The sequence below is a fragment of the Mya arenaria genome, chromosome 7, assembly GCF_026914265.1.
Source record: "Mya arenaria isolate MELC-2E11 chromosome 7, ASM2691426v1".
Taxonomy (NCBI): domain Eukaryota; kingdom Metazoa; phylum Mollusca; class Bivalvia; order Myida; family Myidae; genus Mya; species Mya arenaria.
The window spans coordinates 5,630,795-5,702,883 of record NC_069128.1 but is presented as its reverse complement, the minus strand read 5'-3'; the positions used below and the strand labels follow the sequence as shown (position 1 = coordinate 5,702,883).

At 36.4% G+C, this 72,089-nt stretch overlaps 4 protein-coding genes across 4 annotated transcripts; 1 reads left to right on the top strand and 3 right to left on the bottom strand.

The window, feature by feature from the left end:
• Positions 1–18,994: 18,994 nt before the first annotated feature.
• LOC128240437 (uncharacterized) lies at positions 18,995–22,722 on the bottom strand. The gene is made up of 2 exons (XM_052957076.1): positions 22,237–22,722; positions 18,995–19,321 (listed from the first exon to the last, which is right to left on the bottom strand). The coding sequence occupies exons 1-2, from the start codon at positions 22,720–22,722 to the stop codon at positions 18,995–18,997; spliced, it is 813 nt and encodes a 270-aa protein (XP_052813036.1).
• On the bottom strand, positions 19,186–24,775 carry LOC128240516 (uncharacterized abhydrolase domain-containing protein DDB_G0269086-like). The gene is made up of 2 exons (XM_052957174.1): positions 22,237–24,775; positions 19,186–19,321 (listed from the first exon to the last, which is right to left on the bottom strand). Exon 1 carries the CDS (start codon positions 24,657–24,659, stop codon positions 22,803–22,805), a length of 1,857 nt encoding a protein of 618 aa, XP_052813134.1. The 5' UTR covers positions 24,660–24,775; the 3' UTR covers positions 19,186–19,321; positions 22,237–22,802.
• LOC128240436 (uncharacterized) lies at positions 24,693–26,918 on the bottom strand. Its single transcript, XM_052957074.1, has 2 exons — positions 26,540–26,918; positions 24,693–25,864 (listed from the first exon to the last, which is right to left on the bottom strand). Exons 1-2 carry the CDS (start codon positions 26,916–26,918, stop codon positions 24,693–24,695), a joined length of 1,551 nt encoding a protein of 516 aa, XP_052813034.1.
• Positions 26,919–39,617: 12,699 nt separating this feature from the next.
• On the top strand, positions 39,618–62,077 carry LOC128240518 (sodium- and chloride-dependent GABA transporter ine-like). The gene is made up of 14 exons (XM_052957176.1): positions 39,618–39,845; positions 40,384–40,518; positions 41,443–41,629; positions 43,584–43,646; positions 45,401–45,572; positions 46,715–46,882; positions 48,263–48,369; positions 49,580–49,698; positions 50,229–50,341; positions 51,002–51,154; positions 52,434–52,530; positions 55,652–55,725; positions 56,044–56,217; positions 59,702–62,077. Exons 1-14 carry the CDS (start codon positions 39,761–39,763, stop codon positions 59,879–59,881), a joined length of 1,827 nt encoding a protein of 608 aa, XP_052813136.1. The 5' UTR covers positions 39,618–39,760; the 3' UTR covers positions 59,882–62,077.
• Positions 62,078–72,089: the final 10,012 nt, after the last annotated feature.

Below are 72,089 nucleotides of genomic sequence, written 5' to 3'. Positions count from 1 at the left end.
TTAAGTTTCCTAAAGTTTGAGCATATTTTGATAATAATTATCATTTACGTTTTTAGTTAATTGGGAATTGTTGGGATAATTAAGTGTCGATTAAAAGAATATAAAAATAAATGGCAAAAATCTTTTTCATGCTGTTCTTCGTGTAAACATAAATAACTGACCTCTTCAATACCAAGGTCTATGTCAATACAAGAAAGGCAAGCAACTAAGTTTCTTTGTATATTTGCTTTCACGATGGTCTGTAGAAATTGGCAGTTCATGATTTTTTTTTATATTTTCCATATTCAGTTACTTTCAGTGAAATGTTTTTTTTAAGATTTAATGAAAACAACTAAGTGTTATCAAAATAAATGAAGAATACAATTTAAACGTTCATACGTGCAGTTTATTATTTTTTTAACAGCTTGACATTTCTGTTTTGGAACGACAGATATCTTCCTTATCCCTTTAAGTTAATGCAACATAATATCGCACAGTGAAAAAGAGTTGTTTTAAATACTGGTATTAATATTTAACGTTAGTAATATAATCGTCATTTTTGTCTTCCCTTTTCAACACAAACTTTTTTTTTTCATGGTATCCAATAAATTAAATGTTCCGAATTACCATGTGATCGTATGCAAAGACTACCCCAGGTGTATATTTGCCCCCGTGGCATTAAAAATGTATCTGTATGGATATATGGTAAAGCTGTTTTATGATACACTTAAGCATTTCAAAATCAAGTTCAAAATCATTTGAATGTCAATATGCAAATATGACCAATATCGACATCGTTGCTACCTCTTTCTTCATTTTATTTATAAAAAAAATCAATATTAATAATATCATTAAACAGGTTTAATTATATTGCATCTCTTTTGTAACATAGAAATCAAGCTTACCATACAATGGGCCTACTTAAATGCATCCAGTGCTTAAAAAGCTTTATGCAAAATATTTGTGTGAGCTTCCTGTAGTCCTATCCAGCCGGTAACACTTTTTACGTTTATTCAGCGATATGCATGTTCAGTATTCTTCAAAATGTATAAATTAAACTTCCGGAATTATAGGGTGTTTGGGCATTAGAAATAGCAGAATGTAAACTATAAACATGCCGGAAAAAAGTGAATGTGTATTCAAATTACTCCTGTTATTTAAAAAACAACATTTATTGAAACGTCCAGGCATCTACGTAAGTGCATGCACGAATTCAATCAAAGTATATGCATGAATGATTTTTTTTAAACATTTTGGAAAATTCATAATCATATTAACAACAGTAGTTTAAAATATTGTATAAATGTCAAGAAATCATGACGCAAAGGTACATATACCCATGAATTTTACATATCAAATTTCAATTAACATAGAAACAAACTAATTTAAAATTCCTGATTAACCTGTTGATGTGCCATCATTATAACCAATCATTATAACCAATTATTATAACCAGTCATTATAGCCAATCATTATAACCAATCATTATAACCAATCATTATAACCAATCATTATAACCAATCATTATAACCAATCATTATAACCTATCATTATAACCAATCATTATAACTAATCATTATAACCAATCATTATAACCAATCATTATAACCATTCATTATAACCAATCATTATAACCAATCATTATAACCAATCATTATAACCAATCATTATAACCATTCATTATAACCAATCATTAACCAATCATTATAACCAATCATTATAACCATTCATTATGACCAATCATTATAACCAATCATTATAACCATATAACCAATCAGTATAACCAATCATTATAACCAATCAGTATAACCAAACATGGGGCCAAACCTAACCGCAGGGACATGGTGTGAAAGAATCGTTAGATACGTGAATATATGCGATCACACACTGCTGTGACCTCGCCTCTATGCCAAGCCGGCTTATCAAACGCGCCATGGAACGATCGTCTGTAGTTTTGTTTAGTGGAGCAAGGCGCATAACTCAACAATGATTTAAATCAGAGTAAATTTTCTGATAACATGTGTACGAAGTTTCATTAGATATGTTACGACGTCTGTAAGATAAGTGGAACGATCACAATTTCAGTTTTTAATTGAATCCGAAGCAGTGGCATACGCAGTATTTGTTCAACCCAGGGAAGTTGTATTCCGTGTATCGGTGTGTTACACCAAGCACATTAAAGAACCAAGATGTCTAATCGCAAAAAGCTTGCGATTCACACCCGCATCTTGTGTATCTCACTCTGGTTTTATATTTTAATAATATTATAATGTCTGGATTTGACTCCTAATTGCATTCACTTCTATCTCATGGCATTTAAACATCTTTTAAATCGTAATGGTTTCGCGGCGGGGTTCAAGCCATAATGACTTGTCACAGTCACAGACGTGAGCAGAACTTGATAAACTCAAAAAAACGAAGCAGTACTACCTAGTTGGCATTTAAGTGGAAATCAAGTCAGAATATCGCAACTATTCGAGTTGTTATGGCAATTTTCGGGTAACATAGGTACATGGAAAATATCACGAAATTGCTTGCAGTAAAGATATGTTAAAAGACCAAGGTACAAAAAGGAACATATCAACGTTTGTATTACATTAACTTTGGAAAGTAAAAGGATACAATCGTTGGCAACTTTAATATAACGGCTATTCAATGCAAGGAATTCAATATTTACACGATTAATTGTTTTGTTCATACACAAATTGCTACACAATGTTAAAAAATGTTGCCATGGTTTCATATATAGTTTTAAGTTAATGTTGTTCTTAGCATTGTTGTAAAGGTCTATTCAATCATTTAACGCGCTTTGTGAATTTATGTTTATGTTTATCTTGTTTATGTATCCATAGTGACAGTATTGAAATATAGATTCTCATATAAAAATGTCCGAGTACACACTTTACATACTGCAGTAACAAAAGTATTTTTCAGGGCAAAAAACAGAACATTAATGATAAATTTCTGCTTTAGCATTCTAACGGACTTACTCATGTAAAATGCGCTTTTTGTATGACAAAATAGAGTTTGGCAAATCATAAGATGTGTTAAAACTAAGATACTGTCTGCTGGAACCTTTCAGCAGATGTTAAAATTTGCTCAAAATTGTCAATTGTCAATTTTTAATAACGTTTGTCATGCAATTCAACAAAAGGCTTTAAGGCTGTGGGCGTAAGGTTATGTTGTCAGTTTTATTTTTGTCCTTGACTGTGTCAGCCAGAATAATAATAAAAAAACACTCTGTATCTTTTCTACAATTCCGGTAGTAAAGAGTAAAAAATTATTCTCGTGTTTTCAGATGCATTACCGAGAAAAATCTTTATGCCGAAAACATGAGCGAGTCCCTTTAAAGTATGAACAGTTTTAAGGTTGTGGGCAATAGACTTTTACATTTAAGTACCGCAAATCGAAATCAAGTATCGTTAGGTCTTATTTTTTAATTATTTGTTAAAAGCATAAACGCACAAGGGTTACATAAATGTTGCATGCGTTTGGTATAATGTATTTCAAAATATTGCAATGAACCGACCACTCTAGTCCAATACGTTCATAAGATTGCAATGTTAATGTGACTTTGAAAGCAAACCAGATATTCTTAAACAAACATTGGTTAGGAACCGAGGGGAATATATCATTATGGATAATAACACAGAAAATAACCTTGTCTTATTTTACCTACTACAAAAAGTCAAAACGTCCTCAGTCAATATCGGGTTTCAATTATTTACGTTTTCAAGAGCAATAAACTGTTGAGATGCAAGCAGTGTGCATATAGCTTAGTACATATAGGTTGATCAGTCACGGTTATGAAACTAGCAAATTGTATAAAAAAAAAACATAACCAGTTCTTAGATTATGACAGGCTATTATTAATTACAGTTTGGGGTCCCTATAAATATTATTGGGATTGGTCCTGTCGAGAGAATTGTAACAAAAGGAATGTCCCGCTTGTCGCGCCTACAGCCTTTCAACGCTTTCAGGGCTTTTCTTACATGCTGTTGTTGTTTGTTTCAAAATCATCACAATTCAATTGATTGAATCTGCATAATGTAAATTACTTCATCATAAAAGAATTGATAAAAAGATGACATGGAAATCATATATACAAACTGCTGTATTGACACTTGACAATGTATTTACAACTGGCCAAGAAAACCGGATTTTTTCAACAACCCCGACATCGCCGCGAGCAATACAAACGTTTTTTACATTTATGGAAGGGAAGCGCTGTTGTTTCAGGGGTCTTAACGGTCAATATATCGACAGCTTTAATCAAAGTACAGTAGGTATATTAACACAAATTACAGAAAACATACCATTTCTGTTCGACATAAACTGAAGATACATGGAGGGTCATATACGCCATCGAATACAGTGTATTAAAATTCATATAAGGAGACAGTGAAAGTATACTTAAGTCTAAATACGTGCCTTTACACTTCATCTTATCAATAACAGCCCCAACGTAGTAATTTTGCTTGGCTCACGTTCAACACAAATAGTATGCAACTTTTTTACAAGAGATTAATTACCGCGTCTTACGTATTACGGAGATTAACGAAACAGTTACATGCAATTATAACTTGCACTTTGTAAGCTGCAGAAGAATCACAGTCGCTTCAACAACTTACCAAGCCTTCTGGGACCAGCAAGTTACTTAAACTAACGCAGACACAATGTCGGAGAGGAACGCCCAAACGTCCCTAAAAGGCCAGCACGTACTTTTCCGAAATTACCAAGCAGCTTAGAGGCAATTTAGAGGGCTACATTGAAACAAGTCAATGGAGTACTGACATAAATTTATTTGCCAAAAAAATAGCAACAGAACTGGATATATATAATATGCTTTACTTGAAATTATTTCGCAACAGAAAAAAGAGGGTGAGAGTGGTCTAGTAGTAAAACTATCTGCACCTCACCAACGCGGTTGTTGGCTCGATCCAAACCAGGGGAACCTTCTCATTGCCACTTAAAAGGGGTATATTAGTGGTTTCTGCACAGGAAATGGTACGAGAGTGAATCATATCAGCTTTAAGCTGTTTTCACAATCAGAATATACTTATTTAGCATAAACCAACAAAAACACGTAGTCGCAAGATACTTTAACAATCTCGTCGGGCTAGTGGCTTACCTGCATTATGCTAACCTTACAGAACCTGGAAATCTCCTAAATGAAGTTCTTAAACTCGCATAGGTGGGTGCTACTAAGGGTGGTTAAGCTACTTAAGACCTCTTATTATATGGGTCAACAAACCCTTCGAAAATTTCATCTTAAATAAACAATTGTTTATAGCAAACGCAGTTTCAATTGTAGTAAAAAGCAGTTCCAGAAAAATATTGGATACATATTACAAACAGCTAACTGTTTCTCATCAAATTGAAAAGAAGAGTAACGTGGGATTTCTTGGCTAGAGAGATGCCTATCACTCAGAAGGGCACCAGGAACGGACTGTTTTAAAGTAAATCCGGCTCGGTATATGTTGCTTAAATAAATGAACTCCCATACATACTTTAATATAGCAACTTTGGATGATGTTGTTATCAACCATTATTGGTCGATATCTGCTTAGACACAGTATCATCCCTTAAATGCAGCGTATGTCTGACACGGTATTTCACTATTGCAATGCATGTAAGATTTTAATGACAATAAATCTATTGTGCTTGTGTAGACCAAGAAACACATATTTGGTGTATCATTTAATTTAAACTCGCACTCGGATAAGGTCCTCTAGTCCTCTTTGCGGCAATGAACTTTGGAACCTTATAACTGAACATGATGTTTTAAATATTATGCAACTGAAACATTTTATTCATTAAAGGGTACCAGGTTTTCACCTATATGTGTGAGGTTATGGTTGGCATACGTAAATAATAATTGACTGTTATCATAATAAACTGTTATGTATGCACACACTCAAAGTCAAATAGAAAGTCAAAGTGCCAGCAGAAATGTTACTTAATATCAGAAAGCACTTAAATGACGCTGGGATGTGTACTAGATTTATGTTATTAAATGTAAACATTTTGGCTACATTAGGTTATTAGTGATATACGTGTTAAACCCAGTACATACGAAAGGGGAAAGGCGTATAAAACAGCTTGCAATAACAAATAAAATAAGAGTTAAGGTCTTTATCATTTAGAACTACAAACACGTACTAATTATTGGTTTGATCTGGAGTCCCACGTTTGATCTTGGAATATGACGAAATGTTGATGAATGGTCCAGGTTTGATCTTGGGGTTCGACTAAGTGTCTACTATTAGTCCCTGTTTAATTACGGAATATGACTAATTGTTTATTATTGGTACCAGTTCTGATCTTGAAGTACGACAAAGTGTTTATTATGGTCCCAGTTTGATCTTTGAGTATAACATAGTGTTTATAATTAGTCCCAGGTATAATCTGGGAGTATGATGTGTTGTTTATTAATAGAATAGATTTGATATTGAACTATGAAGAAGTGTTTATTATTTGTCCAAGGTTTGATATGGAGTATGTATACGTAATAATTAATGATCCAGGTTTAATATTAGAGTGTTAAACATTGGCTCAATGTTTGATCTTGAAGTATGGTGAAGTGCTTACTTATCGTATCGTATCGTATTGGCCAAAGTTCTATCTTTGAGTATGATGAAGTGTTTGTAATTAGTCCGATGTTTAATATTGAATAATTATTAGGTGTTTATTATTTGCCCCAGGTTTAATCTTGGAATCTGACGAAGTGTTTATTATTGGTCGTAGATAATATCTTTGGGTATGATGAAGTGTTTGTTATAGGTCCTATATACGATTTTGGGGTATAATGATTATTATTGGTCCCAGGTATGATAACTGAGTAAAGAGTGTTAATTGTAGGTGCCAAGAATTGTCTTGGAGAATGATACCATATTTATTATTGGTTCCAGGTATGATCTTGCAGTATGATGAGTTGTTTGTTATTGGTATCTGGTTTGATATTGGAGTATGAAGTGTTGTTTATTATTGGTCCCTAGTTTGATATTGGAGATTGAAGTGTTGTTTATTATTGGTCCCTGGTTTGATATTGGAGTATGAAGTGTTGTTTATTATTGGTCCCTGGTTTGATATTGGAGTATGAAGTGTTGTTTATTATTGGTCCCTGGTTTGATATTGGAGTATGAAGTGTTGTTTATTATTGGTCCCAGGTTTTATATTGGAGTATGAAGTGTTGTTTATTATTGGTCCCTGGTTTGATATTGGAGTATGAAGTGTTGTTTATTATTGGTCCCTGGTTTGATATTGGAGTATGAAGTGTTGTTTATTATTGGTCCCTGGTTTGATATTGGAGTATGAAGTGTTGTTTATTATTGGTCCCTGGTTTGATATTGGAGTATGAAGTGTTGTTTATTATTGGTCCCTGGTTTGATATTGGGGTATGAAGTGTTGTTTATTATTGGTCCCTGGTTTGATATTGGAGTATGAAGTGTTGTTTATTATTGGTCCCTGGTTTGATATTGGAGTATGAAGTGTTGTTTATTATTGGTCCCTGGTTTGATATTGGACTGTGAAGTGTTGTTTATTATTGGTCCCTGGTTTGATATTGGGGTATGAAGTGTTGTTTATTATTGGTCCCTGGTTTGATATTGGAGTATGAAGTGTTGTTTATTATTGGTCACTGGTTTGATATTGAAGTATGAAGTGTTGTTTATTATTGGTCACTGGTTTGATATTGGGGTATGAAGTGTTGTTTATTATTGGTCCCTGGTTTGATATTGGAGTATGAAGTGTTGTTTATTATTGGTCCCTGGTTTGATATTGGAGTAAGAAGTTGTGTTTATTATTGGTCCCTGGTTTGATATTGGGGTATGAAGTGTTGTTTATTATTGGTCCCTAGTTTGATATTGGGGTATGAAGTGCTGTTTATTATTGGTCCCTGGTTTGATATTGGGGTATGAAGTGTTGTTTATTATTGGTCCCTGGTTTGATATTGGAGTATGAAGTGTTGTTTATTATTGGTCCCTGGTTTGATATTGAAGTATGAAGTGTTGTTTATTATTGGTCACTGGTTTGATATTGGAGTATGAAGTGTTGTTTATTATTGGTCCCTGGTTTGATATTGGAGTAAGATATGATTTTATTATTGGTCCCTGGTTTGATATTGGAGTATAAGGTGTTGTTCATTATTGATCCCTGGATTGATCTTGGAGTATGAAGTGTTGTTTATTATTGGTCCCTGGTTTGATATTGGAGTATGAAGTGTTGTTTGTTATTGGTCCCTGGTTTGATATTGGAGTATGAAGTGTTGTTTATTATTGGTCCCTGGTTTGATATTGGAGTATGAAGTGTTGTTTATCATTGGTCCCTGGTTTGATATTGGAGTATGAAGTGTTGTTTATTATTGTTCCCTGGTTTGATATTGGAGTATGAAGTGTTGTTTATTATTGGTCCCTGGTTTGATATTGGAGTATGAAGTGTTGTTTATTATTGGTCCCTGGTTTGATATTGGAGTATGAAGTGTTGTTTATTATTGGTCCCTGGTTTGATATTGGAGTATGAAGTGTTGTTTATTATTGGTCCCTGGTTTGATATTGGGGTATGAAGTGTTGTTTATTATTGGTCCCTGGTTTGATATTGGAGTATGAAGTGTTGTTTATTATTGGTCACTGGTTTGATCTTGGATTGTAAGATGAGGTGTTTATTATTTATCCCAGGTTTGATCTTGGACTATGATGAGGTGTTTACTATTGGTCCCAGGTTTGAACTTGGAGTATGGTGAGGTGTTTATCGTTGGTTCCTGGTTTGGTCTTGGAGTAAAATGAAGAGTTAATTATTGGTCTAATGTTGGGTTAAGGCAGTATGTCCCCTGGGCACTCTGAAAGAAAACACATACATATTCAAACACATTTTAAATGTTACTATTTGTTCCTTAATGTGGGTTCAAAATAGTTTAGTTTGAATTATATTGTCTACTATGCAAATCACAACAGATACGATTGATATACGAGTAATGTACGAGTTTTAGTGATTTGGTGGGGATTAGCTGAATTTTGACCTTTACAAAATTTAGTGACATTTAACCTAAAATAACCTAAAATATATAAACATTTTCTCTATTTAGACAATACGAGATTTTCTGACTTTGTTAAAGTGCAGTAATTAATAGATATTTATGCTAGATAGTTGGTGACCCCTTTGATGAATCTGAAGAAAAAAAAGAATATTTTAGGGTTTTTTAGGTTAAATGTCACTAAATATTGTAAAGGTCAAAATTCAGCTCATTCCCACCAAATCACTGTGGTTTTAAGTACATATAATTTTTGTCTATGGATAAACATACCATATCCAATCCACAGAAAGGTATTCCTTGGGTCGTCAAATTTTAGCCCAAATTTCTGCCACAGTTCTCGGACAATGAGGTGCATGGGTGGATTGTCGAGTTTTCCCTCGCTCATTATGATGTCAACATACCATCGGCCATAGCATACGCCATTCCTAACGGTGTTCCTATCGATACAGCCAAACTCAAAGAAGTATTGTTCCGGATTGTCGGACACGAACCACATTCGGAAGGGTGTGGCATTGATCGGGGGCCCAATCACAAGGTCTACATGAAAGTGAAAAGGTTCTTTCTTTTTCTTTATTTAATGTGACTTTTAACCTATTCGCATTCACCCGTCGATATGGATATGTTGACGTCAAAAACAAATTTAAACCGAGAATATAGTGTATGATCAATATTTTTGCTTATACATTGTATTAGCTTTCAAACGTTCAGTTAGACTGATTGGTCACGTGATTTTAATTTTAATTATTTAACCTATCGATGCAAATGTTCCTCATCAAATGTGGCACTTCTTAGAAGTAAATTGTCTCAATGTATGATATTGCATGCATAGTTACTCAGATCTTCAGGAATACCTACGACACCCAGAACAAGATATAATTATTATACCGAAATTCATTATTACGCGATCTCTGCTGGCCAGCGTGCCCTCTGGTACATCATTCGTGGCCTGGAGCAAAACACAGTTGGGTCCCGATACATTTTCTGTTCTGCAAAGGTAATGGAAGACGCAGTTAACAACAATCTTAAGGCTGAAACCTGCAATACCATCCTTTTTAACAAATGCTGGCCCCAGTTTAATTTTTTTCACAATGATATAGGCTGCTTAGCTTTTATTGTATTATTGATAAAACCCTCTCAACGAGGACACACAACGCCACATAACAACAATAACCGACTATAAATGTAATTGAATATCTGATAGATGTTGGTGCAAGAAGCAGTTAATCACAATTTCAAAGTTAAAACTGTCATATCATCCGTTTTAACGAATGTTGGACCCAGAACTTTTCTTTTACTACACCATTTTAAATAAAACAAAGGGCAGTCTATGCGGCTTAAAGAGCCCCGCTTTCGTTTTATCACCGGAGTTTGATAAGGTGATTAGTTTTATCAAACTCTTCGACAAACCTGTTTCCAAAACAATGTTTTGACAGTCCTCCGTCAGACGGCCATAATTTGAAAAGGTTTGTCGAAGTGTTTTAAGAAACTAAATTCTCAATCGAACTCTGGTAAAAGACCGAGGGCGGGACTCCGTAAGCGGCGTAGACTGAGGTATGTTTCATTTCAAATGGTGATGGAATAGTGAAGCTATCTTTGTTTAAAGTATTCATTTGAAGCAAAATATTGCCTTCCGACATAGCATTTATGACGCAATTTATCACGTGGTATACACACGCTGATCTAATAGATGTTGGAGTTACCGCGTTGGAATGATCAGCGAAAAAGTTAACTAGGGCTTTAAACTAGCCATGCCTTCAGTAAGCACGTTAACGGCGAACGTTTGCTTGGTTCCCCGCTAGCAGTGTATGCGCTCCGTTGCAACACGAATACAAAACAAAACGTTTGCTAGCGTTTTTTTAAACGCTCGCCTTCTTAAACGTTAGGTTGTAGGTTAGTCTTGATATGTCTTGAAATGTGTGTTTTATTGTACCTTTAAGGTCTTGAAATGTAACCAGTACCTATACTTGAACCCAATCCGTGTCGTGTTTCGATCAGTGATCTCATATCCGATGTTAACGACATAGGTGGGCAGGAGGCCGTCCTTGAGAAACCTCACGGCGTCAATTCTCCACAATATGGAGTTCACGTTCCCGTTAATCTAAAAAAGCACAATTAAAATACAACTGTTACAGCAATTATTCATGTTACATTGTAACCAGTAGCGTATCCAATGAGAAAACCACGTCAAATTGTTGGAGTGAACTGTTCATGTTAATAGTGTAGTACAACCATACATACATTACACTAGAATCACTATAATCTCTTATACCGTTTGGGGCCTTATCATTTCGGCTCCTGTGAGAGGGGCGCGCATACTTTTGAATTCCTTGACTTGTAGAATGTCGGTAACCAATACCCCTCTCATGATGGGTAGTTCTATACTACTGTGTTTTCTGAAGGTCAATTTCAATGGCGATTTTGGGCTTAAAGGTGCACTCGTAGAGATGGACCGTTTTAACAACTGTTTTATTTTTTGTGTCCGGAAAGCAGTGATTTTAACTCCCTACCAGCAGTTGATGATATTTACGTTCGTAAACTGATGATTATAAAACTGATCTTTCTTCAAGCGTTAGTAACGCTTTTAGCTATAAAACTTCCATTTCCGAACGTAAATATTATAAATATGCAGGCCAAAATTGTTTCATTAAAAGACAAATATCAAAGGAATTCAGAACGGTCAATCTGTGAGAGTGCAGCTTATAGCACAAACAGGCTATAAAGTCCGTTTCGTATCTTTCATTTAATGCTTCTGCCATTTTGAAATGGAAATGGACATTTTCATCAATTATGTGTTATTTCAAGCTGATATTGAGGTAAGAATTGTTCAATTACGGATTGGTTCTTTTCAATCAAAACAAAGTATAAATTATCCGTAAGCATTTGTACATTACCTTAAAATGTTTAACGTTTGTTTTCTTTTGTAATGAATTTATTTCTTAGTATAAGGTGCACTCGCACAGATTTACACTTTTGACAACTTTTTATATTTTTATTGTATTGGAATAAACTTATTTTTGCGTCGATATCTGAAAGTGGGAACAAAAAGACTACTGAAAATCGGTCAGATTGCAATCTTCATATTTGCATTAAAAAATAATGTTTTCTACGTTTTTAAGCGTAAGTAACGCTTTAAGCCTTAAAACATTAATTGTCGAACCTTCATATGGAAAGTGCGATCTTATCTTTTGTCGGCAGTTTTATATCAACGGTTTCCAGACATTTACGCTAAATTGGCTTTTTCCAAGACAAAACATAAAAGAAAGTTGTAAAAACGGTTGATCTGTGAGAGTGCAGCTTTAATGTCAAGGGGAAATGGGCAGGAAGTGTTAACTTTTCATTTTACCGTCATAAAATTTAGCCGTAGAAAATGTCACCACTCAGGAGCTAGATATTCATTTGCGTAATGAAATTTTGACAGGTCGATTTTTTGTCATACCAAAATCCCCGAATTTGAAATAAAAAGCGAAGGGGGTGGGGAAGTAGGGGTGAAGGGCTTAACATGCTGTCCGGCATCGATCTGCGTAATCCCGAATTAACCATGGCTACGCAACTGTCGGACCATTCTTCTATCTGGCCCATCCCATAGCCTATAAGTCAGCTTAATTTGAATCATTTAACGTATATTTAACTCGTAAAATCGATATGTTATTTGCGGAAGGGCGTTTCAAAATTTGTAGATAACAAGTTGCCAAGGGCCAAACTGGAACGCATGTGCTTTATGAATATACGTTTTTATACAAGTTTATATCAAAATATTCAATAATATAAAATACTTAGTCCAGCAAAACCGAATGTATTGGGATGCTTTCTGGGACTGTCAGCACATTGAATCATTGGGAAAATTTAACTATTATAGTCCTGCTACCTCGGCGCTTAGCGTGTGCGAATAGCATGACGTCGCTCAATATTGTCAGATCACCAGGCCCCAATTTCTCGAAACTTCTTATGTTAAACTGGCTTAAGTAGCTTACTTCAATAAGTCAAAATACGTACTAAAATTTGTTTTTGATAAATAAAAAATGGTTTATTTTAATTATCATGAGGATAATTCTTATTTAAAGGCTAAAAATCTTAAAGAAGTAAATATAACACTAATTATAGGAAAATAAAAAATAGTGAGCTTAGCTTAATCCTGTTATTAGAGATTAAAGACGTTTCGAGAGACCAGGGACCTGTTTTATAAAAGATCCTTATCGTAAAGTTATTATTTTTGTAACGACAGTTTGTTATTATTTGATGTATTTTAAGAACTGGAATTAAGCCAGTATTTAGGTTACTCTAATGAAAAGGGCAAACCCAATATAGCCAGCTTGTGTGTTCATTTTGTTCTGCGGATGAAATGAAAGTCAGAAAAGTTCTATTTTTCGTGTTATCAAAGAGATACAATGATAAAAAATTGCTTTGAGTTTGTCCAAGTATCGCAACGTTTTCATCCTGTGAATTCCGTTTTCCAAAAAATATGTTGATAATGGAACGCTGCACTCCTAAATTTGAAAAAAAAAAAAACGACAAATATGAATCACATAGAGCCCAATGAGGAGGATTTGTAAATACATTCCTGTCCATAAGGTTCAGAAGTAAGGCTTGCACTCTCACAGATTGATTGTTTTGAAAACTTTTGTTTTTGCCTTGGAATGAGCCAATGTTTGCGTCAACGTCAGGAAACAAGTAATATAAAGCTGCTGTAATTTATATTTTATAATAACGTTCGAAAATTGATATTTGATGGCTAAAAGCGTTACTAACACTAAGAAAAATGAAATTCCAGCCGTTTTCCAAACAATTGAGTTCTGTTATTTTGTGAGTTTTTATTATATGGCTGAATCAAAGTCATTCAGGCCAAACTCGGCTGATTCTAAGACGAAAATATGAGAAAGGTCAAAACTGTCAGTCACTGAAAGTGTAGCTCTAATAACATCCGGGCATTTTTCAAAACAATGTTTATTCTTTATGATGTACAATAGTACCCATATTTAAACTGATAAATAATATAAGTGAATGTTCCGAAAACCTGCTCAAAAACCAACCATATTCGTCCTGAGCTCCCTTAAACTATGCAATAATATGGCGCATGGTATGCATAACAAAACACACTTACAACGTTACGAAACGTCTGAATATCGATGACATCACAATCGCGAGGTACCGCTAGACACCCGTAAGGCGCAACTTCCGGTGTACAGAGGGCGGGGTCCACACGTGCTCTACGACTTTTTTGGCGCCGCCCGTACCTGGCGTCGCTTATCGAGGCTAAAGTCATACAGATCATTACAATGCATAATCCCCAAAATGCCTTCACCATTTTTGCTATTGGCGTATCCAAACGTATCTAATAACACTTTGCAACTGTTCGTAAAACGTCTACTGTGGTTATTTATTTTAATGAGAATGCGCAGAGATAATGAATTTAAATGAGACTCTATAATTATTATAAAACGTTGCACAGAGACTTAAAAATAGTATATTTACACCTAAACTTCCATTCCTTCAATGAACTGCCTTTGGGCAATTGCGTTCATCAATCGATGAACGCAACATCTTCGGAAATGTTCGGATCGTGAGTCATCGCGTATCTAAGTACTACTTTTATTATTAAAAGTTTTGCTGTAGACGATTAAAATGGCTGACGCTGATTTCGGCACATTTGACACTGATTTCGGCACATTTGATGTCGATTTGTTTAATATGCTATCAGAACTAGATCTTCCGTTGATTTTGAATGAAGTTACCGGCTTAGAAAATGTAGACGCCATACACACAGGCAAGGAAACCAAAAGCGAAACTAAAAGTGAAACTGAAACTGGGTCACTCGGTCGATTTAAACCAAAAACAGAAGAAGAGGTTAAACACATTGAAGACAAAAACCATGCAGCTAAAACAAGGCAAAATACTCAATGGGGCCTCAAAATATTTCAAGGTTAGAATATTTATAGATTCTACAAAAAATGGTTTATTTCAATGACAGATTTATAAAGTTCACAATAAATATTTGCATGTATGTGTTTTATATTTCAATGTTTACAACTTTGTGTGCACATTTGATTAAACAATAAAAAGAAATATACACACATCAAACTTATTTTGTTTTCCTTTCACTGTTGCCTTACATTTTATGTGATTCTATGGCAGTTTTTTATCACAGAAGGTCCTAAAGTTTTGCTTAATATAACACACTTCCACTAAAATTATTTTATCAAAATGGTACATGATTATTTCTTCCCCAGACTGGCACTTGTCTGTACATGGGGATTTCGTTCATTTGGCCACAGTTCAGGAGGAACGTCTTTACAACCTGTTTTACTGCGAGGTAGCACCTCAGGAGGAGAAAAGCAAGTCTGCTGAAATGCAACTGAAGGTTTACCACAAAAACATCATGAAAAACATCAGGGCTGCTCTCAATCGTCACTTGAGCGATATTGGTATGACTTAAACATACTTATACTAAATCATTTTCAATAATAACACTTTTTTAATCAAATCAAATTTATTTACTTGAAAAGCGAATATTTGAATTACAGAGACCTTTCCAAGCAGGGTTTATTTTCTGTGTTGCCACTATTTTAGACATTTTTTTAATTCTTGTACTTTAGGTATAATATTATTGGCTAAAAATAATGAATTATTGTTTGTCAATGTGATTCCTAGAGTTTTTGCTGACGTAAATGTCGATATTAAACGTTTTGGAATAGTTAAGTTTTAAGCCTGACGTCAAACCAAACTATTAAATTGAATGTATTAACTTCTTGTATGACGATTTCTTTCCATTGTTGAAGAATATAGCATCGTCTGCAAATAGTGTTTTATTTGAGTGTTTTAACTGTGATCTCTTCGATCTCTTGGCAATAATCACATATAGATGCAATGTTATTGTGTCCCAATATTGATCTAATCTTGTTCGCAGCAACATTGTTGTCATACAATGTTTGGACGAGGTATGTTCTGACCCTGTGAGCAGGGAGTCGGTTGGTTGGATTGAGCCCAGCCTTCATTACCATTTGTTTCATCGTGGAGCTGTGTGTGTTAAAACCGACAGGATTTATATTGAAACATCGTTTATGATATATGTTTGTGCTTGTTGACAGCGCATTTGAATACATTTTGTCTGTGTTACGGTTACCTAATTTGCATAGTTCTTACACTATTTTTATATGGAAAAATAGTACATGGGGGTTTATCATTACTCCGTCATAAGATATGTTTTTAAAGGGAGTAACACAGGTGAGTACATATAACCAGTTTATGATCTAGATTATAAATATCTTCCATGACCGCTCGTGTAAGATTTCGACCAAACCCGAGCGTAGGGTGTTTTGCGGAAAGGAAGTTTACCGAGATTCCGCAAAACACCCTACGCTCGGGTTGGGATAAACCTTTCTCCCACCTCAGATAAGTAGATCCATTAATTTAACCATGCTAGAAATTCTTATCTTGCCCACGGGCGAAGATAAAATGCCCGTATGGAACTTCTTTTAATTGTTACCACATTGTAATTACCTCCCTTGTTGAAGACTGTCGTCTGTAGCGCATCATGGAAACCTTGTCTTGTGGCAATATTTAGAACCCTAGTTAATTATTTATCGCTTCAAATGTAACCAGAAAACAGTTTTCACGCACCTTTCATGAAATAATGCTTCACTCTTCTTAGAACTATTTAAAGACCGATCAGACCATTTACATACTCTGAATCACTGCGCGAATATCCATGACAACCACAAAATTATCGCATATCCGTACGCAATTATTTTCACTAAGCACAAAAGAGTTCCAGCAAAAAAATACATTTTTACTTAATTTTGTTTAACTGAGTTGGGAGAAAAAGCATCTACCATAGCCGCTCGTGTAAGATAGGTTCATCCCGACCCTCGCGCATGGTGTTTTGCGGAAACGAGGTTTACCGAGTTTCCGCAAAACACCCTACGCTCTGGTCGGAATGAACCTATCTTACACTCTCGGCCATGGAAGATACTTATAATCTTACACGAGCAACCATGGTGGATGCTTTTTCTCAAACCTCAGTTAAAAGAAGTTGATTTTATTTCATGCGCATTGAAAAACATCGCATATAGATAGGTGATAATTTGTGGTTGTCATAGATATGTGCGCAGTGATTTAAAATATGTACATAATCGAAATTTTTTATTTGGATTTTTAATATAACCACAATACAAGTTTTCTATGCTGCTGCAGACGACGGTCTGTACAGTTTGTGATGACTATAAAAAAGTAGTCCCATACGGGTATTTATTTATTTTTGTACGTGGATTTTCAGCATGGCCAAATATTTTTTTTAGGTTTTATTTAACATGACTCTATTGTCTCTTGTTACAAGATCCGCCCCAAAAAAGGTTTTTATTTAACACGGCTGCACTGTCTCATATAACAGGAAAACCTCAAGAAAGAGGATAAATCAACATGTCCTCATGCCAAACATGCCTGCTGTTACAGGATAAGCCCCCCCCCATCCCGCCCCCCTCGAAAATAAAGGTTTTTATTTAGTTCAAGAAAGAGGTTTTTATTCAACATGGCCCTAATTGCACTTGTAACAGGATAAGCCCCCCCCCAACACACACACCCCCACCAATATCTCCTTTACCCGAAGCAGCCCCAGAAATATTTTAACAAGACCTGAATTTCTCTTAGCAAGGTAGAGGTTTCAGTCAACTTGGCTTCAAAGTAACATGATTATTCCGACCTTACCATGGCAACGAAAACACACAGACCAAACAGACAAGAAGAAATGGACAAAAGAAAAACAACAAGTAACCGCTCTTTTTATTGTGATTTTATGTAAAATAATGAACATCTGACAATGTGAGCACAGCATATGACGTCTTTTTCTCGTCTAAATAAATGGAAATGATTAGAAAAAAGTAACACACTTCTAAAGGGAGTTTCTCACGTTTTTAAGGCTAGTGTAAAGATAGAAGATGTTACTATTAAGAAGTCGCTTTAACTATAAGAAATAAAAGATCTTTATCAATAATACATGACATGTGCCAGAAAATACTTCATATTTTATTGAAAGTGTAGAATGTGTTTTTTTGAGATTGCATGGCTTTAAGTAGGAGTTGACAAAACATGAATCGCTTTCAAAAACTTGGAAAACACATGAAGTAAGTGAGAAAAGCCCTTTAAGAGACACAGATTATATTTTCAAAACATAAGGAAAGTTTCTCAAACTGTTTCCGATTGAAATCGGAATTTCAATTAAATTGATAACGTGTCTGGAAAAAGAAAGCATGTTACGGAAATTACCGAACTTATCTTTCCATCATGTTACGGAAATTACCGAACACGTCTTTCCATAATGTTACGAAAATTACCGAAATTAGCTTTCCATCATTTTACGGATATTACTGAACTTGTCTTTCCATCATGTGACGGAAATTACCGAATGTATTTTTCTATAGGTCAGAAAATAATTATTTTGTTAAAACCAAGTTTTTTTACTATTCTTGGCGTGGATAGATGTAGTACTGTTCCTATTTCGTATAATTACAATTCAAAACTATGTTAACAGTTTTTCTCTGAACTTTACAAAGCTGAGTCGAAATCAACCAAGAATAGGCGTGGGATAACACTACACTTTCGTCTGATTCAAGAAAATAAGACGATTGCATAAAGACTGTTTGACTTAGATTGCTTTGTCTTTATGGAAACATTATTAAAACTATTATGACCTTCTGTGTCTTTGAAAATGAACGAAAATACGTGACGTTTCTAACATACAAAAATAATTAAGGAAAACATTCTAAACGACCATTGCTATAAAAATAATTTATACATCACCAAAGTTACTAGTATCTAATGGTGAATAAAGTAATTCATTATTCCTCATCCGTTTTCCTATAATCCGACACGAAATCTTTATAATGCGCCCTTGTATATTCACCACAATCGTTAGTGTTAACAAACGACAACTACTCATCTGTATGTAACTTTCTAACACAAGAAAATCCTCCCATACAATCCAATGCCACCAAACTATAATCCCAACATTTCCATCATCGGATTCTGTGCTGCGCCGGCAGCTCCTCCTACTCCTCCTCCCATCCCCCCAAACTCCGGCCCCATCCCGCCCATCCCTCCGCCAGCAGCGCCAAAACCACCCTGGGCGCCCATCCGTCTTTCCATCGCAATCTGCTGTGCATCTGTCATTTCAAATGGGTTAGATACCCGTGAACGCCCGACCCCTGGACCGCCTGGACCCCCGGGTCCAGCAGCCGCACCCCCAGGTCCACCTGTGGTCTGCCCGGGCCCCTGATAGCCTGGATCACCTGGTTCCAGGGGCTCTGGTCCTAAGCCAAATAACTGTAGAAAAAGATATCGAAAAGGGTTTAAAGTAGTCAACCAATATAAAGACATTTTTATACTTGGCTTGTGTAGGCATACAGCTCGAGACTTTAGTACATATCACACTCATACACTTTCACTGTATGTGTTCGGTATACTATCAGTACGAAAATTTGTGGGCTACATTTTTGTACTACGTCATCCAGTTGTTCGTACAGTGAACTCGTTAAAAGCAAATTGTCGATATCCATGGCAATGTGCAATTTTCGAACTAATATTTTATACATCTCCGAGTAGGATCGTGCAAGTCTTAAATATAGAAGGCTTATCATTATCTTTATCCCACTTTCCAAATTTCCTTACTGATTACATTCAGCCTGGTCAACTAGCGTAAGTGTCGAATCAAAGCACTTGGATTTTGATCTTAAATTTAGCTAAACCTTATATAATATATATAGCCCCTTACGAGTTACAAATACACGTGCATGTATACGGGTATCTGCACACATAAGTACACATATACGTGTAGCTACACATACAAGTACACATCGACATGACACCACACATACAACTACACATCGACATGACACCACGCATACAACTACACATCGACATGACACCACGCATACAACTCTACATCGACATGACACCACACATACAACTACACATCGACATGACACCACGCATACAACTACACATCGACATGACACCACACATACAACTATACATCGACATGACACCACACATACAACTACACATCGACATGACACCACACATACAACTACACATCGACATGACACCACACATACAACTACACATCGACATGACACCACGCATACAACTACACATCGACATGACACCACACATACAACTACACATCGACATGACACAACAAATACAAATACACATCTACATGACACCACACATACAACTACATATCGATATGACACCACCCATACAACTACACATCGACATGACACAACGCATACAACTACACATCTACATGACACCACGCATACAACTACACATCTTCATGACACCACACATACATCTACACATCTACATGACACCACACATACAACTACACATCGGCATGTCACCACGTATACAACTAAACATCTACATGACACCACACATACAACTGCACATCGACATGACACCACGCACACAACTACACATTTACATGACACCACACATACAACTACACATCTACATGACACCACACATACAACTACACATCTACATGACACCACGCATACAACTACACATCGACATGACACCACGCATACAATTGCGCACATCGATATGACACCACGCATACAACTACACATCGACATGACACCACGCATACAACTACACATCGACATGACACCACACATACAACTACACATCGACATGTTACCACGCTTACAACTACACATTTACATGACACCACACATACAACTACACATCGACATGACACCACGCATACAACTACACATCGACATGACACCACACATACAACTACACATCGACATGACACCACGCATACAACTACACATTTACATGACACCACACATACAACTACACATTTACATGACACCACACATACAACTACACATCGACATGACACCACACATACAACTACACATCTACATGACACCACACATACAACTACACATCGACATGACACCACACATACAACTACACATCTACATGACACCACACATACAACTACACATCGACATGACACCACACATACAACTACACATCGACATGACACCACACATACAACTACACATCGACATGACACAACGCATACAACTACACATCTACGTATAACTACACATATACGTATACATCTAAGTGTAGCTATGCATACAAGTACAACTTTACGGTCATCTACACATAAAAGTAAACATCTACTTGTAGCTACAAATTCACTCACAATTACACGTTGTGATTCTCAACACCTCCTCTACACAGTACAGACAAACCAGTTATATGCAATATAGCGTGATATACCGAAACATTGATTAAAACTACGTATGAAATAACATATAGTTTACTTATGTCGAAATTGGTGTCAGATTCGAGGTTGTTTTGTTTTAGTTACCTCATAAATTCGAATATCAGAACTATATCCAGTAGGTTGAGCTCTTACCATGCACTCAGTAGGGTGTGGGTGAACCACAGCAGTATTTTTATAATTATCAAACTCTAACCATACTAATATGGTATGTAAGTGCTTACCAATAAAGCCATCGACAATGGCGAATAATTACTTCATTCATTTCAAAAATTATCTAAATAATATATATCTGGCACTATTTTATCGAAGATTAAGTGTTCAGTGCGTGTATACCACGTGATAAATAACGTCATAAATGCTACGTCGGAAAGCATTATTTGCTTCGAATAAAGATTTAAAAAAAACCAAGTTCACTATGTTTTCCCCATTTTAAATGAAACCTTCTCCTTCTATACATAATTCAATTTGTGAACGCCAAGATGTTAGGAATAAGTGACAACTTGTGTTTTTGTAATATTTAAGTTTCTACCGAGGAAAAGGACTCTAACCTTTAAAGTTTATCTGACTTTATCACAATCCAGAAACTTTGGCTATTGTATTCGGACTCATGAATACTGGTACCAAAAATGTTTTAATCAAATTCAACATGGTAAACGGGATAACCGGTAAAAACGGTAAAGTGTTAATTTCCAAATAATGTATATATTTATTTAATTTGTAAAACATTTCTTTGATATTTTTGATTAAAAAAATGCCAATATTTTCTGGTTCAAAGTAAAATGTTCTGTATTGATCAAGGGGAAGTAATTACAAATTATTTTAAAAGTAGTTCTGAAAGTTGATATTTTCACTCCTTCTTTTGCTCCTTGTTATTTCACTGATAAAACCCCATATTTCCAAAAGCATGAAAAAACATTTATACCTGCATCATTTCATTCATCATTCGTTGCTCGATCATAAACTGTCTCCGCGAACTCCCACTTGTAGGGGGCGGCAGTCCCCCTAAACCAGCCCCGCCTCTCATTGCGGAAGGATGACCAACTGCGCCACGGGGATGACTACCACGCATGCCTGGTGTGGGTAACATCTTAATCTGTATTCCTAGGGCTCTCTCTGTCGCAGGTACGATTCGCGCCAAGTCAGCGCTATTTGCGATAACGGGATTTACTCCGGAACGCATGAGTTTCTCTGGTGTCAGGCCTATAAGGATTGAAAGAGGTTCAACACCGGGCTTCATATTGTCAAGGAAAATTTGCCTAACTTCACGTCTTGTTTTGGGGTCAGGCCTAATGGGTATTTTACGTGGTTTCGGGGTGGTTATAATTGGTGCTGGAGTCGAAGGCGGATTTAGAAACTTAAGTAATGCAGCAGGATCCATTCCCATCCCGGCCGCGCCACTTCCACCCATTAGGGCTGCAAGGTCAGTAGGTTGCGAGCCAGTAACACCAGCCGCAGCTAGAACAGCTTGCCATGCCGCATCAGTAGACGTCATATTCTTCGGTGCAGCTTTCTTAGCTTTCTCAGCTGCAGCCTTCTCAGCTGCAGCCTTCTCAGCTGCAGCCTTCTCTCTGGCCGCTTTATCAGCAGCTGCTCTTTCAGCGCAATTGCTTTTTCTTCAGCTATCATTGCTGCCTGTATTTCTGCTAACATGCGTGCTTCCTCAGCAGCAGCTTGCTCTTTACGTTCCTCCTCGAGTCGTCGCTTTTCGGCTTCGAGAGCTTTTTGCTTGGCAATTTCAGCCTTCCTTAGTTGTTCCTGTTCAAGCCTTTTCTTCTCTTCAGCTATTGCTTGTTGGCGAGCCAACTCTATTTCTTGCTGTTTTTGAAACTCCAGTTGCATCATTCTTTCTTGCTGAGCCCTCTGGAAAGCTATTTCAGCCTGTCGTTGTCTTTCTTGCCCTGCCTTCAATCTTTCTTTTTCAAGCCTTAACCGTTCTTCTTCCGCAGCCTTTTTCTTTGCAAGTTCAATGGCAGCAAGTCTATCTTGTTCCATTCTTAATCTATCAGCTTGCATCTGCTTTCCCTGTGCCTCCATTAATTGACGCTGGTAAATTTGTTCCTTTCTCATTGCCTCGATCTCCATCTGCTGTTTTCGAAGCGATAGCTGTTGCTTTTCGTACTCAACCCGTTGCTTTTCAAGCATGAGCTGTCTCTGATGCTCCCGTTTCTGATCTTCGAGCCGCCTTAATTCTTCCCTTTGTTGACGTATGAGTTCCTGAATGTCATTCTGTGCCTTTCTCTCCCTTGCAATCATCTGTAACTCTCGCTGACTTGGTCCAGTATCAACATAAGATGAGACTGACGACTGACCGGTTGTTATTGAGCTGGATACTGATGCGTCAACTGCCGGAACATTTTTGGTACCTACGGATGATACAACGTTTACGGTATCTACTTTGGATACAGCATTTGTCGTTTGTACGGAAGATACATTTGTTGCGGTATCTGTGAACGATACAACATCTTTAGGAATGCTGGTCGTTGATTGATACACCGGCGTTTCAATAGGCTTGGTCGCTACTGGATCATTTTTGTTTATCAAACTCTTGCCACTTCCATCTACAGTCACTAGCTTTTGTGTGACTTTCTCTCTGGTCTGTACAACATCTGGTGCGGCTTGCGTATCAAAAACCGGCGCACTAATCATTCCAGGAGATATTTGGTCTTTGGCAGTTGCATGAACACCTGCACCAACACCCGCTGTTATTTGTTGATCTGTACCTACAACATCTACTGCCGAACTTGCTTGTGTCTGACCTGCTGTTATTGTGCCAGTCTCGACAGACGTTGACCCAAACGTTTCTGACTGGCCGAAAGACGATGGACCCGATGTGTAAGACATATCGGTCGTTGATTGTTGAGAAGTAGCCACGTTTTGAGAAGCTGATGGTGATTGTGATTCAAAAGTTGGTCCTCCTAACATATTTACATTACCAGACAAAAGGTCTGCAAGGCTAATGGTAGGTGACTGGGCTCCCATATCCATTCCCGATTGTTGGAAATTGCCCATGAATGTCCCGTAGTCTGTTTGAGATGGTTCAGGTTGAGGGTTAGCGCCCATCATCCCCTGGGCTGTCAAAAACTGCTGCATCGCCGCCATGTCGATATTTTGATTTCCCTGATAACCTTGACCTTGCATCGGAGCAAATGCATTATTTGCGTTTCCATCGGCGTTAGCCGCCATGAATTGCTCCAATGCCATCATCTCATTTTGTGCAGCTTGGGTTGCACTGCTAGCCGATTGTTGGGAAGCAGCGGTGGAATCCTGCGCGCCAGACATGCTCGGCTGTAAGTACTGATCCATTGCTGCATCGCCTAGTGTGCCCTGTGTTCCCTGTGAATCCATTTGTTCTGAAGTATTTTGCAAGAAAGAACCAGCTCATGTCTGTGTGTTTCTTTCAACAGTAACTTGTGAAGACCCTTGTAGTTTTCTAGCACCTACCCCCATACCCTGGTCGCCCATTTGATCGATGACACCGTGGTTGATAAAATTCTGCAAAGCCCCTAAGTCACCTCCGAATAAACCAAGCAGAGGATCGTTCTCCATAGCCGCAAGCTCTTTTTGTGTAAACTCCAGAGAGGCTGTCCCATTTGTTGCCACATCAGCCATAATTCCTGATGGTGCAGTGTAAGAAGGTTCAGTCGCTTTAGTTGACGATGAAGTTTCAAGCATTGTTTCAATTTGTGCATTTCCTGTGAGAGATGGTAACTGACCAGTGTTTGTCATGCCTAACGAACCAGTCATATATGCATCAAGTTGTTCTGCAGTCAAAGATGATGGACCAGACTGAGCAAAAGCTTCAGGACCAGGATTGGTACCCTTCCCCTGATTATATCCGTCAGACAACCCGCCAAACATTCCCATAAAATTCATAGACGACTGCGAAGAGGCTTGTGACATTGAAGAGGACGAAGAGCCTGAACCTGAGTTACCCTTGCGTTCAACAACGGGCCCGGTATTAGTGGCTTCCAAGAGGATTGTTTCAAACGGATTTGACTTGTCCACTGGTGAATAATGTGTTTCTGGAAGGGGTGGATACTGTGTACCAGATATGGGTGGGTATTGTAGGGTTTTCATGGTAACTTTATCCGGGTTGTGCCCTTGGGTGTTCGTTCGATCACTTTTAAGAGAAGCGTCAGTTCTTGAAGGACCATCAATAACCTTGGTTTTCGTTTCTATTACATCAAACATACCTTGTTTAAAATTTAAGTTTTGTGCATGTTGTAAAGGCTGGTTCTGAGAATCGTATGTCTTTGTCTGTTCTGGTAGACCCATGAGATTTGGCTCGATCGATTGTGACGAGAAATCACCAACTTGGGCGGAATCGGGTCGCACTTCAACAACCTGCTGAGTCGGATTGGGCGGCGCCGCTTTACCGAGTTGTGCGGGATATAAGGGGTCAGAAAGCGTCCCAGTTGGTTCCGTGGACGCCCCTAAACCTTTTAACTGTTGTTCCATGTTAAGAATGGTCATCATATGTTCTAATGTCATGCCTGCCATACCAATATCGACTGGTGTCTCTATTGGAGCCGGAGTGGTAGCTGGCTTCACTGAAGAACATAAGAAGAATGTATTTGAATAATACATAAAGAATCAGTTTAAACAGATACATTTTGCAAAAATGAATGTATCCTGTTACAAGATCACAACTGCAGTTTAAATGTTTGGAACCTCCTAACATAAAGCTACACTATTGTTCGCTGTATCAAATATCATGCTCATATTTTGTCAGCTACAAACTGAACTTTATCAAATTTTAATTGTTTGGCGTTTAAACAGAGGCAAGACCAACTATATAAAACTGACAATACAGTAAAAAGACTATGGAACTTAGCTCATTAGTAGAAATTATAGCAAATTCCATGTTTAGAACGACACAACCTGGACCCAAGTGACACTAACAGAGAAATAAAGTGCAAACAACACAGGATGGCCACACAGACAGGCATCCAAAAAGCTTTATTAACAAACATTGAGTTACCCCCTTTGGACGGTCAGTGAAACATTGGGTTTCCCGCTTCGGAAGGTCAGTGAAACATTGGGGTTACCCCCTTTAAGCGGTCAGTGAAACATTGGGGTTACCCCCTTTGGACGGTCAGTGAAACATTGGGGTTACCCCCTTTCCCCTTTGGGCAGTCAGTGAAACATTGGGGTTACCCCCTTTGGACGGTCAGTGAAACATTGGGGTTACCCCCTTTGAAACACATGTTTATTTAAACGCTTACTCGTAGGTTTAGTGGTTGTAGATGTAGTCGGTTGTGATTGCGAGGGAGCTCCTATAAGGTCCTCTATACTGATTCCAACGGCCTGGAGGCTGGTCATGTCCAAACCTGTACCTTGGAGAAGTTTTTCTAACTCTGATGCCTGGGGAGATTTAGGAGACTCAGGCTTGGCTGGTTGTGGTTTTGTCCTTTGTTGCTTGGATGGAATATCCGGCTCTGTCTGCGCTGTGTTCATGTCATAGCCGAACATGTTAAGATCCTGTCCGAACATACTCTGATCCAAACCACCAATCGTCTGTTCTTGTTGTTGTCCTGGGGTGTTGGACAATAAACTACCATCAGTAAACTGTCCCTGTTGATTCTTCGGCTTTAGGAAATCCATTGTTCCTGTCATACTTGATTCACCGAATGCAATTGCAACACTTTGTTGCTGCTGTTAAGCCTTGTTTGGTGCCCCTTTTGGTTTCCCTGTTGATGCACCGGGGCTAAGAGGGTTATCCCCAATAACGCCCATTGCTTCATCCAGCTGCCTGATAAGCTGCTCCCTTGACTTCTGTTCGGCGGGGTCAAGTTGGGCATCAGTCACAGAGGGCTGGGCACCTGCACCTTTGATGAAATTAAATCTTACTTATATAGACACACTTACTATGTGCAACAAGATGCTTATAACGAGTACTACCGTGATAAATGATATATGATAATTACACATGTTACTATATATAGAAACATTTTACTTTTACAGCAAACACTTGTGAAACTCAATTTCAGAATGGAGTTTAGTATCGAATATATTTTAAGATTGCGCTCCATCAGTGTACGAAACATTTTCGTCAGTCAGTGCACGGTAGGTGAAGTTGAAATGAGATTAATTAGGACAATTTATTTCCAGTGCAAAACAAATGCTTTTAAGATAACATTATGTAGAGTAATTTCGACTGCATCGACGTCACATACATTTTACTTTAATAAAACGACATTTAACTAACCAAAATCATCGTTTTATCAGTTCAGAGGTATTCCACAAATTCATTGGTATATATTAATACCTCAACTTCAATTCCTTAAATAAACAGCATTATAGCAGTCCGATGATCACAACATAATCTGATATGTTCGGATCGCGAATCAGCATGTATTAAAATAAGTTGTAATAAATTATCTAGATATTGTTTCTATTGTGTCAGCAGACCAGGAAAACCTTCAACATTTCAAAAATTGATAATTTATAATTTTGTAAATATATGGTTGTCATTAGAGTTTTACGTTAGAAAGTAATTTAACGTATGGACTATGAAGTGATTATTTTTTCCCTCGCTTGTAAGACGTATACTGATATGTTGTCAGCAAAAATTGGCTCATACCAAGACAAAAAAAAATGTAAAAACGGTAAATCTGTGAGAGTGCAGCTTTAACAAAAAAAAACCGGTTGTATACAATTGACTACTTTCAGTGGAAACTCGCTATGTCGATCTCTGTTATCTCGATGTTATGTATTTTGTTATATCGAGTGTTCGTTATCTCGAAGTATTTCCCGAGGTACCGACGGTTTAGACATAGCGAGTTTCGACAGTATTTCATGCGTATCGCCTGACCTACCCAGAATGGAAGAAAGAATCGACGGCATAGAGCTAGCGGCGTCCGCCGGGGAGAAGCCTACAGCTTCCAGGTCAGTGGTGTCCAGGTTCCTGGTTGGGTGGTCAAGATTCGCCTGAAATGAAAGACCGTTAAATGGCATCAGTTTCTACAAATAAGCTTGTCGCTTTATCATGTCAGTCGCCGTTGAATGGTGATGATTGGTGACCCCATACAATATGGGCATCATTTAACAGGGTGGTGCTTGCTGATCAATAATATGTAAAATAAATAACTGAAATCATGATAGATAAATCAACGACTTTTAAATATGTGTTCTTTATTTGAACTGAAATAGACTGTAAAACGCTAAAAAAGCAAACTGGTTTATAATACTGTTTTCATAACTGTGTTCCTATTGTTTCTTCACTTATAACGCTGAAGTAATATAGGATCACCAGGCCTAGAAAAATCACATACATGTAATTGTATATCGAATACCTTAAGTTAATATTGGTTTGATTTTTCTTAAATCATATTATTGATATGTCAGTGTTAGCCGCCTATGTCACATTATACGTCTGATATAATTTGATTTATACGTCAATGTTGGACCGCTTGGTCAATATTCGCCTTACATAATTAGTCAGAGATCGACCGCTTATTCAATCAAGTAAGTATATTCCAAGATACACTTATAATATATTATGTGTATACAAATAGCCATACGTATAGAATGTAAACAATGTTACAATACACCGTTTCTGTGCCTCTCTTGTTTCCTGTATCATATATTGTGTAAATGTATCTTCATGCATTCCAATACAGTCTAACCCGGTTGGCTCGAACTCCAAGGGACCGGCGAAAGTATCTCGAGCCGCGGAAAATTCGAGCTAAGCGGAAATGCGTAGTTTTAGTATAAAGAAAGCGGTCCTTTATATCCAGTTCGAGCCAACGGGGAATTCGAGTCAAGCGAGTTCGAGCCAACGGGGTCGATTATATCAAATTAAACATAAAGCACTATGTTGAAATTACTCAAATGTTATTTTATAGCGCTAAGAACATTTACACCATCAGGTTTTTTTTATGATGTACAATACATATAAAGATTCAATTTGATCTGATACACCCTAAATATGGATATTTCGTATGTTAAATATAGCTTAAACCTTACACTTAAATTGATCATACATTGTGTATTATATAAACCGACTCAATAATAAGCGTAACCATTGATAGCGGATAAGGGTATTTTCATTATTTCAAATACTTATACAAAGAAAACAAAATGATTTTATGATGATAAATGCATATAAATATATATATATATATATATATATATATATATATATATATCTTAGATCGAATTTTCATCATGTTAAAACCATACATTAGAAACTCGCTTTGCCAAACTCTGTTATCTCGATGTCCTGGTTATGGCGAACTTTTTTCGAATGTGTTGGGTTTAGTTCGACATGTTTGTATTTCGGTTATATCGAATGTTTGTTATCTCGCATTTCCCGCGGTCTCAACGACTTGGACGATACGTCATAGCGAGTTTTGACTGTATTTAATACCATATACCTGTCCAGACAGCATCTGCTCGGCAGTTGGTTGATAACCAAACCGGGACAGACTTCCGCTCGCACTGCGGATATCCGCCTGGGTGTCGAACGATGACTCTCCCATCGATGTGCCTGCAACAAAAGGCTAGATCTGAGGGGGCTTATATCTTAAGTTTTGTAACTATTGATAAATGTGACGTTAAGTGTGAACAGGTTATGAGCGAAAAAGCATAAATAATACAAAGATAAGTATTCAAACATTCACTACATGAGCACCTGAAGATGATTCAAACCTTCAGTTCAAGATAATTCAAAATTTAATTTCCAAATAATGTCAAGATAATTCAAACACTCACTACGAGATAATGCAAAATTTCTCTACAAAAAATAGCTTTTACTTCAATATAATATAAACCTTGACTTCAAGATGTTTCAAACAATTGCTACAAAATAATCAAAATACTCTCCACTGACTGTTCTTTTCAATAAAATTAACCATTAACCTCACTTCTACCTTTAGATCCAACCAGATAGTCGATATTTTTACCACTATCCCGTGAGATTATAAGTATCTTCCATGGCCGAGAGTGTATGATAGGGTTATCCAAACCGGAGCGTAGGGTGTTTTGCGGAACCTCGGTAAACCTCGTTTCCGCAAAACACACTAAGCTCGGGTTGGGATGAACCTATCTTACACTAGCGGATATGGTAGATGCCTTTTCTCCCACCAATTAAACAAAATAAAGTGATAAAAGTTGGGGTTTTTCGCTGGAACTCTTTTGTGCATAGTGAAAATAAATGCGTATAGACATGTGATAATTTGGGGTTGTTATGGATATGTGCAAAGTGTTTCAGATTATGTTAATAGTCAAATCTTTCTTTAAATAGTTCTGAGGAGAGTACAGCATTATTTCTTGAACGGAGCGTGAACATTTTTATGGTGCCATTTGAAGCGAGAAATAATTAATTAGGATTCTATATATTGCCACAAGCCAAGGTTCCATGATACTACAGACGGCGGTCCTCAACAAGGGAGGTAATTGTGTGATGACAATAAAAAAAAGAGTTTCATACGGGTACTTGTTTTAGTTCTGCCCATGAGCAAGATTATAAGTGACTTTAAGTATCTTCCATGATTCATTGTCTAGTGGACCTCTACAAAGATTGTTCAAATTATGGCCTTGGGGTCAAAATTGGCTCCGCCCCGGGGGTCATGGGTATACTTGATATGTTTATAGTTAAAACTTCAAAAATCTTCTCTTCTTAACTTACTTGGACTAGAGCTTAGATATTTGGCATGATTCATCGTCTAGTGGACCTCTACAAAGAATGTTCAAATTATGGCCTTGGGGTCAAAATTGGCCCCGCCCGGGGGGGGGGGGGTTAGGGTATTCTCTATATGTTTATAGTTAAAACTTCAGAAATCTTCTCCTCTTAACTTACTTGGACTAGAGCTTAGATATTTGGCATGATTCATCGTCTAGTGGACCTCTACAAAGATTGTTCAAATTATGGCCCTGGGGTCAAAATTGGCCCCGCCCCTGGGTGGTCATGGGTTTTCTCTATATATGTTTATATTAAAAAAAAATCAAAAATCTCCTCTGAACTTACGTTGCTTAGAGCTTAGATATTTGGCTTGATTCATCGTCTAGTGGACTTCTACAAAGATTGTTCAAATTATGGCTTTGGGGTCAAAATTGGCCCCGCCCCGGGGGGTTAGGGTATTCTCTATATGTTTCTAGTTAAAACTTCAAAAATCTTCTCCTCTTAACTTACTTGGACTAGAGCTTAGATATTTGGCATGATTCATCGTCTAGTGGACCTCTACAAAGATTGTTCAAATTATGGCCTTGGGGTCAAAATTGGCCCCGCCCGGGGGGGGGGGGTAGGGTATTCTCTATATGTTTATAGTTAAAACTTCAGAAATCTTCTCCTCTTAACTTACTTGGACTAGAGCTTAGATATTTGGCATGATTCATCGTCTAGTGGACCTCTACAAAGATTGTTCAAATTATGGCCCTGGGGTCAAAATAGGCCCCGCCCCTGGGTGGTCATGGGTTTTCTCTATATGTTTATATTAAAAAAAATCAAAAATCTCCTCTGAACTTACGTTGCTTAGAGCTTAGATATTTGGCTTGATTCATCGTCTAGTGGACTTCTACAAAGATTGTTCAAATTATGGCTTTGGGGTCAAAATCGGCCCCGCCCCGGGGGGTTAGGGTATTCTCTATATGTTTCTAGTTAAAACTTCAAAAATCTTCTCCTCTGAACTTACTTGGACTAGAGCTTAGATATTTGGCATGATTCATCGTCTAGTGGACCTCTACAAAGATTGTTCAAATTATGGCCTTGGGGTCAAAATTGGCCCCGCCCCCTTGGGGGGTCATGGGTTTCCTTATATGTATATGATGAAAACTTATAAAATCTTCTTCTCCGAAACCAAAAGGCGAAGGCCTTAGATATTTGGTATGAAGCATTGTTTATCGGACCACTATTAAGATTGTTCAAACTTTAGCCCTGGGGTCAAAATTGGCCACAACCCGTGTTCATAGGCTTAGGTTTTCAATATTTTTATATAGTCTTATAAAATAAAACTTTAAAAATCCTCTTCTCCAAAATATAAGACCTAGAGCTTTCATATTTGGTATATAGTGTTACGTAGTGGACCTACACCAAAGGTATTCAAATGATTGTCCTGGGGTCAAATTGTATGTTTAGTAATGTAGGGCATATTTGATTGTCATTTGAATATGAAGATGGTTGACAGCCGACCTGGTACAAATGTACAAAATGGTCATGTTAATTACAAAAACGTGTATTCCTGTGGTTGTAAAGCTGTCATATGTAGACAACAAATCAGTATAAAAGAGATGATTTGGGATGTGAAAACAGAGTTGGGATAGGCAAGGCGAGGAGAGCGGCCTTGGGTCCTTAATGGACGGCAGTTAGGATGCGGGATTACCTTAAATGTCATGCTGTATTATATACTGATTATTATACTTAGAAAGAACGCGGAACAATAAAGACTTAGAACACTTGAACAGTTGTTGGTTGGTTACTGAACGAACTATCACGAAAGTTAAGTGAACGGTAGCGTTACGTGACACGTAAAAGTTTGGCGCCTGCTGACCGAAGATATTCAAGAACAGGGTTGACGTGGAACACAACGGCGAAGTACTTATGACTATTGGATAACATTTGATATGAAGAAGAAAAAGGTACATGATGACAACTGCGGTTCGAGTGACTATGGACATTCCAGCGCGACCAGGCCACGGGACAAAAGTTAGTGACGTTTTATTACTTTGTATTTCTTGCCTAGATATGACATGTGTTGCTATAATTTTGGGATATTTAACAGGGCAAAATTTTAAAGTTTTGGATAATAAATGCAATCAGAGCAAAGCTGTTTTTTTGAAAGAACCCCTAAGTAATCTAATTTCTGACTTAACAACGTTCCACATTATTAAGTACAATAAAACCATTTGATTTAAATAAGAATAAACTAAAGAATGAGTATTTAAGGTAACAAAGATAAAAATATTGAGAAATTCGATAAAAAAAGTAAAACAGGTGTGAAAAAAAACGTTGTTAAATGCAAACGAAGCATCATTTAAGTACATTATTGAATAACTAGATGAAAAAGAAAACTAAGTCATTTAAAGACATTAATTGAATAATTAACATGGAAAGAAATGTAATTAAAAGAATTTGAGTAAACTTATTTAGCAGGTCTAGCATTAATGAAAGTTGCATAAATACAAAAAAAAATAATGACTTATACTCAGGGTTTAGTGCAAACACTGAAGATAATACAAAAGGAAATATTTTTTATGTCGAAGAAGGAGACAAATGGCAGGTTTCATTACTTCAGTTGTCATGTAACTGTAAATAATTGTCAAACACATCAGATAGGTAAATGAATGCAATGTTACCTGTAATTTACTTGACATTAATGATATGAAATCATTAAAATTAAGTAAGTTTATAGTCTTGTAAATAATTGTAGTATTTTGTCAATATATCATTTTATATAATTTTGAGTAAATTGGTGATGGTTTTAAAGTTGTAAAAATCATATAAATAAATCATTGTTTGGATCATAGTAAGGTCTCAGAGAAAAAGCGTGCAAAACGAAAAGTAATTTCTAAGATGTCATTATAAAAGTGTATCGCCTGAATACGGCAAGTAATTTTCAATTTCGAAATCACTAATTAAATTGTTTGTTAGGTAATAAGTAATCTAATTAAATTATTTAAGTAACTCACAGATTAGTTTGGTAAAACTAATGAATCAATTATAAAGTTGTAAGTTATCCGATGATAAGCATGATGGTAACATGTTAAGCTAGAGTTTAGCTTTCTTATAACTATGAAGATGTACAAAGTTGTACAAAGATAAACAAAGATAGTGGTCAAGAAAGACCAGGTTTCTTAAAAGTGATTGGAGATGATACGTTCAAGATATTGAATTTCAACAAAATTGTTGGACTCCTGTGAAGTCACATTAGGGTGTGAGTTATTTAATAAATTAATTGAATCACTTATGTATTAGTTTTCTTAAAATAATGGAATAATTATGAGATTAAAAGTTGTCAAATGATAAACATACCGAATCTTCAATCTTGTTCGAAATATCTGTTAGACATCTGCTGATAAGCAGGACAGAACGGAAGTAATGCACATGTTTAATAAATGGGTGTTTTAGTGTGGTAAAGCTAACATATAAGCTTTGTAAAATATTGCATAAAAAAGGTTCTTAATAAAATAAAATGTTGTTCATGAAAACAAAACGTTTCAAAAAAAAACAAACTTAGGTCAAACATTCATTAAATCAAACATACGAATACTTACGCACAGATACATTAATTAATTATAAATGGGGCCACTTTCAAAATATAAGCCTGCTTGAAAATACTAAGTTCATGGTAATAGCAACACCTATGTCAATGAAAGGTTTTTAGAAGTACAGGTAATATGTCACGTGATACGAACAGTCAATGTCAACATACTTCCTCAGCGGATATCGAGATAATATACCTAGTGGCGATATTGTGTTAAGTGGTCATCGGTGTTTCATAAAGGATCGAACTATATTCTGGTATTGCGTATGTGATGTGCTAACCAATTGGTTACACTTCGGAATATCCAGAGGAGCTATGCACACATTCTCGTATGACCTGTGCTCGGCTTGACGTCACATGATCAAGTCTTTAGGACCGTGATGATTCCTGTGTGATGGACAACACCAACTTGAGATCGTTAGCATCTTCAATAACATGAACACTTGCACACATCTATCTAGTACACTTCAAGAATTAGCAGTCGTATAATGGCAGAACATTTCGAGTCGGTGGGGACATTCTACAATCAAACAACCCCTTGGCTATAAACTCTACATCTACAACAACACGGGAGCAGCAACAACAACAACGATGATTCCCTGTCTTCAGAATGATAACATGAAAAGCAGCGCTACATAAAACATTGACTAAATACCAAATTTGACAACAGTACTGTCAGTGTTAATTACTTGTACTCAATCTGCAGTGTTATTTTCTAATTGTTAACTATTTTTATTAATTACCTGAGGGCTAATTACCAATTAGTCTATATTATGTCAGACATTTTGACAAATAACGTGTCAATTTACTTTCTATTGCTTACGAAAGGAAAATCTTGCATTAAAAAGGGACGGTATCTTTACAATTTGATATCATTGTTTGGGATTTAGGCACAGATTTTCTTTTGCGTATTTTTTGTCGGAAATACAACTTGATCATCATTGTTTGAGATTTAGGCACAGATTTTCTTTTGCGTATCTTTTTTTGTCGGAATTACTTTTTTTTAATTTACCTGTTTGGGGTTGAGAAACATATTTTCTTACGATTTTATTTATCTATTCAATTATAACCATTGTTTGGGGTTGACACAAAGATTTTCTTAAAAATCTTGATAAAAAATGGACGAATGTCACGTAACAGAGTTACTATAGAATGTGACGTAATACGTTATATTTAAGATATAATTAAGATTTAATTAAATGAATATGTGTCTACATACTGTATGTTTAGTAATGTAGGGCATATTTGATTGTCATTTGAATATGAAGATGGTTGACAGCCGACCTGGTACAAATGTACAAAATGGTCATGTTAATTACAAAAACGTGTATTCCTGTGGTTGTAAAGCTGTCATATGTAGACAACAAATCAGTATAAAAGAGATGATTTGGGATGTGAAAACAGAGTTGGGATAGGCAAGGCGAGGAGAGCGGCCTTGGGTCCTTAATGGACGGCAGTTAGGATGCGGGATTACCTTAAATGTCATGCTGTATTATATACTGATTATTATACTTAGAAAGAACGCGGAACAATAAAGACTTAGAACACTTGAACAGTTGTTGGTTGGTTACTGAACGAACTATCACGAAAGTTAAGTGAACGGTAGCGTTACGTGACAACTTGATATGTAGCATCCTTACATGGTCCTCTCTCAACTTTGTTCAAATGGTTTTGTTTGGCCCCTTTTAGGGGTCACCAGAGCAAAAAATAGAAAAACCTTTAAACAACTTGATCTTATTAACTGCTTGATGGATCTTCAAGTCTGAAGCATCCTACCATGGGCCTCTGTCAGGTCTTTTCAAATAATTTTGTTTGGCCCCTTTTAAGGGCCACCAGAGCTAAAATTAGTAAAAAATACTTAACATTTTCTTCGCATGAACCCCTTGATAGATCTTCAGCAAATTTGGTTTGAAGTGTCATTGCATGGACCTCTCTTAAATTTGTTCACATAATTTTGTTTGGCCCGGTTGCCATGGCAACCTAAAGGAAAATGTCAACAATTGGTTATAATCATCTTCTTCTCCTAAACCGCTTTGACAATTTTGATGAAACTTCATAGGAATGATCCTTAGTTGGTGCTGTTTCAAAATTGTTCAAAGAAATTAATTCCATGTAGAACTCTGGTTTACATGGCAACCTAAAGGAAAAGTGTCAACACTTGGTTACAATCATCTTCTTCTCCTAAACCGCTTGGATAATTTTGATGAAACTTCATAGGAATGATCCTTGGTTGGTGCTTTTTCAAAATTGTTCAAAAGAATTAATTCCATGCAGAACTCTGGTTGCCATGGCAACCTGAAGGAAAATATAGGCTGTCGTGTCCGCGCTGTGACTTTCTCTTATATGGACAGATTTTAAAATGACTTGCCATATGTTTTCGACATACCAAGACAATGTGTCGTGTGCAAGACCCATGTCCCTACCTCTAAGGTGAAAGATACACTAAGTGTTTATTCATAATGGAATGCTGAATATGAGGACATAGAGAGTGTTGGCTGTCATTTAGTATGATTGTTTTTTTTTCTATGCTCAGAGGCAATTTAATATAACTTGCAATATGTATTTGACACATAAAGGCAAGATCAACTTTTTATGTACTTGTTCATAGATCAATGTCACATTGGGGGGCATTTGTCACATACTTTGACAGCTCTTGTTCAATATTCTTTGAGAAACAAGCTATATTAATAACAAAGGTTAAACTCTTTTACTCAGGTGAGCGATTTAGGCCATCATGGCCCTCTTGTTTCTCAGCTACGACCACACAATAGGGGAGACAAGTGCTTTTTCAAAAAAGCAATCTCTAGTTATATTTAAGTTCAAAATTTGATTTTTGATGCATTTTTCTTAAACTGTTAGTAACCATTAGTAACAGTATAAGCCATAAAACATTAATTTTCGAACGGAAATATGAAAATCTACAATCTGATTTTTTTACAGCAATCTATATCATTGGTTTGCAGATATTTACACAAATTTTGCTCTTTCCAAGACAAAAAATAAAAAAAATGGTATATCTGTGAGAGTGCAGCTTTAGTTGTCAAACTTATCCCTATAATTGAGGTGAGTGAGACAATTTCTTTACAGAACATTGAAAAGGGCATGTCATGGAGAATCTTCACTCTGCTAACACACTGCTTAATTCTGTTGAAGGAAGTTTGAAAGTATATTATCGCTAAAAGTGTGCCAAAACTTCCGAAATTGAATCCGAGGAAGTACAAAAACTGTTTGGAGAAAACTTCAAAAAATGAAGGTTTGGAAGTTCAGAATATCAAAACCTGGTGTCAAAGTTACTAAAATTTAATGTCCTCATGTTTAATAAGACTTGAAGTAAAAAATCTTTGAACACAATTTTGTGAAATTTGCAAGTTATAATAACAAATTATTCAGTAATAAAAGTATTTAGTTTGAGAATAGTGTAAAATTCTTAGAGTTTAAGAGGCATCATATTGTTACTTCCATAAATCAGAGGAAACTCGCTGTTTCCAATCTTGATGTCAAGGATGTTCATAGTTTCAAATTCTAAATGGAAGCCTTGACTTACACCTGTTTGCCAAACGCGCTTGTTAGTTATTATATATAAGTATACATCGAAGGAACGGTCAATGTTGTCAGTCCATATAGTTGCTTCATGCTTCAGTCAGTTTCCATCATCCCTGCTATCTTCTTTTGAGCGAAATTAAAAGCTCCCTTTAAAAAAACACTCTGGGGAGTCTTGGAGGGAACCTTTAGGGTCAATTGTTCAGAACTTTGCTATTTAACCCTTTGCATGCTGGGTAAATTGTCGTCTGCTCAAAAATGTTGTCTGGTTTATTCTAAATTTCTTTCAATTTACTCAAAAAACTTTGAGGATATATTGACTGAGTGGCAAACAGCTTGGAACCTGACCAACTTGGCGCCTGGTCTGGTTCAAAGCTGTAATATTGCAAAGCCTTTAAAATCGCCATCAGCAGCCTAAGGGTTAAAGTTAACAATGTTGTTAATTTGTTTATTGTTAACTGGATTGTTGTTCACTTTCATATCTTTGATTACAGAGTTATTGCCCTTTGTTACTTATTTCTTGTCCGGATACTCTGAATGTTTCATAGACACACATGAGATTTGCAGTACTTTTTCCACATGTAAAGACAACTGAAGCAGCTACGCTTGCTTTATTTTGATATATCAGCATTACATAAAACATTTCACCTTTAAAAGGTAACAAGATGCCGTTAACAATGTTTGTTAACTTTTTCAATACTCTTAATATACTTTTATGTGGTAAATTGAGTTGAGATTGAGATTGAGATCCGACTTATTATTGTATTATTGTTATATTGGGTGCAGGTAGTAAACTTCTCACATTTTTTTCCGCTGCAATTATAATGTAAGACTAGGACTGAAATACGGAAGTAGGAAGATAAAAGTTAAAAACACTTCAAAATAAAACACATCCTCAGTGACAGTACTTGACTGTATCAGGACATTTATCCTTTTAAAGTGCAATTTGTAAGTATATTAGTAAGTAAAATAATTCATAGCTAATTTGGGCGGTAACGGAAGTAAGATGTTTAGATGAACAAGCCAACATTCTTATATTAAGAAGCGGCATCAAAATAAGCCCTTCTACTATCACCAAGCCTGGTAAGGATTTTGACAGTGGGAGGCATGTATATTTATGCTTATTTCAATCCTCGTTATAAATGGTTAGGAATTAAAATGTTACTCACTAGATATCGTAAGTAGGATATTGGTGTCCCTTTATATATATATATATATATATATATATACTTAAGCTGCGAGAATAATTATAACTCGTGTAATATGCATGCCTGATTGTTATCATATTATTTAAATCAATTTTCATTTCAGGAAAGTCGCTTAAAAACTGGTATGTGCCAAAGAGAATTGCCAACACATGCCTGTATGTACATTGTGTTGTGAGGATTTAAAAAAGATCAGTTAAATAAATGAGAAAATTGTTTCTTAACAAATGGACCCAAAAACAAGTTGTAATGCACAGTGATATCAATTTGGAAATTAAAGGGAGATAACTGAAAACCAGTCCAAAATCTTCAAAAGGAGGTCTTTAAAATCTACAAAGTGAGAGGAAAATAAAGTTCCAAATAAGGGAAGTGAATTGTAAACCAGTCCCAAATCTTCAAAATCTACCAAGTGGGAGAAAAAATAAATATTCCAAATAAGTGGAGTGAATTGTAAACCAGTCAAAAATCGTGAAAGGGGGATAACAGACAGGAGGTGATAATGGATGTGGCACCTTGGAACCTGCTACAGATAGCATTCATCGTTGTCTGGCCAGCATGGACGTCCTTTACCAAGATGCCCAATGGTGCGTATATATCACTTTACAAAATAAAATATTCATGCCGCTTCAGGAGTAATCATTTGACGTTTCCTTGGTAATGAAAAGATAATTGTCTTAAAACATTATGGGAGAAATTATATTATGAAGACTTTGTTACATTTTACAAATTCAAGCCATTGGTCTTTAAAAGGATACACCCCTATTTAAATAAAATGGGATAGACCCCTATTTAAATAAAATGGGATACACCCCTATTTAAATAAAATGGGATAGACCCCTATTTAAATAAAATGGGATACACCCCTATTTAAATAAAATGGGATAGACCTCTATTTAAGAGGGAGTCAGAATTCTTCCTAAATTACAAATTATTCGGAGTTTGTTTTTTTTAACTGAGGGATTATTTTTTTCCAATACAAGCTATTACGTATCAATATAAGAAACTGCTGACAATTGTTTTCCCAATTTTGCAAATGCTTGCTTCACCGAATTTCAGAATTCAATGATTGAAGCATTTACTGATCATGTACCTGTAATAAATATACTCTTTCCAATTGTTCAGGCATGTCCCTGTTGGCAGCCTACCTTTTCCTGTTGGTGCTGTGTATCCCGCCCGTGTTCATACAGTTGAAACTGGGCAACCATCAACAGAAGGGGATTGTGTCTCTCCTCTCTACACATGTACCAATACTGAAGGGTATGTATAAACAGGGTTCAAATTTAAACTGCTTTCCTACTTGCAAGTTTCAACTCGAATGAATTGTTTTTGGGTCCATTTGTTAAGAAACAATTTTCTCATTTATTTAACTGATCTTTTTTAAATCCTCACAACACAATGTACATACAGGCATGTGTTGGCAATTCTCTTTGGCACATACCAGTTTTTAAGCGACTTTCCTGAAATGAAAATTGATTTAAATAATATGATAACAATCAGGCATGCATATTACACGAGTTATAATTATTCTCGCAGCTTAAGTATATATATATATATATATATATATATATATATATGTATAAACAGGGTTCAAATTTAAACTGCTTTCCTACTTGCAAGTTTCAACTCGAATGAATTTTTAAAGACATACTTGCTTTTTTTGTTCAAAGTATTAAATTAGGTTTATCAAGCATTCTATGCTATATAAAGCAACAATAGTTAATACAAGTGAGTTCTAGTTAAATGTTTAATGAACAAATGTAAAGCATGTAAGCGACATTATATTTGTTGATTACACATTAGCATTCATCCTCTGGTATTTTGTTTTGAAATATATATACTCGCGAATTTTAGCAAGTAGATTTTTTTTATCAGATCGCTATCGGCAAAACTGACTCACATTTAGCGAGTATGCAAGCTTAAATTCCAGCCCTGATATAATTCAGAATGTCATATTTGAGGTAATGTTGTTACTACCAAGTGGCGAGATTGGATTAAGCAATAAATAGACAAATTCCTTTACAATACTATTGAATTGCAAAATAAAATATATGAATTTATTTATTGAGCTTGTACAGTTGTATTGTTACCTTTAAGAATCACCATGGTAATTTTCAAAGAGAAGTTAGTATTTATTATTCTTTTGGTTAAATGTTTCCATAATATTTCTAATTTTCTCCATAGGTATTGGTATAACGTTACTCATACAGCTGTTCCTTATGTGTGTGTTTATGGCCCCTCTTGTGACCCACTACGGAATGTACGCTTTCATCGCCATAGCGAAAAACCCCTACGTGTGGACTAGCTGTGCTAATGTATGGAACACAGCCTCATGTTTTCAAAATCCAACAGATTTGCTTGGTACAATGTTGTAAGTATAGAATACACAGAATATGGCGATAGAAAAGCGTTAAACTTATTGCTTGTACTATAGTTCGTTTTAACGGAAGCCCTGACATTTGCCTGGTCCAATGTTGTAATTATAGAAAATACCGCATTTGGCGATAAAATAGTGTTAAACTTATTGCTTGTACTATAGTTCGTTTTAACGGAAGCCCTGATATTTGCCTGGTCCAATGTTGTAATAATAGAAAATACCGCATTTGGCGATAAAATAGCGTTCAACTTATTGCTAATGTGTACTATAGCTTGTTTAGATGGACATGAAGTATGGAAGTCCTGTGTATTTAAAATGGCTTTTACCCAATAAATCTCATCATTTCCCTGCTCCTTATTATTATCTATCCTAGCACATTTTCTTCATTAAGATTCCGTAGAATGGTTTGGTTAAGGAACTTAGGCCCAGGTGTACTCGTTATCAATCAGACAAGGTTGGTTGTCTTGTTAGCGCTGTTGTTAGCGCACTAGCTTCTCACCTAGGTGACCTGGGTGCGATTCCCAGCTTGGGCCCATGTTAGTTCAGTTTGTTGTCACCAAGCTGGACAAGTGGGTTTTCTCCGTGTGCTCCAGTTTTCCCCTACAACACAAGACCAAACTCTGGCGTAAAATTGTGCCAGCGAGAGTGACTTAGTATAATGTTGTAAAAATTGTTTCACAATCGTTGTAAAAGAAATAAGTTTAAACTAATCAGACAAGCTTATTGTTTCAAGGTCACCCTTATTTTGACCTACTGACCTACATAACTTACAAACAAAATTAAAGCCTGTGAAAACAAAAGTCTGTAACATTCAGTATCAAACATTTAAGACAATAGCCAAATGAAAGAAGACCCTTCCAGTTATGGTATTGTCTTAGCTTAAATTGTGTCATATCGTCTTCAGTGTTGTCCATGTGCAACTACATGTATCAATGTTAGCCATATGTCACCGTGTGACTTTCTCTTCCAAATTCTGTTAGAAAATTTATTGTCTTTTTTTAGGTTACATCTTATTTTTCTATGATATTTACTTTCATAATTTCCTAAAGAGACTTTTGTCAGTCATTCTAATTGCAATTGAGTGTTTTGACATTTCTGATAAGATTTTACTGCTTCCTCTTCTTAATTATTATCAGTTAATTATTTCAGATCATAATCATAAACCTTACTCTTTGAGACTTTGACACTTCTCAATTATCTCAGACTTAATCTAATTGTAAATTTTATTTTTGACAATAATTATTTTTGAGTGACACTTTCTAAAATATTCGATCATTATCTTTTTATCACTTAATTCTGATTGGTAACTTCTACTCTTTAAGTTAGTATATAAGTATGTACATTTTTCATTTAGAAAAAGAGAAATATATACATTAGAGATACATATAAACTAGGAACTTTGTACTTCTTCTTTTACTAAGGAAATATCTTTGAACTACTTTTTTGTGACTATATAATTAATTCACTTACTTTCATAACTTAATATATCACATGGACTATTGAATGTTTCTTGTTAAATAAGTCTTTGGATTTATCTTTGTTAACTATTCAACTTAAATGTGGAATTAATAAAGAACCAACTTTTAAACATCTTAATTGGACTTGAGTTGTTAATCAAAGTGAACCACTAAACGTGATCAGAACTTAAACGGTAACTCGCAGTTGTGCCAGCTAATTCCCCAAATTAACGGCCAACTGCACGTGCCCCTTAGACAGTGTGGCTCGGGCTCGGTGACCACCCCTACTATACCGGAGTGTATATACTGACCCGTTCCCGACGCTGCACGTCTTAACTGGGGTGCGCGGTGCCACATAACCCAAAAAATGGTCTAATTGATTTAAACTGATTGGTAAGAGTGTTAGTTTCCATGGTATAATTCATTTAAACTGATTGGTAGTTATGTTTGTTTCCATGGTATAATTTATTAATTTAAAAATGATTTTGCAGAACCTCTGGGCAGAAGCATAATGTGCCACCATCACTAATTCCTGCAGAGTCAGAATTCTTTGAGTGAGTATTCAAGGGGAAGTAACTGTTGGTTAGTAAACTGAATTTGAATGTTTTTTTAATGCAATTGATTAGTCCCTTCTTTATATGGATCTGATCTTGATTGCCCAAAAAGATTTTTTTTTACTCTTCCATTCGAAGAATAAGGAGGGCCATAAACTCACCCGGGCAATTGTGTCTGCGTAGGGGTCATTCAATTCACTTCATACTTTACACAGTTTTTCAGAACCATCACACCATTAAGTTCCATAACTCCATATCATCCTTAGTATGGCCCCTGATTGACTTGGGAACTTAAATTAAAGTTTAAGGGCACATTGAGTGAGGTTAAAAGTTTAGGGCAAGTTGGAATTTTCACTAATAATTTCTGTTCTTCTCATTCAATTCACTTCGTACTTCACATAGTTGTTGACAGCCATTATTCAATAAGGATACATAACTGGATGTTATCCTAAATACAAATTAAATACACTTATAGTCATTTAAAATACCAATGCTACATGTACTTATTAATGAATTTGACAATATTACAAGGCTGCCAATTGAAATACCCTTGCTACATCTATTTATAAATGTATCGGACTACATAACAAGGCTGTCGATTAAAATACTATTGCTACATGTACCTATAAATGTATTGGACTACATAACAAGGCTGTCAATTAAAATACTATTGCTACATGTACCTATAAATGTATTGGACTACATAACAAGGCTGTCAATTAAAATACTATTGCTACATGTACCTATAAATGTATTGGACTACATAACAAGGCTGTCAATTAAAATACTATTGCTACATGTACCTATAAATGTATTGGACTACATAACAAGGCTGTCAATTAAAATACTATTGCTACATGTACCTATAAATGTATTGGACTACATAACAAGGCTGTCAATTAAAATACTATTGCTACATGTACCTATAAATGTATTGGACTACATAACAAGGCTGTCGATTAAAATACTATTGCTACATGTACCTATAAATGTATTGGACTACATAACAAGGCTGTCAATTAAAATACTATTGCTACATGTACCTATAAATGTATTGGACTACATAACAAGGCTGTCAATTAAAATACTATTGCTACATGTACCTATAAATGTATTGGACTACATAACAAGGCTGTCAATTAAAATACTATTGCTACATGTACCTATAAATGTATTGGACTACATAACAAGGCTGTCAATTAAAATACTATTGCTACATGTACCTATAAATGTATTGGACTACATAACAAGGCTGTCAATTAAAATACTATTGCTACATGTACCTATAAATGTATTGGACTACATAACAAGGCTGTCAATTAAAATACTATTGCTACATGTACCTATAAATGTATTGGACTACATAACAAGGCTGTCAATTAAAATACTATTGGTACATGTACCTTTAAATGTATTGGACTATATTACAAGTCTGCCAATTAAAATACTATTGGTACATGTACCTATAAATGTATTGGACTACATAACAAGGCTGTCAATTAAAATACTATTGCTACATGTACCTATAAATGTAATGGACTACATAACAAGGCTGTCAATTAAAATACTATTGCTACATGTACCTATAAATGTATTGAACTACATAACAAGGCTGTCAATTAAAATACTATTGGTACATGTACCTTTAAATGTATTGGACTATATTACAAGTCTGCCAATTAAAATACTATTGCTACATGTACCTATAAATGTATTGGACTATATTACAAGTCTGTCAATTTGTAATACTTCAGTAATGAGTACCTCCAGATCTCTGGCAACATTTCTGATGTGCGTGGCTTTGCGGTATGGGGTTTCTCGGACGAGGTGAACAAGGCGGGAGTGTCAGTGTTGCCCTTAGCAATGGTTGGCGTGTGGGTGTTCATCTTCCTAGGGCTTGCATTTGGGGCACGGGTGTGCGGTTTGGTGCGTGGTTTTAAATTTTTAGATTTTTTTATTTTTTATTTCATATATGACATAGTGCCATCCTGAAATTACTTCATAAGAATCAACATCCTTCTCAATAACTTTTCAGGTTCATGTAATCTGCAAGGGCCTGCTAAATTGATTAAAACTATGAAATACTTAATATGTGACTGACTAGTTCAATAAAAGTTGAAAGATAAACCTTTAACTACTAACTAAATAATTCATTTATAAATGGCAAATATTAATTACTGATAACTAGATTGTAACCCTGTATTTAATAGCTGAAAACGCACAGATATTAAATGATTAGTGAGTGCTAAAAGATTTACCCGTGATCTACTTTCGTCTCATAAGGTAGAAAAACCGTGTTTTCTGCACCTTTCTTTCAAATTAAACTCGGTATCCTTCATAAGAACACAGTGTTTATGCTATTAATTCATACTTTTTGGTAAATTTAAACAATTGTATTAATTGTGGTAAATCATCTTTGGGGGATTGAATCTTTAAACCTTTTGACCAACAGAGCCTTTGATCAGCTCGGAGGGAGGGTTTCTCGATGTATAAGAACATTGCAGAATATCAGAAAGTATAACACCCCTCCAAAATGCTTAGAAATATACTGCTTTACAATTGCAGTGGTGGAAATTAGCCATACTTGCTAAAATCCCCCGGAATTCCGACCCATCCACAGGTCTCCCCTTTTTTTTTAAAACTAGCTCAAGGTTGACAGTGGAAAGCATCCATAATATTATGAGTGTGAAATTCCATAATGGACCATGATGCCTAAATCCAAAAACTTTTGTAATTAGAGAGTGATATTGCCCTAAATTTCGCTGCATAAAAATCCCCTGGTGTAATATCAAAATCCCCTGGAATTCAGTCCAAAATCCCCCTGGGAAGCCTGGGAAATATGGCATGTATGAAATTAGCACACACCATCATGCCCTGTAGTGATGGTATACTTTCCGGGACGTCTGCTTTTCCTCTTGTCTTTGTATAACAAGGCTTGTGAAAAATCAATACCAAGAACTAGCATAAGAATTTTGGCTTGATCATTAAAAAAACTTAATTTTGATTACTCCTTTTGTAAATATTCTGATAATTGATCATGTTTATCTTTGTTGTTGATCTTATTTCAGATCCTGTTCATCCTGGGCCCAGGTTTTCTGGCCCTGATGTTCACCGTGCTGGGATACGGCTACAGTCACCTGGAGTCTAATGGGACGAACACATTCCTGGGAGTATTGTATACCTTGGATATGACTCAGTTCCATCAGCTGCATGATGAGAACACGCCTCTCATTCAGGTCATTAAAAGACACTTGTATTTGGGTTGTCAATTAAGCAAAGAGTTATTTATCCTAATTACAAAATGAAAAACTAACAGTTCCAACACGTCACTGTGTGAATTGTATACCTTGGTTAAGGCACAGTTCCATCAGCTGCACGATGAGAACACACCTCTGATTCAGGTCAAAATTGTTTTCTCTAATTCGGGTTAAAATTTAGGAAAAATAATTTTTTCCCCTAATTACTAGATGAAAAACTAATAGTTCTAACAATATCCTTTGTGAATTGTAAACCTTGGATAGGACACAGTTTCATCAGCTGCTTTATTGAAAATGGCCTGAGAGGTTATACCCCATTAACACTCAGGGCTTCCATTAAAATTTGAAACTTGTAGTATGAACTTCCTGTAAAGCAATATTGGACGTTTTTCACTGAAATGTGGAAGTTTAAAGTGACACTTTTATTCAAAATCAATACATACGAATGCATAACAAACATAAATTGTGACTGCTAAATCTTTAACTACTTACTAAATAATGCACTTATGGAAAATATTAATTACTGATAACAAGATTGTAACCGTGTATTTAATAGCAGAAAACACAAAAAATATTAAATGATTGGTGAAGGTTAAAAGATTTACTGCGGTCTACTATAGTCTCATGAGGTAGAAATACCGTGTTTTATGTTAATTTCTTTCAACTTAAACTTGGTATCCTTCATAAGAACCGTTGTTTTCGACATGTATTCATCCTTTTTCAAGTATTAAAACAATTGTATTAATTTAGGTAAATCTTATTTGGGAGTAAGAGAGCATCTTTAAGTCTCCTGAACACAATATTTTTTTTCCACTATTTTTCAAATGTTGAAATAATTTGCATCTATAACATGCCAAATTCACAGATTTATATTACAATAATTCATTTTACTTCAAGACTGATTGAAATTGTGACCATAAAAGTAATATTGACATCAGGTTTTGATATTTTGACCTTTTTCAAAATTATGGAAGTTTTTGTACTTCCAAGGAATCAATTTTGGAAGTTTTAACCCATTTCTCAGAAGTAATATACTTCAAAACTTCCGAAGTTTAATGGAAGCCCTGAATACAGGAAATGATAATAACAGTGGACTATATGAACTCCTGCTAACTCTCACCGTGAATTCATTGAGATTAACATTACAAACACTCGTTGAAGAATTGGTTTCATTAACTGCAGGATGCGAATACTCTCCTTATTCAGGCAATAACATAAGAGATGAGTTATTCCCCCTTATGGAAATTTAGAGTCAAATTGGACAAACATTGATGAACATTGAACGTATACTGGCATTGTTCTTGTGTTTTTCATCATTCTGCTTTATGCAACAGCAATTTGCTATTCTTCTTCTCACAGGACTGGCTAGACGGGTTCTCCCTGGTGACCCACTCTGTTCCTGTCTGGACGGCCATACTGCCAACAATGGGGAAAATGACTGGTCAAGGGCGCCTCAGTAGAAATATGTGAGTGCAGGTCTAGAGGTTAATGTTTAGAGGGTAATATTATAATGTTAAGTTAAGGAATGAATTGCGGGGCTGATGTCATTATCGGGGTATGACACAATTGGGCTGGTCAAAGTGTGTGTAGTCCGAATTGCATTCATATCCCCGATAATGACATCAATACTGCAATTCATAACTTATATTTACACCAATATTTAATTATTTCATTCAAGAATTGTAAAAAAAAATACTTCATTTCATTTAAGAAAACCTTTCAGTAATCCTTTCTTACCCATTCTGTAAATAGAACGACCCGACCGTAACCGGAAACATTTTTTCAAACGACGTCACAATAACGCGGGAAAATATCAACAACTTGAAATCACTTTTAAACGTAAAATTGAAACACTTATGGCAACAATACATTTAAAATATAATAAAATAACACTTTTTAAAATGTTGATTTATAATACACGGGACTTGTTGACACAATACAAACAATCACAAGATCAATACTTTTCATGTATATTGTTATGCGATGAATTGCGATCTGAACATATTTGAAGATGTTGCGTTCATCGATTGATAAACGCAATTGCCGAAAGGCAGTTCATTTAAGGAATGGAAGTTGAGGTGTAAATATAATAATATAATATTGCGATGTCTAGAGGGTATTGATATAAGTTTAAAGGGTAATATTATGATAATTAGAGGGATATGCTATCATGTTTATACGATGATATTGGGATGTTAAGAGGGCAATATTGTGCTTATGATGTTAGAGGCTAAAATTAAGCTGCTAAGAGAGCACATGTAAAGTCAGATTGTTAAGTCGATAACATTTCTAATGTTTATAAGGTAAATTATTATAATCTTGGATGAAAAAGCATGTTATTTTCACATTTTTCATAGATTTTGGTTTCTGTTTTGTTCAATGAATTTAACATGGCGGTCACTGTTCTAGGCTGAAAATGTTTGAAATGACTTCATAACCTCATGTCTCACAATAGATTACTAATAAACACTTATTAAAGTAACATTTTTCTTAAATTTTGGCATAACAGAAACTTTGAAATTAAAAAAGCAAAAACTTATTTCACTCTTGATCACGGAAAGTTATGTTTAGACTCGTAAAAAATATTGCTTTCTATTACCACATAGTGAAATTATTATAATTTTTGATCCAACACCGAAATTCACCAATGTCCTCCATATCGCATGTATTTCCCAGATCTTGGATATTTGTGATCCTGGTATATGCTGCCACATGTCAGCTACCCCAGCTCGCCATGGCTCCCTACATTGGCAATCTACAACACATTGTGCCCAGCTACATGTACAACATTAAAGGTTGGTGACCACTTCAGTCCCTGTGGTCAGTTTTCACACACTTCCTTTATAGTTTATGCAGATCAAAATAAAGAAGCAAAATATTCATGACGGTTTGCAGCATGTCGCTAAATTAGCCTACATGTAAAAAAAAAAAAACTGTTATCATTGATAAGTGCGAATAGATAGTGTTGTTTGTTAAGTTATTAAATGAAGTTGCTCAAGCTCATGTCAGGAAAGACTGATTTGAGACTTAATTGTATGTATAACATTGGGCAATTTAATTCAATTCAATTTATCCTGAAGTTCCCAAAACTTTGACTGCTGTAAATGACTGATTATAAGACGATAGTGGTTATAAGACGCAGGCTGATGAGCCAATTTCGGCCTGATATCACCCTCTGAAAAAAAATGTCAAAAGCTTGTTACTGTTTGTAAGACGCAGGCAATTTTTTACATCGAAATCTGAGGGAAAAATGTGCGTCTTATAACCAGTCATTTACGGTACTTGATTTCCTGATACAATTAATTATATCTTTGTTTTTGCACAGGTCTGGATGTGATATTCACGACCATGCCAGCAGCGTTTTCTCACCTGGGCATACCCTCTGTCTACGCTCTCTTATTCTACCTGTCCATATTCCTTGCGGGTCTCATGTTCTTGGTATGTACCTTAAATACATCAATTGCCATTCTAGATATTAAAATGAAACTTGGTTCACATGTTGCTAGGGGCATACTACACATGCACAGCAAGGGCCCATAACTCTGGCAATAATAATTGTTGAGTTATGCCCCTCATTTTTGTTTTGGCCCATGATTCACTGTGCTCTTGAATAACTTAAAGCTGCACTCTCACAGATTGATTGTTTTGACAACTTTTTAATTTTTTGTTTTTGAATTAGCCAACTTTTGGGTTAATGCCTAAAAACCAGTGATATATGACGGCTGACAAAAGGCCAGATCGCAATTTTCATATTTACGCTAAAAAATGATGATTTATGGTGCAAAGCGTTTCTACACTTAAAATAAAATGAGTATTTCGACAGTTTTCCAAACAATTGAGATCTGTTCTTTTGTGAGATATCTTATATGACTGCCTTGAAGGCTTTAGTGCTGCAATCAGCTTATTCTGCAACGAGTCAAAACTGTCAATCTATGAAAGTGCAGCTTTAAACTCAAAAGTAGATGTTTGGTATCAATATTCCCTGTTAACTTTAATTTCTTGATTAGTTCATCAGTACTAACATTAGTAGAATCAGATGGTAAAAGCTATGCCATTCATGCTATTGATTGTAAGTATTGCTCTCTGTTGACCTTTCAGATAGTTTCCATGTTTACAATACTGGACAACCTCGTGGACGGCCTCGTGGCATGGAGTGAAACGTTCCAAGAAAGGCGGGCCTGTATCAACTTCTGTGCAGCGTTTGCTCTTATATCCGTGGGCATTGGGGCATCTATTCTTCATACGACGCAGGTAATAACCACATTCACCCTTGATCAGTCGCTCTAAAACAGTTGAAACAAATTCAAGTGCAACATGCTTATCAATGATTGGGCAGCTTTTGCTTGTATAACTGTGGGCATCCACTCTTCATACGACGCAGGTAATAACCACATTCACCCTTGATCAGTCGCTCTAAAACAGTTGAAACAAATTCAAGCGCAACATGCTTATCAATGATTGTGCAGTGTTTGCTCTTATATCCGTGAGCATTAGGGCACCTATTTTTCATACGTTGCAGGTAAAAAACACATTCACCCTTGATCACTCTACAACTGTGAAAATATTCAAGACAAGTGGGCTTGTATCAACCTTTTTCAGCATTTGCTCTTATAACTGTGGGCATTTGGGCATCCATTCTTCATACGACAAGAGCAACAGGCTTATCATTGATTGTTGCTCTTATAACTGTGGGCATTATGGCATCCATTCTTCATACAACAAGAGCAACAGGCTTATCATTGATTGTTGCTCTTATAACTGTGGGCATTTGGGCATCCATTCTTCATACGACAAGAGCAACAGGCTTATCATTGATTGTTGCTCTTATAACTGTGGGCATTTGGGCATCCATTCTTCATATGACAAGAGCAACAGGCTTATCATTGATTGTTGCTCTTATATCTGTGGGTATTGGGGCATTTATTTTTCACAAACATAGGTAATAACCACATTCGCCCTTGATCACTCATTTTACAACTGTGAAAATATTCAAAACAAGTGGGCTTGTACCAACATTTTGCAGCATTTGCTCTTATATCAATGGGCTTTGCTGCTTCAGATCTACTTTACCAGGTTAAGACTATGAAGCAATGTCATTTTCGAAGAGATGGGTTTGAATAAACCAGTAAAATGTTCGCTATTATTTCTGTTCTTGTTTGGGCTTCAATTCTTCATAGTTCACAGGTAAAGACCACTGGCTCTAAAATAACATGGATAAATCCTAAAATTAGGATTGACAGCTTTCAATTTCCGACTATGGTACAAATGTAAAGAGAGACTTGTATTAATTTGTTGCTGTGTTGGCCCTTCTATACTCCATACTATATCATATTAATATCTATTATTCATACTACAAATACCTTTTCTAGGTGAAATATTTAAGCAGACACAAGCTTCTTCTAACTCTGTGCTGATTTTGCACTCAAACCTGTAATGTTGGTACTTCTATTTTAAAAGTGGGCTTACAAGAGTATCAATATATGTACTCCAAATATTGCTCTGTTATGCACTATTTATCATGTATTTCCAGGCTGGGTTATACTACATCATAGTGATGGACCAGTGCGTACCAAAGCTGTTTTTCCTCACCGTGGCCCTGTATGGACTCACCCTTATCATCATTTATGGTACGAATATAGAATCAATCAAGGCCAGTTGGGTTGCGGGATCCTGACCAATCAAGGCCAGTTGGGTTGCGGGATCCTGACCAATCAAGGCCAGTTGGGTTGCGGGATCCCGACCAATCCAGGCCAGTTGGGTTGCTGGATCCTGACCAATCAAGGCCAGATGGGTTGCGGATTCCTGACCAGTCAAGGCCAGTTGGGTTGCGGGATCCCAAGCAATCAAGGCCAGTTGGGTTGCAGGATCCTGACCAATCAAGGCCAGTTGGGTTGCGGGATCCTGATCAATCAAGGCCAGTTGGGTTGCGGGATCCTGACCAATCAAGGCCAGTTGGGTTGCGGGATCCTGACCAATCAAGGCCAGTTGGGTTGCGGGATCCTGACCAATCAAGGCCAGTTGGGTTGCGGGATCCTGACCAATCAAGGCCAGTTAGGTTGCGGGATCCCAAGCAATCAAGGCCAGTTGGGTTGCGGGATCCTGACCAATCATGGCCAGTTGGGTTGCGGGATCCTGACCAATCAAGGCCAGTTGGGTTGCGGGATCCTGACCAATCAAGGCCAGTTGGGTTGCGGGATCCCAAGCAATCAAGGCCAGTTGTGTTGCGGGATCCTGACCAATCAAGGCTAGTTGGGTTGCATGATCCTGACCAATCAAGGCTAGTTGGGTTGAGGGATCCAGACCAATCAAGGCCAGTTGGGTTGCGGGATCCTGACCAATCAAGGCCAGTTGGGTTGAGGGATCCTGACCAATCAAGGCCAGTTGGGTTGAGGGATCCTGACCAATCAAGGCCAGTTGGGTTGCAGGATCCTGACCAATCAAGGCCAGTTGGGTTGCGGGATCCTGACCAATCAAGGCTAGTTGGGTTGCGGGATCCCGACCAATCAAGGCTAGTTGGGTTGAGGGATCCTGACCAATCAAGGCCAGTATCCTGACCAATCAAGGCCAGTTGGATTGCGGGATCCCGACCAATCAAGGCCAGTTGGGTTGCAGGATCCTGACCAATCAAGGCCAGTTGGGTTGCGGGATCCTGACCAATCAAGGCCAGTTGGGTTGCGGGATCCTGACCAATCAAGGCCAGTTGGGTTGCGGGATCCCGACCAATCAAGGCTAGTTGGGTTGCAGGATCCTGACCAATCAAGGCTAGTTGGGTTGCGGGATCCCGACCAATCAAGGCTAGTTGGGTTGCGGGATCCCGACCAATCAAGGCTAGTTGGGTTGCGGGATCCCGACCAATCAAGGCCAGTTGGGTTGCGGGATCCTGACCAATCAAGGCCAGTTGGGTTGCAGGATCCTGACCAATCAAGGCTAGTTGGGTTGCGGGATCCCGACCAATCAAGGCCAGTTGGGTTGCAGGATCCTGACCAATCAAGGCTAGTTGGGTTGCAGGATCCTGACCAATCAAGGCTAGTTGGGTTGTGGGATCCTGACCAATCAAGGCCAGTTGGGTTGCGGGATCCCAAGCAATCAAGGCTAGTTGGGTTGCAGGATCCTGACCAATCAAGGCTAGTTGGGTTGCAGGATCCTGACCAATCAAGGCTTGTTGGGTTGCAGGATCCCAAGCAATCAAGGCCAGTTGGGTTGCAGGATCCCGACCAATCAAGGCTAGTTGGGTTGCGGGATCCTGACTAATCAAGGCTAGTTGGGTTACAGGATCCTGACCAATCAAGGCCAGTTGGGTTGCGGGATCCTGATCAATCAAGGCCAGTTGGGTTGCGGGATCCCGACCAATCAAGGCCAGTTGGGTTGCTGGATCCTGACCAATCAAGGCCAGTTGGGTTGCGGGATCCCGACCAATCAAGGCCAGTTGGGTTGCAGGATCCTGACCAATCAAGGCCATTTGGGTTGCGGGATCCCGACCAATCAAGGCTAGTTGGGTTGTAGGATCCTGACCAATCAAGGCCAGTTGGGTTGCGGGATCCCGACCAATCAAGGCCAGTTGGGTTGCAAGGTCGAAAGCAATCAAAGCTTGTAAGGTCACATGATCCCGAACAATCAAAGCTAGCGGTGTCGCGGGATCCCAATCAATAATCGCATTTTGGATCGCGGGATCCAGAGCAAACGAATCTAGGGGGTCGCATTAATGATATAATTTAACGCTAGCCCGTGACCCAGAGCAATCAACACTAGTGGTGTCGCATTTATGATGTAAATAGAATTTCACTTTTTTGGTGAATCAATAAGAAAATTATAAAACTCTTCATACATTCCGTGTTGAATGACAACTCTTATTTTATCTTACTCAAACAAACCCCAAGCACTTTAGGATTGACAATCATAAGCTGTTAGAGCCCCTGTATAAAGGAAGACTTTAGTGTATAAATAAAACCAATTGGCAGCTGGTCTTTACTAGAGCCCCTGTATAAAGGAAGTGTATAAATAAAACCAATGTACTGTGACAGCTGGTCTTTACTAGAGCCCCTGTATAAAGGAAGTGTATAAATAAAACCAATATATGGTGGCAGCTGGTCTTTACTAGAGCCCCTGTATAAAGGAAGTGTATAAATAAAACCAATATATGGTGGCAGCTGGTCTTTACTAGAGCCCCTGTATAAAGGAAGTGTATAAATAAAACCAATATATGGTGGCAGCTGGTCTTTACTAGAGCCCCTGTATAAAGGAAGTGTATAAATAAAACCAATATATGGTGGCAGCTGGTCTTTACTAGAGCCCCTGTATAAAGGAAGTGTATAAATAAAACCAATATATGGTGGCAGCTGGTCTTTACTAGAGCCCCTGTATAAAGGAAGTGTATAAATAAAACCAATATATGGTGGCAGCTGGTCTTTACTAGAGTCCCTGTATAAAGGAAGTGTATAAATAAAACCAATATATGGTGGCAGCTGGTCTTTACTAGAGCCCCTGTATAAAGTAAGTGTATAAATAAAACCAATATATAGTGGCAGCTGGTCTTACTAGAGCCCCTGTATAAAGTAAGTGTATAAATAAAACCAATATATGGTGGCAGCTGGTCTTTACTAGAGCCCCTGCATAAAGGAAGTATATAAATAAAACCAATGTATAGTGGCAGCTGGTCTTTACTGGAGCCCCTGTATATAAGAAGTGTATAAATGATGCCAAGGTACAGTGGCAGCTGGTCTTCACAAGATTGTTCTGTATACTTTACAGCAAAGCAGAACTTTGGCATCGCAGAGCGGGTTGTGATGTCGGTGTGGTGTGGAGTGTCTACGCTCATTACAGCCGTGAGTATTAATACAGGCCTTGTTCTAGGCATTTTGGGAAATAGGATTAAGTATTACGTCCTTTGCAGTGAATCATTTTTAAATCTGAGTGCGTCAGTCTTTTCAACTCACATGTTTGAAAACCATGTGTTCTGATAAAAATATTGAGAGTCATAAGCACTTATTTGTGCACATTTGACCCTAAAACATAATCCTTCAGCTGCCCATATTTTGAAATAATTTGATGCGACAGATCCTAGCAAGTTCCCTGTTCTAGCTTTTATATAGTTTTTCTTACAATCATCTGAAAATCACTGCATTGGCCATCAATATTTTCAGGCCATATTCTTGTACCAGTTTATTACTGAGTTGGAAGACATTCCCCGCTACCACGAGATGGAGATCAAAGGCCTGTGGGACTTGGTGTGTTGGATATTCGCCAGTGCCCCGTTTCTCGCCATACCTGCAGCCATGATCCACGCCTGTCAGTCAGAGGACGGCACATGTGTAGAGGTATGGTTGAGTTGTCAAAGTGTGACACAAAAGTCCAGTGTCTCCTTATGTTTGAAACAAGTCCTCAAAGTTCTACATTTTATTTACAAGTCATCAAATATCTGTTGAATAACTACGACTCTCTAGCTCAAAAGTAAAAAAAAAAGACTTCCTAGCTTGGAAGCAAGAACCAGACTATCAGAGCTACGTGCGATCAGCCCTCACCTCAATATTTAAACTACGTCATATCTACGTGATCTCACCTAGCTACCTTCGTATCTTAGGTATTTCCCTAGGATTATGATCACGCGCATATGCAAGACCGCATTGTGTTACAAAATTTACATTCTCAGAGCTACAGCTAACTTTTTACCTTACAGTGTATTACAAACTTTATGTTATAGTGTAAAGTGTGGTCTACATGGTGGTTATGTTGAATACAGGGGTTAAAGCTAAAACATTCTCCGAGCTACAGCTAACATTCAGTCACAGTGTACTGCAGCCTTTCAGTAATAGTGATAAGTAAAGTGTTCACGTTGGTTATATTGAAAATATAAGTGTAGACTACATGTTGGTGATATTTTGAATACCTAAGTGTAGTCTACAAGTTGGTTATATTGAATTCATAAGTGTAGTCTACACGTTGGTTATATTGAATTCATAAGTGTAGTCTACAAGTTGTTTATATTGAATTCATAAGTATAGTCTACACGTTGGTTATATTGAATTCATAAGTGTAGTCTACACGTTGGATTTATTGAATACATAAGTGTAGTCTACACGTTGGATATATTGAATATATTAGTGTGGTCTACACGTTGGTTATATTCAATACATTAGTGTGGTCTACACGTTGGTTATATTCAATACATTAGTGTGATCTACACGTTGGTTATATTCAATACATTAGTGTGGTCTACACGTTGGTTATATTCAATACATAATTGTGGTCTACACATTGGTTATATTCAATACATAAGTGTGGTCTACACGTTGGTAATATTCAATACAATAGTGTGGTCTACACGTTGGTTATATTCAATACATTAGTGTGGTCTACACGTTGGTTATATTGAATACATAAGTGTGGTCTACACGTATGTTATATTCAATACATTAGTGTGGTCTACACGTTGGTTATATTCAATACATTAGTGTGGTCTACACGTTGGTTATATTGAATACATTAGTGTGGTCTACACGTTGGTTATATTCAATACATTAGTGTGGTCTACACGTTGGTTATATTCAATGCATAAGTGTGGTCTACACGTTGGTAATATTCAATACATTAGTGTGGTCTAAACGTTGGTTATATTCAATACATTAGTGTGGTCTACACGTTGGTTATATTCAATACATTAGTGTGGTCTACACGTTGGTTATATTGAATACATAATTGTGGTCTACACGTTGGTTATATTCAATACATTAGTGTGGTCTACACGTTGGTTATATTAAATACATAAGTGTGGTCTACACATTGGTTATATTTAATACATAAGTGTGGTCTACACGTTGGTTATATTCAATACATAAGTGTGGTCTACACGTTGGTTATATTCAAAACATAAGTGTGGTCTACACGTTGGTTATATTCAATACATAAGTGTGGTCTACACATTGGTTATATTCAATACATAAGTGTGGTCTACACATTGGTTATATTCAAAACATAAGTGTGGTCTACACGTTGGTTATATTCAATACATAAGTGTGGTCTACACGTTGGTTATATTCAATACATAAGTGTGGTCTACACGTTGGTTATATTCAATACATAAGTGTGATCTACACGTTGGTTATATTCAATACATAAGTGTGGTCTACACGTTGGTTATATTCAATACATTAGTGTGGTCTACGTGTTGATTATATTCAATACATTTATGTGGTCTACACGTTGGTTATATTCAATGCATAAGTGTAGTCTACACGTTGGTTATATTCAATGCATAAGTGAAGTTTTTAGATGACAAGCTAAGAAAGATAAGATAGGATGGATTAGCCAGGATATATAACATGCTAGGATGGAAAAGTTAGGATATATAACATGCTAGGATAGATAAGCTAGGAGAGATGACATGCTAAGTTAAATAAGCTAGGATATACAAGCTAGGATAGATAACATGCTAGGATAAATAACATGCTAGGATAAATAACATGCTAGGAGCATGATAGATAACATGCTAGGATATATAACAAGTGTGATAGATAACATGCTAGGATATATAGTATATTTGGATAGATAACATGCTAGGATAAATAACATGCTAGGATAAATAACATGCTAGGATAAATAACATGCTAGGAGCATGATAGATAACATGCTAGGATATATAACAAGTGTGATAGATAACATGCTAGGATAAATAACATGCTAGGATAAATAACATGCTAGGAGCATGATAGATAACATGCTAGGATATATAACAAGTGTGATAGATAACATGCTAGGATATATAGTATATTTGGATAGATAACATGCTAGGATAGATAATCTAGAATCGATATGCGAGGATAGATAAGCTCGGATATATAAACTCGAATAGATGACACGCTTAGACAAATAAGGTAGGATAGATTAGCCAGGATATATAACATGCTAAGATAGATAAGCTAGGATATATACAAGATGATACAAGCTATGCTAGATAACACACTAGGTTAGATAACATGCTAAAATAAATTAGCTAGGATAGATAACACGCTAGGATAGATAACACGTTGAGATAGATAAGCTAGGATATATACAAGATGATACAAGCTATGCTAGATAACACACTAGGTTAGATAACATGCTAAAATAAATTAGCTAGGATAGATAACACGCTAGGGTATATTACACGCCAGGGTATATAACAAGCATGATAAATAGCACGCTAGGATATATAACATCCTAGGAAAGATAACACACTAGGATAAATAACATGCTAGGATATATAACATGCTAGCATAGATAACATGCTAGGATAGATAACACATTGAGATAGATAACATGCTAGGATAGATAACACATTGAGATAGATAACATGCTAGGATAGATAACACATTGAGATAGATAACATGCTAGGATAGATAACACATTGAGATAGATAACATGCTAGGATAGATAACACATTGAGATAGATAACATGCTAGGATAGATAACACACAGGGGGGAAATGGTGTGAAAAATAAGGTTTAATCTTCTCTTGTGTTTCAAAAACATTATGAAATCAGCAAAAAAATTAGCACTATTAAAAGTACGCAAACAATTATTTTAATCATTCTTTGTGGAAAAAAAACTGCTATCTATGGTAATCTTAAAATTCATTATAATTTCATGCTTAAAATTAAAAGAAGCAATGGAAGGTCACTTTTCTTCTGTATAAATATGTAAAAATGTTTTTTCTTACCTTATCCAGCAGGAACAGTTAATAAATATGTGGTTTCTTTATGTTATAGGTATGGTCAACAAGTTGAAATCAATTTATGACAATATGCTTCCTACATCTTTTTACAGCGAATCAAGTTTGTATTTTGTGGCATCAAGCAAGACCCCTATAGCCCGCCAGAAGAGTACGGCTACCGCCACCCCGACCCCAGCGCTCCACCCTATGGAGGAATAGACCATCCCACATACACATACATGGACCAAGATGGCTACCCGATGGAGGATTTATCATGTTACAAGTCAGACTGAGATCTTGTGACAAAAAGATTAACTGGTGAACATTTTGTGAAATATGTGGGTACCTTTAGAGATCATTTAGTGGAAATAGTTTAAATATTTGTTATTGTTTGTTATATGGTTCATATATGTGGTCTGTGACCATCCCTGGTACAGATATGTGAACAAACAATATATATCCTATGGTGAAATGTTTGTATTACAAACCTCATTGTTTGAAAATGTGGGTAATTTGTAAAAAGAAGAGGATTGTGTTGATTTATTCAGATTTGTCAGTATTTGGAAAATACTCATTCTATATAATCATGTATGGATCAGGACAGATATCTTATGGAGGACTTACCATGTTGCAAGTCAGACAGATGAAATGCAGGTTAGCTCCTTAGTTATTAAGGATATGTGCAATTTATGCCTGATGAAAATGGATTTATGATGATTTCTCAGTTTTTGTTTATGTGATGACATGTAAAGGTCTTTCTACAGACACATATATGAGCTCAAGATGACAGTTTCTCTATTTCCTGCAAAGCAAGTCCCATGTGGATAAACAGTGTAATATGTCCCGGATCAGTGATTCAGTGTGGACCTCTCACATATCTGCTCAGGACCCATGGTAGTGAAACATGGGGATCCTGAGTGATGCATCCAAACTTGAAGGTGAACCAGTGCCAAGAGTACATATATTAATATTTGTTAGAAGTTTTGTGACAGGAATAGGAGAGTCAGTTAAAATCAAGCATGTGTTATATACAGTATATAAATGTACATGGTGTGTGGAAAAGATAAGTCATCTAAAGCAGGACTTACTTTACTGTAATTCTGACTATATTCATATTATTAGCTTGCATTTGTATGTGAAACAATGAACAAGGGTTTATTTAGCGTGTGAAGTGTCAAGTTTCTTTAGTTAAATAATATTTTTTTCAGGTTTCAGGTTTAAAATATTGCAGTATGTTTTTATCTGAACAATTTGTGGCTAAAGTTTTACACCCATTCCCATTGTTAACTATAATTGTGTACTTTCTGCAATAAAAGTCGGAATTAATATTTTTTATGTGGATATACTGGTTTATTCGGCAAATACTATTTGGACAACTTATAATATATGTTTGTTCATGGTACTGACAGCAACTGTTTATAAAATACTGCAATTTGTTACTCCAGATATATATATTAATGAATATGCAAGTTGTAAAAACGCTGGTATCAGATACCTTCATTCTATATTCACTCATATAGCTAGGTCATGCAATAGTAGATATATATCTCTGGCCTGTCACAAGACTTTTGTAACTCGATATAGAAATAGAAGACGTGACAACAGACGGACACTAAGCCCGCGAGTTGTGTAAGGGATTGGATTATAAATAAGTCTAGTCAGTTATTCTAAAATTCCAAAACCAGATGGTAGAATATTTCCTTTGTCAGATATTGATGTTAGTATAGTTATGTAAATGTATTTCAAGCGCTCAGTGCAACACTGGCTCAACTCCTTTTTATGGAGTTACTTCCGTCTGGCGCTGAACCCTTGAATTTCAATGAATCTGTTCCTAGTGGATTTCTCAACCAGGGGTCGTTTCAAGATCGTTGCTGATTTTAGTCCTAAATTAAATTATATTATTGTCATATTACCGTTATTTAGATACATATTTGTGTTTATTATATGCCTATCAAATTCCTTTTCCATATCCAACAGTGAAAATACAACCCACTGTTTTGAAAAATCCGTATCTTGATACTGTCATTTTCTGATCCCGTATCATGCGAGTACTGTGTGTTATGTCGGAACTACTTTCGCGTTGCTAAAAATAGCGTGACAAAAAAACCCTGGTAAAACCTGTCAACTTTTAAATACATTAAATTATCTATCTTTACTCACGCTCCTCAAGCATGTTAAAATTCAGGAACATGGTTCTCATGTTCTTCAAAGAACCATGAGGAAAAGCACAAAGTAGAGAACACTTCCAATTTATCTAGACAGCTACTTCAGTGAACTAGTTGTTTGCCATTTCGAAGTTCATAAAGAGTTGCATTAAATCCATGTTTATTATTATAAAATATAAGGAGCTCGCCAATACAAAGAAGAAGGCGAATTCGCGTCATCGATAGAAATAGTGTTTGACTCACAAACTTCCCTCAATTCTGCATATTATGATCGTCAAAAAATCCCACAAATGTTTACTTTGTTAAAAACGGCTGCGTTACATCTACAGGAAATAACGATTAGTGTATAATTGTTGAACAAGTACTGTTTTTTTTGTTGTCGTTTTTTGTGCTATGACATTTAATAATTGTTTTCGTAATAGCAATTTGTTAATTTTGCTAAAACATAAAATATTTTTTTCTTACTTTGCTCAATAAAGTGAATAATTATGTAACTTCTGACTTCATTTCGCTGTAGTAGCCTCCCTTGACTTCCCTTGACTTCCTTACACAAAACTACATAACATATTCCAATTCATACGCACATTTGACAGATGGCGGAAAATTTAAATCAAATATAAACCGAAAAATAGATAGGAATAATGAAATATGCAGGTATATAATAAATGGAATTTAACCATAAAACGCTTTTCTGGTGACCTGCATCACGTCTCGTTCGATGAGTAAACATGTATCTGTCGAGACCTGCGGTCTTGACGGATACGTGTTTACACACCGAACTCGACGTGATACAGGTCACCAGAAAAATGTCCTATCATAATATCCCCTATGAACGTTTACCAGTTTCAAGATGAACACAAAGTGGAGTAAATAAATACAACAACAGTATATTGCCACATGTGAGGTTTATATGGACTTAAGATTATTGAAGTTATGAACAAAATAGTTCCTTGAAACGATCCCTGTGTCAAGCAGATAAAATGAAAACTTTGATGGGCGAAAATGTTCTAAGTGATATTAAATAAGGAAACAGATAGAACGTTTCTGCTCTCACCTCTAGTTTTATAAGTTTGTTCATATTGTGTTGACAATTGTTATAGTTTGATGTGTATTCTTAAAAATTGAAATGTTGCCATAGTAATCATGTTGAGATTTTTGTTCTTTTAACAGTTTTATGTGTGTATATTTTTTGAAATACATGTACAGGAGTGATCTATTTTTTATGTGTATTAACTTTTGCTCTTAATTAAAAGAGCACGATTAAAGGTTGTATTGTATTTGTTATATAATATTATGAATTTCAACAAGTATAAATTGGTCCAGGGTTTTTCCCTTGTCTGTGAAAGGGGCCAGGGCCCTTTGAATGGTGAATATTGCGAGTTTTGTGAAAAACCAGATTATTAATATGATTATTGAATAATTGAAATGGGGCTACTATTATTCCTGAATTAATTTGAACCTTAATACATGTGTAGGAAATAATTCTAAACAGTCCATCAATAAAAGATGTGTAACATAAGATTTTAGAATTGTGTACTTTCTTAAGTTTGTTTTCTTTCAATGTCATTTTTACCCATTGGGGTCTTACTGTAAGTTTTAAGTCATCATTAAATATGACATCGTTGTTTCCTATGACTAAATATAGAATGTCGACACTCATGGTGTATTAGGCCCATGGTATATTTAATGTAATTTCGATCCTTTTTATGAATTACGTCTTTGATATGATGACAAGAAATGATGGTTCAAAAAATCAAAAGACTGATTTCTGCTAATTGCTGTTGACTTTACTGGTTGAAATGGTAGACATTGTAATGCTCTCATGAACTTGAATATACTTATATGCACACATTTTATATAGCACGTTTTCTTGTTCTTTTAATCAAACATGTTGTTATAGTGCAACAGATCAAATGCCAACTAACATTATATTTCAATTTAGTCTGATAGAGGAATTAAAAAGAGCTTAACCATTCAATAAAAGAAAATCATCAGGTATAAGAAATTATTTGTGTATTTGAATTAGTGCTGCACAAAATACTGAATGCTAGTATGATCAATAACACATGTGGTAAAATGATGAAAAAAATGAGTAAAAATTATGCCCTTGACAAAATATGAATTTCAAGATCTTTCTGAAATCAGCTGGAAATGGACTTGGAAAAAACTGTCGAATATATTTAGATAAATAGTATTGAGGCAATAACGTAATATCATATTCTGTGGAGCAAACTGAGTACTATATAATATTCGGTAATGTTTATTTTTTAACAAGCCTCTCTATGAATATTTTTTAACAAGCCTCTCTATGAACTTTGCACAGGTATGATATGTTTTATACGTTTAATGTAATATATTGAGTTAAGTGAAGTTAATCATCATTCTTGTTAAATGTAGCAGACAATTGAACTTTCACAGTTGAGTAGACAGCAATAAATTATTGTTCTTTAAAAGTTGAGTAGAAAATTGGTCTTTTAAAATTGAGTTAGACATTGTTTTTTAAAGTTGAGTAAACAATTACTCTTTTTAAAGTTGGGTGAGCAATTGTTCTTATAAAGTTTTTTTTTAAAGTTGATTAAACAATATTTCTTTTAAAGTTGAGTAAGCAATTGTTCTTTTACAGTTAGGTAAAACAATGTTCTTTTTAAGTTGAGTAAAAAATTGTTCTTTTAAAGTTGAGTAAACAAGCATGCTTTTAAAATTCAATTCTTCTTGAATAATAATGTTGAAGTGAGAATAATATTTCGATTTTTCTCTAACGCTTAGTTTGTTTTCCCTTGTGAAGATTTTGAAATTGGAACAAATGAAAAGATTCAAGAGTGTCAGTAAATAAATACTTATTTTGAATTATCACTATTTCTGTAATTGTACATGATAAATGATCAAATTGTTTTGTTCTGTTTATTTTATGCTGTTCCTTAAGGATAATTTTATGTTTCATGATTTATCTTATTCATTTGAAAGGACTTACCAGTAGTGTTTGCTTGCTTCAGTTGCTTCACCGACAGTCTTTCAGTGCTTTCAGCGCTTTGATTACAATTTGTGTTCTAGGCTAATGTCTCAATATCAGCATTCCAAAAGCTTTAAATAATAATAAATTATTTAGTTATGAAAATACTTTTATTTTTCATTGTTTTTCTAAGATGCATGCATAATTTTTTTGATTTTTAAAGTTTATTTTTAAATTATTTGTTTGAAAAGGACTACAAGGCATTTCATATTACATTTTTGTCAGCGAAAATGAGTCATAATGAGGTATGTTTTGTAAATACTCTCTATTGTAAGTTATAGAGGATATTGTTTATTTCAGTTTAAGATCGTATTTTATTTCACGAGTGTCAAAGAAAAACATATTTTTACGAGTGGCTTCGCCACGAGTGAAAAATAGTTTTTCTGTGAACACAAGTTGAATAAAATACGATTTTACAATGAAATAAAAAACAATCTGCTTCTTTTATCCTTTTTTTCCAAATTTTATAGAATTTTAATTTATTTTCTTAATTACCCCCTTTTTGCAAAGATTTTACGCCGCTACCCCTTGGGGTGCCCCTTATACAAAATTATAGCTGTCAATTTTCTTTTTCCGGTTTGTTGAGAAAGAGTTCTCTGATATTCTGTTTTATAGTTTATTGTTTGCTCTTTTTCAAGTGCAACGATTTTATGAATTTTATGAATGAAGTTTTAAAAGTGCATCCATATCACAAAAATAACGATAACAATTTTATTTTTAGCGTGGTATGAATACATTACCAAATAACTACGCCGCCTTTATTGAATGAAAATTTGAAGGTCGAATGTGTTGGCAAAAAAATGCTGATAATCATTGGACTTCAAACATTTTTCGTAGTTTAAGAGTGTGTTTCATGATACATGGGTATTCAGCCATCTTACTGTCAGAGACCATTCTGTTTTGCTTGAAGACAGGTTTCCAGCTACTGATGAGGACCACGCTAGTTTGTTGTCAAATTTTGAGGCGTAGGTGGGGTAAAAAGAATAAGTAAATCTGTAAATTGGTGTGTGAATTTTCCGGGAAATTCGTATACAACGACAAACACAATTCAAAATACATTTTAACAATGATATAACATTAATGTTTGAACAGTTGTTTTCGTCTGTAATTTGTTTGGTATGAAAGCAAACGTTCGAATATTCAGATTCAAGATGAAGAAAACATTTTAAAAAAAAACGGAATAACCATTTTCCTAGTTGTTAATTTCCCAATATATCCTAATTTAAACTTATAACATGTAACATTTCTTTAAATTTAGAATATTATATTTGCAAACATTTTCTGTTTCAAAGGAGAAGTGTTCTGTTTTAATCAAGGGGAAGTAACTACAATGGATTTTAAAAGTACTTCTGAAAGTTGGTATTTTCACTCTTTATTTTTCAGTGAAAATATCAAATTGATATTTTCACTGTTGTTATTTCAACGATAAAACTCCATATTTTATCGAAAAACATGAAAGAAAATTCATTTAAAAAAAAAAAATCTTTTTAAATCATCAACTTGTTGGATTTTATTCTTTAAACGATGAAGTGAAAACATTAACAGGACTCATTTTCGCAATTGACGTCATATATTTCTACCATTTATTTTGAGTATTTCTGTTGTAAAATATTTCTATGTGGACACCATTTATGGCATAAAGGCACTTTCTTACACATTATAGAGTCACACTTTGCGAAATCGTTCGGAAGGCGGGTTGTTGCAAAACGCATGTAACATGAAGTCATTACCAATGAAGTTAACAAAGGGGAGAATTTAAAATGTTCATAAATTGTTTCACGAATGGCTTTCCATTATTCATAACTCTTTTTTTCTGGTTGTATTCAGAATTTTATATATTTTTGATGTTCAAATTATGTTTTTATTTCATATCTTAGTAAAATAGTTTATGCTATGAACTTTGTGTTTTTGATTTTGTCTGTCAATTAAGTAGGTCAAACCCGAGCGCCACTTTGAACACAAAATTTACATATATGTGGGCCACATACCTTTATGATACCGCCTGTCGCCAACAAGTTTACAAAATGAAAATATGTGTGGCTCACATACGTTAGATGCTGACATCGAAATGTTTTTTTGTTTTAATGTGTTAAATCACTGGTAAGGCTAAAACAAACTGCGTTCACTTCACCTATAATGATTGTAAGATATAAGCTATTGGCTGGTTTTGGATGTTTGTTGATTTGTACTTTTTAAAGATTAAGATATTGTTTTCTTTGTGTATGCTACATGTACATAACTTTATGTATTGCCCATTTACCCATTTTGCATGTTCCATTTAATAAAATCTAGTCTGAATTACGCTGTTTAAGTTTGTTTATACTCAATTATTGTTAGTGTTTGGTGTGAACGCCGTATATAACTGGGTAGAAACCATAACTGGTGTCCATTTGAAGAGTGGTGGAGATTAACTATCACTGGCGTCCATTTTAAGAGTGGTGGGGATTAACCATAACTGGTGCCCATTTGAAGAGTGTGGGGATTAACCATAACTGGTGTCCATTTGAAGAGTGAGGGGATTAAACATAGCTGGTGTCCATTTGAAGAGTGGTGGGGATTAACCATAACTGGTGCCCATTTTAAGAGTGGTGAGGATTAACCATAACTGGTGTCCATTTTAAGTGTGGTAGGGATTAACCATAACTGGTGCCCATTTGAAGAGTGGTGGGGATTAACCATAACTGGTGTCCATTTGAAGAGTGTGGGGATTAAACATAGCTGGTGTCCATTTGAAGAGTGGTGGGGATTAACCATAACTGGTGTCCATTTTAAGAGTGGTGGGGATTAACCATAACTGGTGTCCATTTTAAGAGTGGTGGGGATTAACCATAACTGGTGTCCATTTGAAGAGTGGTGGGGATTAACCACAACTGGTGTCCATTTGAAGAGTGGTGGGGATTAACCATAACTGGTGTCCATTTGAAGAGTGTTGGGGATAAACCATAACTGGTGTCCATTTTATGGCACGAAAAACGCAACATCTTCGGTATACCTCTGATCTTTCTAAACGACGTTCGTGATTGGTCAAGTCACGGCCTTTAAACAAGAGACGTCATTGAAACAAACGCTGTTCAAACAGCCGATATTATGTTGTGTATTACTGTCTTTGAAACGTTCATTTGTAGCATTACAAGTGGATTATCGCATAGGATTTTTTAGGCGAAACAAATGAGTGTAAATAGGAACAAGTACTTTTATAAATACATTTGTTTATGAAACCATTCAGTACGTTCAGGAATACCCGTTCTTCACAAACCACGCACGGACTAAATATTTCATCCACTGATGAACTGCAATACTGACACATTCAGTCCTTGACGGCCTAATGGTGCACTGGTTGCATAGTGCTGACACAGCTGACACCACCATTAAGGTGTTGTTACTCTTTTTAAAGGATTTGTTTGATCTCTAAGATTGCATATTCCTGACACCAACATTAAGGTATTGTTACCCTTTTTGAAGGATTTGTTTGATCTCTAAGATTGCATAGTGCTGACACAACCATGAAGGTCTTGTTACCCTTTTAAAAGTATTTATTTGATCTCAAAGATTGCACATTCCTTGCTACCCTTTTTAAAGGATTTAATTGATGTCTAAGATTGCAAAGTCCTTACACCACCATGAAGGTCTTGTTTCCCTTTTTAAAGGATTTGTTTGATCTCTAAGATTGCATAGTGCTGACACCACTATTAAGGTTTTGTTTCACCGTTTAAAGTTTTTTTTACATATACACCTAGTACTAAAGGGACTTTTTCACATATTTCGTGTTGGAGACGATTAATACAGAATCTGTTCAAATTGTCAATGAAAAATATTTTTATCAAACAAGCATCGGATTTAAACTCACAACCCAAAATTGTCTGATGGTCACACAGTCCTACTGTCACAAGTTCACACGGTCTGATGGTCACACGGTCTGACAGTCACACGGTCTGACAGTCACACGGTCTGATAGTCACACGGTCTGACAGTCACACGGTCTGATAGTCACACGGTCTGACAGTCACACGGGCTGACAATCACACGGTCTGATAGTCACACAGTCCTACTGTCACAAGTTCACACGGTCTGATGGTCACACGGTCTGACAGTCACACGGTCTGATAGTCACACGGTCTGACAGTCACACGGTCTGACAATCACACGGTCTGAAGCGCAGAACGTCTGACGGTTACACGGATTGACGGTCACACAGTCTGACGGTCACACGGATTGATGGTCACACGGTCTGACGGTCAGACGGGCTGATAGTCACACGGTCTGACAGTCACATGACAGTCACACGGTCTGACAGTCACACGGTCTGAAGCGCAGAACGTCTGACGGTTACACGGATTGACGGTCACACAGTCTTACGGTCACACGGATTGATGGTCACACGGTCTGACGGTCAGACGGTCTGATAGTCACACGGTCTGACAGTCACATGACAGTCACACGGTCTGACAGTCACACGGTCTGAAGCGCAGAACGTCTGACGGTTACACGGATTGACGGTCACACAGTCTGACGGTCACACGGATTGATGGTTACACTGTCTGACGGTGACACGGATTTACGGTCACATATTCTGAGGGTCACACGGATTGACGGTCACACAGTCTGACGGGCACACGGATTGATGGTCACACAGTCTGACGGTCACGCGGTCTGACCGTGGTCACACAATTTGTCGGTCACATGGTCTGACGACAGTTAGAATTCGTATCGTACGTTTTCACAGTAAACACTCGTACTTTTGTCTATCAGAGTCAACAGTAGTACCTCTGGTTATCACAATACGAGTGTTTATTCTGATTATCAAAGATACGATTGTTTACGGTAATAATCAATGAAACAAGTTTTTACTGTAATCATCTAAGAAACGTGTGTTTAGTGTAATTATCTAAGATACAAGTGTTTACTGTGATTATCAATGGCAGAAGTGATTACTCTGATAATCAAAGATACGAGTGTTTACTCTGATAATCAAAGATACGAGTGTTTACAGTGATAATCAAAGATACGAGTGTTTACTGTGATACTCAAAGATGCAGTGTTGACTGTGATAATCAAAGATGCAGTGTTTATTGTGATAATCAAAGATACAGTGTTTATTGTAATAATTAAAATATGAGTGTTTACTCTGATAATCAAAGATACAAGTGTTTTCATCTGATAATCAATAATACAAGTGTTTTCATCTGATATCAAAGATACAAGTGTTTTAATCTGATAATCAAAGATACAAGTGTTTACTGTGATAATCAAAGGTACGAGTGTTTGCTATGATAATCACAGATACGAGTGTTTACTGTGATAATCAATGATATGAGTGTTTACTGTGATAATCAATGATACGAGTATTTAGTGTGATAACCAATGATACTAGTGCTTACTCTCATTGTATGAAATTCAAATGCTAAGTGTGATCAATCAGTTTCTTGTCAGTTACGGATTTCTAAAAGTAAATAAGATTATTCCAGTGAGCACTTGTCGTCTCTCTCAGACTATCAGGAACCGGATAAGGGTATCAAACCGAGACTGTTAGGATCCGGCTAAGGGTTTCAAACCGAGACTGTCAGGATCCGGCTAAGGGTATCAAACCGTGACTGTCAGGATCCGGCTAAGGGTATCAAACCGAGACTGTCAGGATCCGGCTAAGGGTATCAAACCGAGACCGTTAGGATGCGGCTAAGGGTATCAAACCGTGACTGTCAGGATCCGGCTAAGGGTATCAAACCGAGACTGTTAGGATGCGGCTAAGGGTATCAAACCGAGACTGTCAGGCTCCGGCTAAGGGTATCAAACCGAGACTGTCAGGATCCGGTGAAGGGTGTCAACCTAACACTGTCAGGATCCGGTGAGGGTAATCATACTGAGACTGTCAGGATTTGGTGAAGGGTATCATACTGAGACAGTCAATATCCGGCTAAGGGTATAAACCTGAGTCAGTCAGGATCCGGTGAAGCGTATAAACTAGACACTGTCAGAATCCGGTGAAGGGTTTCATACTGAGACTGTCAGGATCCGGCTAAGGGTATAAACCTGAGACAGTCAGGATCCGGTGAAAGGTATCAACCTGAGACTATCAGGATCCGGTGAAGAGTATGAACCTGAGACAGTCAGGATCCGGTGAAAGGTATCAACCTGAGACAGTCAGGATCCGGTGAAGGGTATGAACATGAGACTATCAGGATCCGGTGAAGGGTATGAACATGAGAATATCAAGATCCGGTGAAGGGTATGAACATGAAACTATCAGGATCCGGTGAAGGGTATGAACATGAGAATATCAGGATCCGGTGAAGGGTATGAACATGAGACTATCATGATCCGGTGAAGGGTATGAACATGGGACTATCATGATCCGGTGAAGGGTATGAACATGAGACTGTCAGGATCCGGTGAAGGGTATGAACATGAGACTATCATGATCATGGTGAAGGGTATGAACATGAGACTATCATGATCCGGTGAAGGGTATGAACATGAGACAGTCAGGATCCGGTGAAGGGTATGAACATGAGACTGTCAGGATCCGGTGAAGGGTATGAACATGAGACTATCATGATCCGGTGAAGGGTATGAACATGAGACTGTCAGGATCCGGTGAAGGGTATGAACATGAGACTGTCAGGATCCGGTGAAGGGTATGAACATGAGAATATCAGGATCCGGTGAAGGGTATGAACATGAGACTGTCAGGATCCGGTGGAGGGTATGAACATGAGACTATCATGATCCGGTGAAGGGTATCAACCTGAGACTATCATGATCCGGTGAAGGGTATGAACATGAGACAGTCAGGATCCGGTGAAGGATATGAACATGAGACAGTCAGGATCCGGTGAAGGGTATGAACATGAGAATATCAGGATCCGGTGAAGGGTTTGTCAGATAACTAGCAAATAGTTGTGTTCACACGTTTAATAAATATCAAAAGCAAAGCGTGAGCAGTAAAACCGAATACATTCAAAGTGACATTAAACAAAGCGGCATTTAAACCTTTTTGAGTGGCATTGCAAAAATCTTCCTTTTGAACCTAACAACATTCAAAGTGACATAACACAAAGATGCACTTAAAACCTTAAAGCCTTCAAAGTGACATTATTTAATGAGCCAGTTACAATTTTTCAACATTCAAAGTGGCATTAATTATGTGGCATTTAGAACTTTTAAAACATTTAAAGTGACATTAAATGCAGATGTCATTAAAACTTCGTTGCTTTGATCCATGGAAGTGTAGAAAGATACCCAGCTGTAGTACTAGGTGCTCGGATGTATGTGCATTCGTCAATTTTATGGAAATCAAGAAGACTAAGAATTCAATTTCAAAATCGATTT

What these genes read in the sequence shown, in the direction of transcription:
- LOC128240437 (XM_052957076.1), bottom strand. Translation starts at nt 22,722, where the DNA reads ATGGGTGGAAGTGGCGCGGCCGGGATGGGAATGGATCCTGCTGCATTA. An exon ending in TGATGAATGAAATGATGCAG is followed by an intron (nt 19,322 to 22,236) that starts GTATAAATGTTT and finishes CTTTTTCTACAG; the next exon opens with TTATTTGGCTTAGGACCAGA.
- LOC128240516 (XM_052957174.1), bottom strand. Translation starts at nt 24,659, where the DNA reads ATGGATTCACAGGGAACACAGGGCACACTAGGCGATGCAGCAATGGAT.
- LOC128240436 (XM_052957074.1), bottom strand. Translation starts at nt 26,918, where the DNA reads ATGGATTTCCTAAAGCCGAAGAATCAACAGGGACAGTTTACTGATGGT. An exon ending in TACAACCACTAAACCTACGA is followed by an intron (nt 25,865 to 26,539) that starts GTAAGCGTTTAA and finishes TATGTTCTTCAG; the next exon opens with TGAAGCCAGCTACCACTCCG.
- LOC128240518 (XM_052957176.1), top strand. Translation starts at nt 39,761, where the DNA reads ATGGATGTGGCACCTTGGAACCTGCTACAGATAGCATTCATCGTTGTC. An exon ending in GATTTGCTTGGTACAATGTT is followed by an intron (nt 41,630 to 43,583) that starts GTAAGTATAGAA and finishes ATGATTTTGCAG; the next exon opens with AACCTCTGGGCAGAAGCATA. An exon ending in GGGCACGGGTGTGCGGTTTG is followed by an intron (nt 45,573 to 46,714) that starts GTGCGTGGTTTT and finishes ATCTTATTTCAG; the next exon opens with ATCCTGTTCATCCTGGGCCC.